The sequence below is a fragment of the Bubalus bubalis genome, chromosome X (genome assembly GCF_019923935.1).
Source record: "Bubalus bubalis isolate 160015118507 breed Murrah chromosome X, NDDB_SH_1, whole genome shotgun sequence".
NCBI lineage: Eukaryota > Metazoa > Chordata > Mammalia > Artiodactyla > Bovidae > Bubalus > Bubalus bubalis.
Genome location: NC_059181.1, coordinates 73,080,372 through 73,152,460, shown reverse-complemented (window position 1 = coordinate 73,152,460; position 72,089 = coordinate 73,080,372).

The following is a 72,089-nucleotide window of genomic DNA, read 5'->3' as shown; positions in this document are numbered from 1 at the left end:
GTTGTAGCATTTAATATTGTCCTGGAGGTCTCCGAGATTGTCCTCATTTTTTTAATTCGTTTTTCTTTTTTCCTCTCTGATTCATTTATTTCTACCACTCTATCTTCTAATTCACTAATCCTATCTTCTGTCTCTGTTATTCTACTATTTGTTGCCTCCAGAGTTTTTTTGATCTCATTTATTGCATTATTCATTATATACTGACTCTTTTTTATTTCTTCTAGGTCCTTGTTAAATCTTTCTTGCATCTTCTCAATCCTTGTCTCCAGGCTATTTATCTGTGATTCCATTTTGATTTCAAGATTTTGGATCAATTTCACTATCATTATTTGGAATTCTTTATCAGGTAGATTCCCTATCTCTTCCTCTTTGGTTTGGTTTGGTGGGCATTTATCCTGTCCCTTTACCTTCTGAGTATTCCTCTGTCTCTTCATCTTGTTTAAATTGCTGAGTTTGGGGTGTCCTTTCTGTATTCTGGCAGTTTGTGAAGTTCTCTTTATTGTGGCGTTTCCTCACTGTGTGTGGGTTTGTACAGGTGGCTTGTCAAGGTTTCTTGGTTAGGGAAGCTTGTGTCTGTGTTCTGGTAGGTGGAGCTGTATTTCTTGTCTGTGGAGTGCAATGAAGTGTCCAGTAATGAGTTATGAGATGTCTATGGTTTTGAGGTGACTTTGGGCAGCCTGTATCTTGGAGCTCAGGGCTGTGTTCCTGTGTTGCTAGAGAATTTGCTTGGTATGTCTTGCCTTGGAACTTGTTGTCCCTTGTGTTGCTTGGCTTCAGTGTAAGTATGGAGGCGTTTGATGAGCTCCTGTCAATTAATGTTCCCTGGAGTCAGGAGTTTCCTGGAGTCAGGGTTTGGACTTACGCCTCCTGCTTCCAGTTATCAGTCTTATTTTTACAGTAGTTTCAAAACTTCTCCTTCTATACAGCACCATTGATAAAACATCTCCTTTTGAAGACTTGGGTTGCTTTTCTGAGTGCCTGATGTCCTTTGGCAGCATTCAGAAGTTGTTTTGTGGAATTTACTCAGCGTTTAAATGTTCTTTTGATGATTTTGTGGGGGAGAAAGTGTTCTCCCTGTCCTACTCCTCCGCCATCTTAGCTCCTTCCCTTAAGGCAGAGTTTTTTGAAAACTTTTTGAGTTATACAACAAAGGTCCATATAGTCAAGGTTATGGTCTTTCCTGTGTTCACATGCAGTTGTGAGAGCTGGACCATTATGAAGGCAGAATGCCAAAGTATTAATGCCTTCCAACTGTGGTGCTGGAGAAGACTGTGGAGAATCCCTTGGACAGCAAGGAGATCAAACCAGTCAATCTCAAAGGAAATCATCCCTGAATACTCACTGAAAGGACTGATCCTGAAGCTCCAGTATTTTGGTCAACTGATGTGAAAAGCTGACTCATTGGAAAAGTCCCTGATCTGGGAAAGATTGAGGGCAGAAGGAGAAGAAGGAATCAGAGGATGAGATGACTGGATGGCATCATTGATGCAATTGACATGAACTTGGGCAAATTCTGGGAGATGGTGATGGACGGAGAGGCCTGGCATGGGGTTCAAAGACACAGACAGTACTGGGCAACTGAACAAACAAACAAACAAAATTTTTGAAAGGAAATCTTACACACACACACACACACACACACATATATATATATATATATATATATATATATATATGTGATTTAATGTGCTTTGCTTGAAGTAAAGACTATGCATGGCAACCCTTAGATGCCTCTGTGGCCAAATCTATTGCTCTGTAAGCGTTCTTTTTCCTTTCAACAATTCCCACACACACACTTTATAAACAAAGTTTTATGGGAGACCAGTGGAGAGAGTGACTAATTCATTCTGGAGAAGTCATTGAACAATTTGTAATGGGAGGTGACACTTTACCTGGACTTTGATTGAAACATAGACATTCATAAGGCATAGAAGAGAGGAGTAAAACTGCAGAAGGAAGAGAGGAAGAAAATGATCGTTATAAAAGAGTGCCTAGCCAGAGAATTATTAGAGCTAATCAATGAATACAGGAAAGTAGCAGGATATAAAATTAACACACAGAAATCCCTTGCATTCCTATACACTAAAAATGAGAAAACAGAAAGAGAAATTAAAGAAACAATTCCATTCACCATTGCAATGAAAAGAATAAAATACTTAGGAATAAATCTACCTAAAGAAACAAAAGACCTATATATAGAAAACTATAAAAGACTGGTGAAAGAAATCAAAGATGACACAAACAGATGGAGAAATATACCAGGCTCATGGATTAGAAGAATCAATATCATGAAAATGAGTACACTACCTAAAGTAATCTATAGATACAATGCAATCCCTATCAAGCTACCCATGGTATTTTTCACAGAACTAAAATAAATGATTTCAGTATTTGTATGGAAACACAGAAAAACCTTGAATAGCCAAAGCAATCTTGAGAAAGAAGAATGCAACTGGAGGAATCAACCTGCCTGATTTCAGGCTCTACTACAAAGCAACAGTCATCAAGACGGTATGGTACTGGCACAAAGACAGAAACAGATCAATGGAGCAAAATAGAAAGCCCAGACATAAATCCACACACCTATGGACACCTTATCTTTGACAAAGGAGGCAAGAATATACAATGGAGTAAAGGCAATCTCTTTAACAAGTGGTGCAGGGAAAGCTGGTCAACCACTTGTAAAAAAATGAAACTAGAACATTTCTAACACCACACACAAAAATAAACTCGAAATGGATTAAAGATCTAAATGTAAGACCAGAAACTATAAAAAAAAAAAAAAAAAACTCCTAGAGGAAAACATAGGCTAAATTCTCTCTGACATGAATCATAGCAGGATTCTCTATGGCCCACTTCCCAGAGTAATGGAAATAAAACCCAAAATATACAAATAGGATCTAATTAAACTTAAAAGGTTTTGCACAACTAAGGAAACTATAGGCAAGGTGAAAAGACAGTCTTCTGAATGGGAGAAAATAATAGCAGATAAAGCAACTGACAAAGAATTAACCTCAAAAATATACAAGCAACTCCTGCAGCTCAATTCCAGAAAAATAAATGACCCAATCAAAAAATGGGCCAAAGAACTAAACAGATATTTCTCCAAAGAAGACATACAAATGGCTAACAAACACATGAGTAGATGCTCAACACCACTCATTATCAGAGAAATGCAAATCAAAACCACACTGAGGTACCATCTCATGCCAGTCAGAATGTCTGCCATCCAAAAGTCTATAAACAATAAATGCTGGAGAGGGTGCAGAGAAAAAGGAACCCTCTTACACTGTTGATGAGAATGCAAATTAGTCCAGGTACTATGGAGACCAGTGTGGAGATTCCTTAAAAAAACTGGGAATAGAACTGCCATATGACCCAGCAATCCGACTGCTGGGCATACCCACGGAGCAAACCAGAATTGAAAGAGATGCGTGTACCCCAATGTTCATTGAAGCACTATTTACAATAGCCAGGACATGGAAGCAACCTAGATGTCCATCGGCAGACAAGTGGATAAGAAAGCTGTGGCACATATACACAATGGAATATTACTCAGCTATTAAAAATAATGCATTTGAATCAGTTCTTATGAGGTGAATAAAACTGGAGGCTATTATACACAGCGAAGTAAGTCAGAAAGAAAAACACCAATACAGTATATTAATGCATATATGGAATTTAGAAAGATGGTAATGACGACCCTATATGTGAGACAACAAAAGAGACACATATGTAAAGAATAGACTGTTTGACTCTGTGGGAGAAGGTGAGGGTGGGGTGATTTGAGAGAATAGCATTGAAACATGTATATTATCACATGTGAAATAGATCCCCAGTCCAGGTTCGATGCATGAGACAAGGTGCTCAGGTCTGGTGCGCTGGGATGACCCTGAGGGATGGGATGGGGAGGGAGGTGGGAGGGAGGGTCAGGATGGGGAACACACGTACACCCATGGCTGATTCATGTGAATGTATGGCAAAAACCACCACAATATTGTAAAGTAATTAGCCTCCAATTAATTTTTTTTAATTTAAATAAATATATAAATAATAAAATAAAAAATAAAAGAGGGTTTTAGCTTACTCATAGCTAATAAACTTGGACATTAACCTGTGAGTAAAGTGAATCATTGATAGATTTTCAGTAGCAGAGTGTGATAAGAAAATTGGCATTTTAGAAAGATGATTCTGAAATCAGGATGTAAAATGGAATGGAGCATCATGAAGGCCAGAGAAAATTAAGTCATTTAGGAGGTTTTTGTCCCGTCAAGAAATGAGGTTGGTCTGAACTTAAATCCTTGGTGCAAAGTTGCTCCATACTATGGATTGAGGGAGGATGAAGGAAATGTTTCATTATTATTTGATTATTCAGTATTTAGGTATGGATACCCTAATTGTCAGCAAGATAGATTATCTTTGGGGATTTTTCATAGGCAAAATTAAACTTGTTTTGATGTTTTGATAATTTGGCAGACTGTTCCTGGTTGCCTTTACAAGTACTATTCATAAGCTTTAAATGACTCCCAATTTCTCTATGATCTTTTCCTTTGCTTTGCAATGGTTTTTTTAGAAACAATAATTCAGCAAAATCATACTGGTGTTCTAAGACACAAACCTTCTTAGAAGTGTTCCACAGCATGACTAGAAAAAACATGCATAGCTTCCTGTGTTCTAAAGCACTCTTTAGGTTTATTTTTCTCATAAAGTAAGTGTTATATGTGAAGGATGGTGAGAAAACCCATTTGAATACATGATTTAATTTATATTTTCCATAAATTAAAAACATGATTTATATATTATGTGTCATGTATTTTACATATTATTTTCATTGAAATCCATTTTAGCTACTACTATTTTAGGCTATCTTATATTGTCAGAAACCTACACTTGACTATATATGCTCATAATTATTTTTTAGAGTCTTTAGGTTTCATTTATGTCAAAGGCTTGATGCAGAAAGAAGACAAGTGTGAAGATTTCCTTGATTTGCTGATGAATGTGGTTTAAAAAATATTTGGCCACAGAGAAATTTGTACCAGACACAAAGCCACAGGTTTTCTTGTTTTCCAAATGGAGTTGTAAACAAAACAGACGTAATTTAAATATTTGCCAATAGGGTTGATTTGGTGAGAATCTTTGCATTCATTAAGTTCATCTGTTCAAGTTAGTCTTATGTGACTGAAACATATGGCAGTGTTGCATGTGAAAACAGAAGGAATTTCTAGCTAAGAGCCCTTAATAATTTAAAATTTTGTTCTTTATATTCTGTGGTGCAAGATTTGACTTCTCTAAGGCTTTTGGAGTAGTTTCCCTGGAGGCTCAGACAGTAAAGAATCTGCTTCCAATGTGGGAGATCCGGGTTTGATCCCTGGGTCAGGAAGATCCCCTGGAGAAGGGAACGCAAACCCACTCCAGTATTCTTGTCTGGAGAATTCCATGGACGGAGGTGCCTAGTGGGCTACAGTCCATGGGATCACAAAGAGTTGGACACAACTGAGTTACTAACACACACACACACACACGGCATTTGGCCTCAAGATAATTATGTTATTTCTTCCTTCTCCACCTCCTTTCACCTCATTACTGTATACTAGGGGGTTTGTACCAACAGTATTTAGTCAACATCTCTTTATTTCTTGCATTTTCCCCTTTAACACAACACACCCTGATTTTGGAGGCCATTTCTTTTGGGGAAATAGGTTTTTGCATGCTTCATTTATGTAGGCATAAATACTCATGCTATCAGCTAATTGTGTTGCCTTTATGATTGTGATGGGATAGAAAGCTTGGAATGTAGGTCTTCCATCTTTACCAACTTTTACTTTTTTCCCCTCTTCATCTATGGTCTTTTCTTTATCTCCATTTACCCTTCTTCAATACCTCTGTTCACTGTAGTTCAAAGAAGCAGGAAGTTGCTCAGGATATGAGAGTCGTATAGAAAGCACATGCAGTTATTTTCTTTACTGTAAGTCTTTTTTTTTTCCATTCTATTTGTTTATTTATTTATTTTTGCTCTTGAACTTCCACTGACTATTTTTATTTATTTTATTTTATTTATTTATTTATTTTTTATTTTATTTTTAAACCTGAAACACTGTATTAGTTTTGCCAAACATCAAAACGAATCTGCCACAGGTATACATATGTTCCCCATCCTGAACCCTCCTCCCTCCTCCCTCCCCACACCATCCCTCTGGGTCGTCCCAGTGCACCAGCCCCAAGCATCCAGTATCGTGCATTGAACCTGGACTGGCAGGTCCAGACTTCACTGTAAGTCTTTATCTGCATGCTATCAACATAAGTGGCCAAGATATGAAAATGCACAATTAAACCCATTTCTGTTAGTTAGTTGTGATATTGGCTCATAAGAGTGAAGTGTTAATTTTTCATAAATTTCATGAGCTAGACATTGTCAATCATTATTAAAATTAAATTATATAATCAAAATTAAGTAAATTATAATAAAAATGTGACAAGTATTTATCATTTCTTTTTTACTATCTTTTACTATTATACATGTTTTTAAGGTTGTTACATCTATTGCACTTGCACAGTGGGGATAGTATATAATGATGTGTCACAGCATTATTTCCCAATTATGCTCTCAATGATACCATGTTCTCACTTGAAACTGGAAACAGTGAGAGTATTTGCACTATGGAAATCAGTGTTTTACAAATAATTACTCAATTTTTTTTTAACTTGAGTCAATAAACTATAGTCCACGGTCCAACTCTAGCCTTCCATCTATTTTGTTAAATAAAGTTTTACTGGAATATAGGCAATTCCAATGCTACAAGAATGGAGTTGACTATATGACTTGCAAAACACAAAGTGTTTACACCATGTCCTCCTATATAAAATATTTGCCAACTTTTGGTCTAAATTTAAGAATATGGTTGAGAAAATGTTCACAAGTCAAGTTAAATTTATAAGTGCAACATGTCTGTAACTGTGATACTCTGAGTACCACAAACATTTTTTTTTCTTCTATTTATTTATTTATGTAACTTTACAATATTGTATTGGTTTTGCCATACATTGACTTGAATCCACCATGGGTGTATATGTGTTCCCCATCCTGAACCCCCTCTTCCACCTCCCTCCCCATCCCATCCCTCTGGGTCATCCTATTATTATCCTATTATATATTATCCTATTATACAGAGTGAAGTAGGCCAGAAAGAAAAACATCAATACAGTATGCTGCTGCTGCTGCTGCGGCCGCTAAGTCGCTTCAGTCATGCCTGACGCTGTCCGACCCCATAGATGGCAGCCCACCTGGCTCCCCCCTCCCTGGGATTCTCCAGGCAAGAACACTGGAGTGGGTTGCCCTTCCTTTTCCAACGCAGGAAAGTGAAAAGTGAAAGTGAAGTCGCTCAGTCGTGTCTGACTCTTGGAGACTAATGCATATATATGGAATTTAGAAAGATGGTAATGATAACCCTGTATGTGAGACAGCAAAAGAGACACAGATGTCTAGAACAATCTTTTGGACTCTGTGGGAGAGGGTGAGGGTGGGATGATATGTGAGAATAGCATTGACACATGTAAATTATCATATGTGAAACAAATCGCAAGTCAAGGTTCTATGCATGATACACGGTGCTCGGGGCTGGTGCACAAACATTTTAAAAACTATTCTTTAAGTATTTGAGAATTAAGACTCTGATGCTGGGAGGGATTGGGGGCAAGAGGAGAAGGGGACGACAGAGGATGAGATGGCTGGATGACATCACTGACTCGATGGACATGAGTCTGAGTGAACTCCGGGAGTTGATGATGGACAGGGAGGCCTGGCGTGCTGCGATTCATGGGGTCGCAAAGAGTCGGACACGACTGAGTGACTGATCTGATCTGATCTGATCCAACTCAATAGAAAAGAGAATCACCAGCAACACAACAAAAGTTTTTATTATCATGATAGTGTATAAAACAGTTACAATTTACTGTTATAATGGAAAAAAAAACAATGTAAATAAAGGTACAGATTTATACTGCTTTTATTTGGACCAATTTTGAACATAGCTGGATTATAAACTCTGAGGGCAAGAAACTTATTTGTTTGGTCATGAATTATCTAACACAATGCTGAACATATGGAAGCTACTCAGCTAATCTCTGTGAATTATAAACTATCATTCTTACCTGAAAGGAAATCTTTAACATATATTCATATAAAATTAATCCCCATATATACATTTTGATATTCTGAACTTTGAAGGACATAGGGTCAAGATTAATTGCTCTGCTTAGCCAATAAGAAAATGTGACCCATAAATGTGACCATAAAAAATATAAATTTTTGAATTATATATGAACTTTTGCTACTTAAAGTCTGGTTCTTTGATGAGCAGCAACATTTCATCATTTTTGATCTTGTTAGAAATGCAACATGCAGTATTTCAGGTGCATTCCAGATTTACTGCTCCAGAAACTGCATGTTAACATTTCCAGCTGATTTCTATGCACATAAAGCTAGGCCAAGAATTTCTAAGAATGTTCTTGAATATTGCCTCCCTAATATGCTATGTATTCATATTCAAAATATGAGAAATTAAGAAAATATTCCAGCTTTTTTTGGATCCAACATATAACAGAAAAAAGTTTTGCTTATTTCAGTGTATTTTTTCCTCCTTTAGTTATATTATCCAATTTTATTCTCAGAAACTTTTCCTCAGGCAGATAAGCTGAGCATTGTTAGGCCTTTATAAATGATGAATTAATAAAACTACACATAACTGATTACTGTTTTAACCAACATTAAATGGTGTGTTTGTGACAGACTGGTCAGGTGAGATTTTATACAAGTTAATTTTCCTATCAAGGTCTATGAAGGCTGAAATGATTACCTGATTAATTCAAACCCCTCATATGCCCTATCTGAGTTTTTCAGGCTCCTGAACACTCCCCAGAGATGTCCTCACCTCCATTCCACCAAATTCATGAAAAAAAAAAAAATTAGGGATTTAAACTTGAAGTGTCTGGGTAATTTTGCATAACCCAGTTTCTATTTAGGCTTTAATCTATAAAAGGGCCATTTAACTCCTAAAATTTCTAATTGCAAACAATGTCTGATTACTTACAATAAACAAAACAATTGCAGATGTTGTCTTGTTTTCAGTTGAAAATTCAATAATCTAAATTAATTTTTTATGGCAAGATAAAAAATTATATATATATAAATATACTATTTTAGTCTACTAAATATATGGGATCAGTAGATAATTGAACAAATGTTTCACGTCCATGTGCAGAGCAGTGTAACTGTGTAGATGAAATTATTGACATATATTTCCTCATACTAATTTACTATACATTATATTTCAGTATTTTATTTTGAATTTTACTACCTAAAATAAAAAATATGTTAACTTTATTATATGGTAAGTTTTTTGGTTCTTAAAAGTACCCATTATTGTTCCTCCATCTCCAGCAAGCTACATAGAAATGCTTGTACTATGTCTCCATTAATCTTGCCTTTGCTAGAGGGTATCTAAGGTGCAATCGGTTTCCACATAGATTAATTTGTCCAAACAGGCCTAAAAATTGGAGTCCAGAAATCACTTGGCAAATTCTCTTTAAACCAACAATAATAAACCGAAAACTGATACTGACAGTTGTAAAAGACCACACAGAGGAAGAACCAAGAATAGAATTGGTGTATGTATATCTGTGAATGCTTCCATTAAACTAGCTTGTAGAAGATTTATGTTTGGTAGGATTTGTACATGTTAATATATGAATGATTCAGCAGAAACTATAAACTTACATTTCACACCAATTATTTTAGAATGAATAATAACTTTATTTAGTTAATGAGTCCATTATGGCTACTGGGTCAGTCAATAATTTATTTTTAACATTTGAACATTTGAGAAAAAAATTTCAGTATTAACTTGTCATTCAAATTTCATAACAATATGTTTATCTTTACTAGAAAATTTTAAGGGAAAATTTGATGTATGCAAGTAACAATTCACAAATAACTTAGTAGTAGTATAGTAGTAGATAATAAAGAAAAATATTTATGTTCATTACATAGTTTTCCATTCAAATTTTGAATTTGATTTAAATAACTCATTTAAACAACATTTTTTTGAATATTTAGTGAAGATAGAAGCAACCTGAGTGGTAGCATTACTGTAGTTTTATTCTTATACTCTTTTTCATATGTGAAACTATTAAATGAGCCCTGTTTCTCCTAGGGTTCACATTGTTTGGACTCTATTTATTCTACAAGTTTTATATGTTGCTTGCACTAATTTTTGTTTCTGTTTTCTAAATGGCTAAACCGCCATGTGAAGGAAAACAACAACAAAAAATACTTAGTAAAATTGATAATGGAAAACATATTTTTTATGTTGGAAATATGTAGTTGCTCCTACATGTATAAAAGCCCCTTTCTTTGTTTATTAGTGACCCCTAAGGTCCCTTTTCAGAGAAGGCAATGGCACCCCACTCCAGTACTCTTGCCTGGAAAATCCCATGGACGGAGGAGCCTGGTAGGCTGCTGTCCATGGGGTCGCGAAGAGTCGGACACGACTGAGCGACTTCACTTTCATGCATTGGAGAAGGAAATGGCAACCCACTCCAGTGCTGTTACCTGGAGAATCCCAGGGACGGGGGAGCCTGGTGGGCTGCCATCTATGGGGTTGCACAGAGACAGACACAACTGAAGCGACTTAGCAGAAGCAAGGTCCCTTTTAATCCCATGATTTTCTATGTGTGATAAAATTTGCCAAGAAATTTATACTTCTTCATCCTGAACATATATCAGTTCAGTTCAGTCACTCAGTTGTGTCCGACTCTTTGTGATCCCCTGGACTGCAGCACACCAGTCTTCCTTGTCCATCACCAACTCCTGGAGTTTGCTCAAACTCATGTCCATTGAACTGGTGATGCCATCCAACCATGTCATCCTCTGTTGTCCCCTTCTCCTTCTGCCTTCAATATTTTCCAGAATCTGGGTGTTTTCCAAAGAGTCATTCTTCCCATGAGGTGGCCAAAATATTGGAGTTTCTGCTTCAGCATCAGTCCTTCTGAAGAACACCCAGAACTTATTTCCTTTATAATTGATTGATTTGATCTTGCAGGCCAAAGGACTCTCTACAGTCTTCTCCAACACCACAGTTCAAAAGCATCAATTCTTTAGCTTTCTTTATAGACCAACTATCACATCCATACATGACTACTGGAAATCAAACAAACAAAAAACAACAACAACAACAACATAGTTTTGATTAGACGGAACTTTGTTGGCAAAGTAATGTCTCTGCTTTTTAGTATGCTATTTAGGTTGGTCATAGCTTTTCTTCCAAGGTACAAGCGTCTTTTAATTTCAAGGCTGCAGTCACCATCTGCAATGATTTTGGAGTCCTAAAAAATGAAGTCTGTCACTGTTTCCATTGTTTCCCCTTATATCTGCCATAAAGTGATGGGACCAGATGCCATGATATTCATTTTTTGAATGTTGAGTTTGAAGCCAACTTTTTCACTCACCTCTTTCACTTTCATCAAGAGTCCTTTAGTTTTTCTTCACTGTCTGCCATAAGGGTGGTGTCATCTGCATATCTGAGGCTTTTGATATTTCTCTGTGCAATCTTGATTCTAGCTTGTGCTTCATCCAGCCCAACATTTTGCATGATGTACTCTGCACATAAGTTAAATAATCAGGATGACAATATACAGCCTTGATGTACTCCTTTCTCAATTTGGAATCAGTCTGTTGTTCCATGTCCAGTTCTAAGTGTTGCTTCTTGACTTACATACAAATTTCTCAGGAGGCAGGTAAGGCGATCTGGTCTTCCCATCTCTATAAATTTTCCACATTTGGTTGTGATAGAGTAAGTAATGAAATTTGATGTTTGAGGATGAAATTATTTAAAACACAAGAAAAATGTTTGAAAGTAACGCATTTTTATTTCAGTGACCAGGGATGTGTTCTGAGTCAAACTGCTTATGCACACAAAAGGATATATGAATGTATTTTTAGAAGCAAAGTAGATTGTTTGGCAAGTGATTGCATGCATCATATATGAATATCTCTACAATCTCAAGTTTTATTTAAATGAATTTTGACTCTGTTCTTTAACACAACCATTGTAAACCTCTCAAAAAATACTTTATCCTTCTTCACACAAACTTTTCAAGGAAAATGTGCATGACTTGTCATAAGCAAAAGTACTTAAATTGTAAAACTCCAGTTCCTAAGGAAAAGAGAGACTAAAATAACCAATCCAAATTTCCAAAGCACACTGACAACTCAGGAGGATGGGTTATGTTATTGGCGTTTTTGTATCACTAAGTAAGGGTGGGTGGCAATTTGCCAGCATCTCCATAGCTAAGGGCTTGAAAAATCTGCCTATAGCATTTGAGAAGCTTAATATATATGTTTATATGGAAATTTATGCCTACATATTTTCAACACAAATATTTCCATATGCTGGAAAATAATGAGATGTCCACTAAATTTGAAATTTCAAACTTAAACCATCTTCTTGGAGAAAAACACTACTGTATATCAATATCTAATCAATGAATTGTGTGGAAAAGTTAATATATTTCAACTTATTTTCCTTTACCAAGCTATTGAAGTAGTACTGTTCATATTCACATTTTTGTGTGTTTGTTGTATAGGGAACAATGAAAACAATTATTTTCTCTGCTTTCCAATTAATTCTTCTATCTTTTTATACTAAGTCTAATTTTATTCCTATTCCTTAACCCTTGTTTCTGTAACGGACCAAATAACATAATATAAATTCTATTATATACAGTCAATTCATGCCTTTCAGCACATGAAGTGCTAAATATTTTCAATTTAGAATAGGAATCAATATTTTTGTTATGCTATTTTTCCAAGACTACTTATTTGTTAAGAATGATTTTCTGTACCTCAACTGATGGTCTTATGAAAAAAAAAAACAACTTTTGAATATGATTTTTTTCATTTTAATAAAAGTCCATATGTGTCTAACTCTGTGTTCTTAAATCTGATTTCCCTGGGGAGTTATCATCATGCAGCTCACATTGTCACTCACCTACACCATTGAACTTGTTATCAAATAATCTGCAAAGCAGTATAAGTTATTTATGTGTCATAGGGCAGATTTGTGATAAACTAAGTTTCAAAGTAATTAATTTTTGACGTTTATCCTGTTTCTAATAACATGAGTCTAATTCCACCAGATTTAATTTTAAATAAGGAAGTTACATTTCCTCTCCTTATATGATATATAAATCCCTCACATATTCCTCAGTTGAATACCATTTATGACACTATGTGTTTTCTTATAGAGAATAAAAATGAGAATATTTTTTCTGTAAGCCACCGAACTAGTTACCAGAAGTCATTATGATCCTCTATTCAGATCAAGCTTTGAAAGCCATTTCAATATGCACAAATTAAAATAACTAACCATCTTCTAACAACTTTCAGAGAAAATAATTCTCTGTAAAAAAAGAGAAATGACTTCATAATGTTAATGATAGTGAAAAGGAAAGTCATGTCCGACTCTTTGTGACCCCATGGACTGCATAGTCCATGAAATTCTCCAGGCCAGAATAGTGGAGTGGATAGCCTTTGCCTTCTTCAGGGGATCTTCCCAACCCCAGGATTTAACCCAGGTCTCCCACATTGCAGGCAGATTCTTTCCCAGCTGAGCCACAAGGGAAGCCCAAGAATACTGGAGTGGGTAGCCTATTCTTCTCCAGCAGATCTTTTCGACCCAGGAATCAAACCAGGGTCTCCTGCATCACAGGTTGATTCTTTACCAACTGAGTTATGAGGGAAGCCCCAATGTTAATGATCCACATTATGAAAATATACTCTACAGTAGTGAAACCCAACAAATTGTGAGCAGACATAGTCAGTTTAAAACCCATTTAGCTGTTGAGCCCCTTCTAGTCTTTAAAAAATTATGGAACATCTATGTATGCATGCTAGTGGGGGGCAAGGGAAGGGCAGAGAGGGAGTGTAGAGGGAATATGGTGACTCATAGGAATAGCTTCTGTAAAACTCTCCTCAGAAGTAGGAGAAGTTAATCTTCCAGACCTCGGCACTGAAACCTTTAGTTCAGTTCAGTTCAGTCACTCAGTCATGTCCGACTCTTTGGAACCCCATGAACTGCAGTATGCCAGGCCTCCCTGTCCATCACCAATTCCTGGAGTTCACTCAGACTCACGTCCATCAAGTCAGTTATGCCATCCCGCAATCTCATCCTCTCTAGTCCCCTTCTATTCCTGCCCCCAATCCCTCCCCACATCAGAGTCTTTTCCAATGAGTCAAATCTTGGCATGAGGTGGCCAAAGTACTGGAGTTTCAGCTTTAGCATCATTCTTTTCAAAGAAATCCCAGGGCTGATCCCCTTCAGAATGGACTGGTTGGATCTCCTTGCAGTCCAAGGGACTTTCAAGAGTCTTCTCCAACACCACGGTTCAAAAGCATGAGTTCTTCTGCGCTCAGCCTTCTTCACAGTCAAACTGTGACATCCATACATGACCACTGGAAAAACCATAGCCTTGACTAGACGGACCTTTGTTTGCAAAGTAATGTCTCTGCTTTTGAATATGCTATCTAGGTTGGTCATAACTTTCCTTCCAAGAAGCAAGAGTCTTTTAATTTCATGGCTGCAGTCACCATCTGCAGTGATTTTGGAGCCCCCCAAAAATAAAATCTGACACGGTTTCCACTCTTTCCCCATCTATTTGCCATGAAGTGATGGGACCAGATTCCATGATCTTCATTTTCTGAATGTTGAGCTTTAAGCCAACTTTTACACTCTCCACTTTCATTTTCATCAAGGGGCTTTTCAGTTGCTCTTCACTTTCTGCCATAAGGGTGGTGTCATCTGCATATCTGAGGTTACTGGTATTTCTCCTGGCAATCTTGATTCCAGCTTGTGCTTCTTCCAGCCCAGCGTTTCTCATGATGTACTCTGCATATAAGTTAAATAAACAGAGTGACAATATACAGCTTTGATGTACTCCTTTTCCTATTTGGAACCAGTTTGTTGTTCCATGTCCAGTTCTACCTGTTGCTTCCTGACCTGCATACAGATTCCTCAAGAGGCAGGTCAAGGTGGTCTGGTATTCCCATCTCTTTCAGAATTTTCCACAGTTTATTGTGATCCACACAGTCAAAGGCTTTGGCATAGTCAATAAATCAGAAATAGATGTTTTTCTGGAACTCTCTTGCTTTTTCCATGATCCAGCGGATGTTGGCAATTTGATTTCTGGTTCCTCTGCCTTTTCTAAAACCAGCTTGTACATCAGGAAGTTCATTGTTCACGGACTGCTGAAGCCTGGCTTGGAGAATTTTGAGCATTACTTTACTAGCCTGTGAGATGAGGGCAATTGTGTGGTAGTTTGAGCATTCTTTGCATTGCCTTTCTTTGGGATTGGAATGAAAACTGACCTTTTCCAGTCATGTGGCCACTGCTGAGTTTTCCAAATTTGCTGGCATATTGAGTGCAGCACTTTCACAGCATCATCTTTCAGGATTTGAAAGAGCTCCACTGGAATTCCATCACCTTCACAAGCTTTGTTCATAGTGATGCTTTCTAAGGCCCACTTGACTTCACATTCCAGGATGTCTGGCTCTAGGTCATCGATTACACCGTCATGATTATCTGGGTCATGAAGATCTTTTTTGTACAGTTCTTCTGTGTATTCTTGCCACCTCTTCTTAATATCTTCTGCTTCTCTTAGGTCCATACCATTTCTGTCCTTTATCAAGCCCATCTTTGCATGAAATGTTCACTTGGTATCTCTAATTTTCTAGAAGAGATCTCTAGTCTTTCCCATTCTGTTGTTTTCCTCTATTTCTTTGCATTGATCGCTTAAGAAGGCTTTCTCATCTCTCCTTGCTATTCTTTGGAACTCTGCATTCAGATGCTTATAGCTTTCCTTTTCTCCTCTGCTTTTCACTTCTCTTCTTTTCACAGCTATTTGTAAGGCCTTCCCAGACAGCCATTTTGGTTTTTTTTGCATTTCTTTTCCATGGGGATGGTCTTGATCCCTGTCTCCCATACAATGTCATGAACCTCATTCCATAGTTCATCAGGCACTCTATCTATCAGATCTAGGCCCTTAAATCTATTTCTCACTTTCACTGTATAATCATAAGGGGTTTGATTTAGGTCATACCTGAATGGTCTAGTGGTTTTCCCTACTTTCTTCAATTTAAGTCTGAATTTGGTAATAAGGGGTTCATGATCTGAGCCACATCAGCTCCTGGTCTTGTTTTTGCTGACTGTATAGAGCTTCTCCATCTTTGGCTGCAAAGAATATAATCAATCTGATTTTGGTGTTGACCATCTGGTGATGTCCATGTGTAGAGTCTTCTTGTGTTGTTGGAAGAGTGTGTTTGCTATGACCAGTGCATTTTCTTGACAAATCTCTATTAGTCTTTGCCCTGCTTCATTCCGTATTCCAAGGCCAAATTTGCCTGTTACTCCAGGTGTTTCTTGACTTCCTACTTTTGCATTCCAGTCCCCTATGATGAAAAGGACATCTTTTTGGTGTTAGTTCTAAAAGGTCTTGTAGGTCTTCATAGAACCGTTCAACTTCAGCTTCTTCAGTGTTACTGGTTGGGGCATAGACTTGGATTACTGTGATATTGAATGGTTTGCCTTGGAAACGAACAGAGATCATTCTGTCGTTTTTGAGATTGCATCCAAGTACTGCATCTCAGACTCTTGTTGACCATGATGGCCACTCCATTTCTTCTGAGGGATTCCTGCCCACAGCCCTTTAAGTGGCAACCAAAATGAAGCTCAGAACCTGAAGCTACAAACAGGGAAGAAAGAGAGGATGCAGGAAGAAAAAAATAAGTTCCTACTATAGTTCAGTGATTCAGCCCTTTGAATGGCACCACTTTGAAGTCACTTAAAATTCAAGAGGACTATAGTGCAGTATGTACTTGAGTATACATTTAAGGAGAGCTTATAATCTCATAATAGAAAAAAAATTAATATTAGATGGGAAAAACCATGGTATTTATAAAAATGTTTATTAATGATTCAATCTTCTTTAATTCACTGATTTAGCTGTTTGCTTTGATATTTTTAATGCTAAAAGTTATACAATTATACTCCTACTTACATTGCTAACTTGACTTTTAGTATGATTATTTTTTAAGCTTTATTTATAAATGATATGCAAAAATTGCACACTTTTACTGTATACATTGATGAGTTAGACATATCCATACAGACATATCACACTATTTAAGGAACTAAAAATTACATCACTATCAATTTTTTTTTTATTTTTTGTGTGGTAAGGATGCAGTATGATTAGGTTTTTGTCATCACTTTTAACAGAACATGGTAATAACAAAATCAGAATATTGGTATAAAGTTTACAAAATGTCCTCATTCATTCATCAAATATTTATACATTGGCTACATAGTGTCATTTGCTGTATTTTTTGTCTGAGATATAGCAGTATACAAGACAATGGGCATTTTTTGCTCTCAAGGAGCTTAGTCTTTAAAGAAATGACAGATTAAAAAAACTAACATAAATTATCAATTTAAATAAAAATTAATACCACAAAAATGAACTGTGAGGTCCTTTGCACAAGACTATAATCTGGGAGCCTTATGTTGCTTGGAGGGTGATCAGGAAGTGCATCCCCTATCTCTTTGAAATCTACAAACTCTACAGGGTAGTAAAACCAGTACTATTATTAACTCTATTTTGAACATATGCTAATTGAGATCCAAGAAAGTGGCAAAATAAAAATTCAAGCCTAGATCTTTAAAATTTGTAGTACGCCATGCTCCTTTCCTGACAGAAATAATTAGGCAATTGAATAATATGATGAATCCCCTCTAAAATTGCTACTCCTGAAAGATTTGTATCATATCAGAAGCTTTTTTTTTTTTTTCCAAATTATGTCTTCAGCTTAATATCTTATACTATAAGTAGGTTATCTTCACTTAGGTTATTCAGTTACTAGAACGAATGAATGTTGGGATCTTTAAATACTCATGTTAGTTTTTATGAAAGCAATAAATCTAGAGTCAGAAAATAATTCTAATGTTTGCAGAAATGAAGTAAAGTCTTTTCTTCCTGTACTTTATCTTTCTTTTACCATGATATATACTCTCCAAACACAGTCTCTTAAAAGTAGAATATACAATAAAAGAGAATAAAAATATATTTTTATCTTATCAAAAAATGAAAGAAAAAGCAAAAGAAGAAAAATATACAGATAAGCAAAACCAAAGAGGTAGGATTTTTTTTTTCCCACAGCACTTAGAATGGTAGACAACAGCAGTTAGGATGAGGGAAAGTGGAAATGTATTTTCCTTTTTGTTATTCACTGCAAAATCTGTTGGAAACTCAAAAGAGAAACCTACTCTATGAAGCAATAGTTCCACCAATACCAAAGTGTTCACAGTGATGAAAAATCAACAGGAGTCCCAGAAGTAAGAAAAAATCAATACTACATTGAATAAAAGTTAAAACTGAAAGTAGAATTATTCTTTTTCAGAGCTAACTTTATAAAGTGGATGAAGATGAGTTATTCAGCATTTGCAAGGAATAAGACCATGGGGATAACTGCTATCATGCCTTAATTATGTTATAACTGTGGCAGAGTCTGTGGATTCAAACAACTGTCCTAGTTGGTAAAGAATTAGTCAGTTAAGCTATTTGACAGACTTGACTATTTTTCTGATTGGATTTACTAGTTAAAGAAACATTTTATTTGGCTGCCTCTTGTAATTAAGACATTGTTTGAATATGAATTTTGTCTTGTTCCATGTGCATCAGATTACACCTTGAGTACTGGTATACCCAGAACTTAGTTCTGGGTCCCAACATTATATGCCTAGTAACATTTCAATTTTAGGAATCAGGTAATTTTGTGTCTTTTAGAAAACAAAATTCATCTCATCTTTGGTTTTGCTTTATTTTTCATTACATGTGTTAGGTGCAGAACAAAGGAACCATAATCTTCTCTATATGTAAGGTCTATAAAGGTTTAATTCAGTTATTATTGCCACACTTGCAAAGTCACTTCACACTTCAATTGATAAATTTAACTCTATCCAAAGGAGTATAAATATTCAGTCAGTCATTATAGAAAAGACTTGAAGTAGTAAAAGGGTGAAGAAGATAATGGAGGTGACACTAGCCCAAATCACATGAGGAACACTTAAAGAAAATATAGAATATTTAGCTTGGGAAAATATTACTTTGTGTAACAAAGGCAAGGACAAAGTGGTGGGGGAAGCAAAATAGAGGTCTCCAAATGTCCAAAGGGCTATTATGTAGAAGGATTAAATTGATCTTTATGACTCCAAGAGGCAGAATTAAATCAATGCTACTGCTGCTAAGTCGCTTCAGTCACACCCGACTCTGCGTGACCCCAGAGAGGGCAGCCCACCAGGCTCCCCCGTCCCTGGGATTCTCCAGGCAAGAACACTGGAGTGGGTTGCCATTGCCTTCTCCAATGCATGAAAGTGAAAAGTGAAAGTGAAGTTGCTTAGTCGTGTCTGACCCTCAGCGACCCCATGGACTTCAGCCTTCCAGGCTCCTCCATCCATGGGATTTTCCAGGCAAGAGTACTGAAGTGGGGTGCCATTGCCTTCTCCAATTAAATCAATAGATGGGAGTAAAAAGGAGACGAACTTTGTATAAATTCAAGCAAGTACTTTCTAATAGTCACAGCTAACCAAAGATGAAATGGAGTGTCTCAAGATATAGCAGATTCTTGATCAAGATATTCTAAGATCTTGAATGATTGCATATAGGGCTTTTAGAGAAAATAATCAAATGTTAGCAAAGCAAGAAAAATAAGTAAAATGCAAAAATATAGTGGATTTTTATCTAGGTAAATTTATCCACTTTTTCAGTTTTTTTTTTTTTAACTTTACATAATTGTATTAGTTTTGCCAAATATCAAAATGAATCCACCACAGGTATACATGTGTTCCCCATCCTGAACCCTCCTCCCTCCTCTCTCCCCATTCCATCCCTCTGGGTCGTCCCAGTGCACCAGCCCCAAGCATCCAGTATCGTGCGTCGAACCTGGACTGGCAACTCGTTTCATACATGATATTTTACATGTTTCAATGCCATTCTCCCAAATCTTCCCACCCTCTCCCTCTCCCACAGAGTCCATTCCTTTTTTGAAATGATGCTGTTAGATAGAAAAAAAAAAAAGTTTAATTTTCTTACTTAATAAATCAAGATGGCAACTCAGTGTTCAGTTCAGTTCATTTCAGTCCCTCAGTGGTGTCCGACTCTTTGCGACCCCATGAATCGCAGTATGCCAGGCCTCCCTGTCCATCACCAACTTCCGGAGTTCACTCAAAATCATGTGCATCAAGTCGGTGATGCCATCCATCCATCTCATCCTCTCTTGTTGCCTTCTCCTCCTGCCCCCAATCCCTCCCAGCATCAGAGTCTTTTCCAATGAGTCAATTCTTTGCATGAGGAGGCCAAAGTATTGGAGTTTCAGCCTCAGCATCAGTCCTTCCAGTGAACACCCAGGACTGGTCTCCTTTAGGATGGACTGGTTGGATCTTCTTGCAGTCCAAGGGACTCTCAAGAGTCTTCTCCAACATCACAGTTCAAAAGCATCAGTTCTTCTGCGCTCAGCTTTCTTCACAGTCCAACTCTCACATCCATACGTGACCACTGGAAAAAAACCATAGCCTTGACTAGACTGATCTTTGTTGGCAAAGTAATGCCTCTGCTTTTCAATATGCTATCTAGGTTGGTCATAACTTTCCTTCCAAGGAGTAGTGTCTTTTAATTTCATGGCTACAGTCACCATCTGCAGTGGTTTTGGAGCCTCAAAAAATAAAGTCTGACACTGTTTCCACTCTTGCCCCATCTATTTCCCATGAAATGATGGGACCAGATGCCATGGTCTTCGTTTTCTGAATGTTGAGCTTTAAGTCAACTTTTTCACTCTCTACTTTCACTTTCATCAAGAGGCTTTTTAGTTGCTCTTCACTTTCTGCCATAAGGGTGGTGTCATCTGCATATCTGAGGTTATTGATATTTCTCCCGGCAATCTTGATTCCAGCTTGTGCTTCTTCCAGCCCAGCATTTCTCATGATGTACTCTGCATATAAGTTAAATAAGCAGGGTGACAATATACAGCCTTGACGTACTCCTTTTCCTATTTGGAACCAGTCTGTTTTTCCATGTCCAGTTCTACCTGTTGCTTCCTGACTTGCATATAGGTTTCTCAAGAGGAAGATCAGGTGGTCTGGTATTCCCATCTCTTTCAGAATTTTCCACAGTTTATTGTGATCCACACAGTCAAAGGCTTTGGCATAGTCCATAAAGCAGAAGTAGATGTTTTTCTGGAACTCTCTTGCTTTTTCCATGATCCAGGGGATGTTGGAAATTTGATCCAACTCAGCGTTAGTCCTGTGATAAATATTTTCAAAATAAAAGAAAATTTATTGGCCTGTGGAACTGAAGCATAGGCCAGATGACACTCAAGATTCTTTCCTATGTTGAGTGTCTATGATTAAAATTTTTGAGAGAGTGCCAGAAAAGAGTGGAAGAGTCTTCATGATCATTAATAACTTTGTATGAATGAACTTAACAGATTGCTTTGTCCTCTTTAGACTATGCTTGATCCATCTGAAGGTTCAAAGCTTCTAGCTAGGAAAAGAGGTATTGCAAAGACAGGCAAAGAAATCAGGAGATATCTTAGTTAAAGACATAATGGTCATTGGTGATTTGGTTACTAAGTCATGTCCAAATCTGCAACCCCATGGACTGCAGTCTGCCAGCCTCCTCTGTTCATCCTAGGAAAAAAAGATATTGCAAAGAGTTGCAAAGAAATCAGGAGATATCTTAGTTAAAGACATAATGGTCATTGGTGATTTGGTTACTAAGTCATGTCCAAATCTGCAACCCCATGGACTGCAGTCTGCCAGCCTCCTCTGTTCATCCTAGGAAAAAAAGATATTGCAAAGAGTTGCAAAGAAAGCAGGATATATGTAAATTTAACATGTACTGTTTCAAAATGTTGTTATTTCTAATTATGTTATTTTCCACTGTCTTGCTACATTTTTTTAACTTCTCTGTGAAGTATTTTTTTGCATTAAAGTTTCTACTATTTAAAATTATTTAATTAGAAGTTGTCATGAGAAAATGGGTCAGTGTTACTAGTGAGTGAATAATTTCATGTATATAATGGAATCATTTGTGAAGTTGTATTTGTGGTTTCAGAGTCTTAAAAATGTTATTTTACTCTGTTTTATTTAAAACCTTGTGTTCTTGGTTGGTAGTTCACTGTGTTGAATGAATTATGCTTATCAGATCCTAACTATTTCCCAGATAAGACCCTATTTTTGATCTATAAGTAAAAATGGTTGAAAATTTCATATCTGGACACAGATACTTCACTTATATTAAAACATTAGTTTTGACATACAGCAACAAGGGGTTTTTAAAAACCTCATAATTTCATGTACTGTTTTTATTTGTCAATTTTATTACAGATATAAAGGTAGAAGTTTTCACTCTTTCTGTTACTTAGGTCTTGAGTTAATGGTACCTTTTAGCAAAACTTTATTTTCTTAATCAAAACAAATACAATTTAGAATCTAAGATTGTATGATATGTTTGTGGTTGTTGGAAAGCTTTAAAAAAAAAAAAAAAGTTCAGTTCCTTTTTCCTCCTTAAAAGATGAGGCAAAATATCTTAAGGTAGAGCCTGTTAAAATATTTTTCTAAAGATAGTTTATCAAGAACAATTATGTAATATATGTTAAATATTTCAAATATTAAAATACTTGTCACAACAAAACTTAGCTTCAAAGCTATCTTTACTCATTAATGTTTTTTTTCCTAAATAGTAGACATTAAATCAACTTAGTTTGATCCAATACATTTTATTTAATTCCTCCATTTGTACAGATAGGAATGTGACAGCATCACTACAAGTCCCATGTGTCAAATTTCCCATAAATAAAAGAGGGGGGACTTGGTAACCAAAGTTGGAAAGTCTAGATGCATAAAAATTCCACAAGTAAATCTACTTCTCTAAGATGGTTTCCAAAAGCTGAACCTCTCCAATATTGAAACTGCCCATTTACCTTTCATTCTTTAAAAAATGCTAATAAAAGTGAAAGTGAAATATTGACATATTATTTCACTTATTAAAAATGTCCCCCAAATCTGATCTATCAAAAGGTGACATATTCAAGTTTTATTTTTTATCAGATGATGAACTACCAACTGGTATCACTACAAAGTAGTGGAAAAGCTGACCAACTGAGAATTAAGAACCAGAATGAAATCTAGTAACACAGTTGCTTTTCTATGCATTTAACTTTTTCTTTTTATGGATACAATTTAAACTTCGTGAGATGTCTCTTCTGTGCCATATCACATGGTTTGTGTGATTTTTAGTCCCCCTGCCATGAATGGAACCCAAACCCCTGGCAGTGAGTGCACAGAGTCCAAACCACTGGAGGACCAGGGAATTCTTAAGATTTCCTACTTGTACAATTATGCTTTCAACTCTTGCCTGAATATTTCACATGCACAAGTAGAAACTGCCTCTATTGGACTGCAGTTAATTCAATATTCTGTCAATCCTTCAATAATGATCAAATATATACTCTGTACTATGCTCTAGGGGCTTCCCGGATGGCTCAGTAGGTAAAGCATCTGCCTGCAGTACAGGAGACACGGAAAACATGGGTTCAGTCCCTGGGTCAGGAAGATACCCTGGAGAAGGAAATGGCAAACCTCTCCAGTATTCTTGCCGGGAAAACCCCATGGACAGAGGAGCCTGGCTACAGTCCAAAGAGTCGCAAAGAGTCAGAGGCGACTAAGCATGTATGCATGGGCTGCGGGCCCTCCTCCTACACCCTCATCCCCCCAATCCCCTTCCCATGCTCTAGGGAAACAAAGATGAATAAGGAGTGGACCTTCCTCTCAGGGTGCTCAAGTTTGATGGTCTGATTAGAGACATACGAATAAGTAAATAGTTACAAAATCTTTAGTCTGAGAATCAACAACACTTCAGAATGTTAACTGAGCAGAATCAACTGTGGGAAGTATAGGTTAATTAGAAGGCAATTTTTCTCTTTTAGACTTCCATAACTTATTGTACTTGGTGCTTCTCAGTAAATGTGATTGTTAAACTTGGGGAAAAAAAGAGCACATTGTTTTGATAGCCCTCTTCTTGCCCCATGACCTGCAAATAGCATATTTTCTAATTTCCTCCCAAATCTAAATGGTTGGTAACTTTGAGCTGCTGAAATGAATTCTCTCCATGCACTCAAGCAAAATTAAAACAAACAAAAGACATGTTTGTTTTCCCTCTAATTATATCAATAGGGGTCAGCACAATGTCTAATTCATTATAAGCACTTACTAAATGGCTATTGAATTAATGAATTGTTGATTAAGATATAATATCTAATATGGTTAGGATTTTTTAAATTATTTTAAAGGAAGGACCTTTAAGATTGTTTATCCAATTAATTTATAGGTGTTTGGAATAAATAGGGAAATTATTTAAATGTAGGTACCTTCCTTAAGTGCTTTGCCTCTACCACTTGTCCCTATGCTTGTGCAATGCATATAAGAAGAACGAGGTCAGAGATTGTTTTGAGATGGTAGAGTAGAAGGATGAGCAATCTCCTTTTGTGAGAGCATCAAAATCACAACTATTAATAGCTGTTGAACAACAATTGACAGGAGGATGCTAGAACCCACCAAAAAAGATACCCCATGTTCAAAAACAAAGGAGAAGCTGTATATTCATGATAAAATCAAATTTCATACCTGGTAGGTGGGTGAACCACAATTTGGAGAACAATAATACCAAAGAAGTTCCCTCACTCTTGTGAAAGTTCTGAGCCTCATGTCAGGCTTTCCAGCCCAGGGATCCAGCAAAGGGACTAGGACTCTCCAGGGAATCTAACTTTCAAGGTCAGTGGGATTCAATTACAGGACTTCCACAGGACAGGGGAAACAAAGGCTCCATTCTTGGAGGGCACAAACGAAAACTTGTGTGCACCAAGACCCAGGGGAAAGTAGCAGTGACTGCACAGAATACTGAACCAGACATATCTGCTAGTGTTGGAGGGTCTCCTGGGGAGGAAGGAGTAAACAGTGGCTCACTACAGAGCTGGGGACACTGGTAGCAGCAGTCCTGATAGGTGTCCCTTGGCGTGAGCCTTCTTGGACATTGCCATTAACTCTACCATACAGACTCCAGGCTTGGGTTGCCTGAGGTTAAGCAGCTAACTAGGAGGGAGTGCAGCCCTACCCATCCACAGACAATCACATTAAAGTTTTACTGAGCATGGCCCTGCCCACCACAGCAAAACCTAGATTTTCCCACCACCAGTCCCTCCCATTAGGGAAGCTAACAGGGGAGACTAAGCAAGCCTCTTGGTCTTATCCTCCAGAAGGCAGACAGAAGAAGCAAGAAAAACTACAATCCTGCAGCCACCAGAACAAAAACCACATCACAGAAAATTAACCAAAATGAAAAGGAAGAGAGTTATGTCCCAGATAAAGGGACAAGATAAAACCCAGAAAAAAATAAATAAACAAAGTAGAGATAGGCAACCTTCCAGAAAAATAATTCAGACTAATGATGGTGAAGATGATCCAGGATCTTAGAAAAAGAATGGAAAAGATGCCAGAAAAGTTTACCAAAGACTTAAAAGAACTAAAGAACAAGGAAACAGAGATGAACAATACACTGGCAGGAATGAATAGTAGAATATCTGAGGCAGAAGAATGGATAAGTGACCTGGAAGACACAATGGTTGAAATCACTTCTGCAAAACAAAATATAGAAAAAAAGAATGAAAAAAGTTAAAGGAAGTTTAAAACCTCTGGGACAACATTAAATACATCAACATTCATGTCTTAGATATCCCAGAAGAAGAGAGAGAGAAAGGACTTGAGAAATTATTAGAAGAGATAATAGCTGAAAACTTCCCTAACATGGGAAAAAAAAAATAGTCAACCAAGTCGCAGAAACTTAGAGAGTCCCAGGCAGGATAATCCCAAGGAGAAACCTACTGAGACACATAGTAATCAAACTGACAAAAATTAAAGACAAAGATAAAATATTAAAAGCAACAAGGGGAAAATGACAACATACAAGGGAACTTTCATAAGGTTAATAGCTGATTTCTCAACAGAAATTCCACAAGCCAGAAGGGAATGGCATGATATATTTAAAGTGATGAAAGGGAGACACCTACAACCAAGAATACTCTACCCTGCAAGACTCATGTTCAGATCTGATGGAGAAATCAAAAGCTTTCTAGACAAGCAAAAATTAAGAGATTTCAGAAGCACCAAACCAGCTTTACAACAAATGCTAAAGGAACTTCTCTAGTATGGAAAAACAGGAGAAGGATAAGACCTACAAAAATAAATGCAAAACAATTAAGAAAATGGTAATACGATCATACATATCAATAATTACTTTAAATGTAAATGGATTAAATGCACTAACCAAAAGGCATAGACTGCTGGGTGGATGAAAACAGGTACATGTATGCACTTCCACTTACCACATCACTCTACTTTACCCCCCAAATTGTATGTAATTATTTTATATTTTTGGTTAATCATGTTTCCAGTATGGCTTGCAATTGTAATTGTCTTTGATTTTTTGCCTGGCTATTGATTTTGAAAACTGATAAACATCTTTTACTGTAGTGATTATGTAGCTATTATTCATTTTAATACCATTGTATCATGATTGATCATGAGAAAATAATATAATTCTATATCACTGTTCTACCATTTAATAGAAAAGCACATAATTGCTTTTTAAAACACAGATGCACATTAAAAGTATCTCATATTTTTTTGAAAATTACAAACTACCATGTATTGTTTTTTTTTCCAAAGCTCCAGATATGATTCTCATGAACAGCTATGTTTAAAGAAAACTGGACTACATTTGTTTCACTTTTTCTATTTCATATTCAGTGCTCCTGTCTCATTTGGTTTATGCTTTCCAATTTCTCCATCCCTTTATTTTTGTTGTTCTTTCTCAAACCTTTATCAAGTGTTGTAGAAAACACTTTTTTGCACATGTATATAAATAGTATGTATAATATAATATATATTTTAGAAAACATGAAATTTTGCTGAGCTAAAATTTTGTGACATTTTTATTTCACTTGTTTAACTAAGTATAAATAAAATGCTAGATTTCTAATTTATAATCACTCAAAATTGTTATATAGTTCCATTTATTCTGGCATCTATTATTAATGCTAAAAGTCTAGAAACTTTATTATCTTAGTGCTTTTAAAAATAATTGGATGAGGCTTGAAAATTCCAATTTAATTCTGAGAATATAAAGAAATATTATGCTGCAAAAAAAAGAAAAAAAAAGTGATATAGGTAACTAAAGTACAGATTTTGTTCAAATTTCACAAAATTTTATGCTAGTGTTCACTATTTGTTTTTGTACTTTATACATGATTTCACATTATATTTAGTTGCATTGAGGTGCTTCAGCTGCATGCAATAAATTCTGGTAAATTTTCTTTTCATCTGTATTCTGTTACTCATATTTTCTAATTTTCTTTATGACTTCTTACATACACCCGTTATTTAGAGGTGGACACTGAATTTCCAAATACATGTGTTTTTTTTTTTTTAATATCCTTGATATTAATTCTCATTTTGATACTAATTTCTCATTTAAATAATTTTTTCTCTGCAATCACTTTCTGTGTTTTTCAGTCTTCTAACATTATTGAGGCTTTCAATGGCTACTTCAAACATGTATCTTGGTAAATATCATATTGCACTTGAAAATATGTGGGATATTTTCAAATATGTTTTGATATTTATTTCTAAACTAATTTCACAGGGGTAAGATAATAGAATTCTCTTTCCTGGCTCAAAATTCTCCAAGTCGGGTTTTTCAGCAATACGTGAACCGTGAATTTCCAGATGTTCAAGCTGGTTTTAGAAAAGGCAGAGTAACCAGAGGTGAAAGTGCCAACATCCGCTGGATCATGGAGACAGCAAGAGAGTTCCAGAAGAACATCTATTTCTGCTTTATTGACTATGCCAAAGCCTTTGACTGTGTGGATCACAATAAACTGTGGAAAATTCTTCAAGAGATGGGAATACCAGAGCACCTGACCTGCCTCTTGAGAAACCTATATGAGGTCAGGAAGCAACACTTAGAATTGGACATGGAACAACAGAGCGGTTCCAAATAGGAAAAAGAGTACGTCAAGGCTGTATATTGTCACCCTGCTTATTTAACTTATATGCAGAGTACATCATGAGAAACGCTGGGCTGGAAGAAGCACAAGTTGAAATCAAGATTACCGGGAGAAATATCAATAACCTCAGATATGCAGATGATACCACCCTTATGGAAGAAAGTGAAGAGCAACTAAAAAGCCTCTTGATGAAAGTGAAAGTGGAGAGTGTAAAAGTTGGCTTAAAGCTCAACATTCAGAAAACTATCATGGCATCTGGTCCCATCATTTCATGGGAAATAGATGGGGAAAGAGTGGAAACAGTGTCAGACTTTATTTTTTGGGGCTCCAAAATCACTGCAGATGGTGACTGCAGCCATGAAATTAAAAGACACTTACTCCTTGGAAGGACAGTTATGACCAATCTAGATAGCATATTGAAAAGCAGAGGCATTACTTTGCCAACAAAGATCAGTCTAGTCAAGGCTATGGTTTTTTTCCAGTGGTCACGTATGGATGTGAGAGTTTGACTGTGAAAAAAGCTGAGTGACGAAGAATTGATGCTTTTGAACTGTGGTGTTGGAGAAGACTCTTGAGAGTCCCTTGGAGTGCAAGGAGATCCAACCAGTCCATTCTGAAGGAGATCAGCCCTGGGATTTCTTTGTAAGGAATGATGTTAAAATTGAAACTCTATTACTTTGGCCACCTCATGCGAAGAGTTGACTCATTAGAAAAGTCTCTGATGCTGGGAGGGATTGGGGGCAGGAGGAGAAGGGGACAACAGAGGATGAGATGGCTGGATGGCATCACTGACTCGATGGACGTGAGTCTGAGTGAACTCCAGGAGTTGGTGATGGACAGGGAGGCCTGGCTTGCTGGGATTCATGGGGTCGCAAAGAGTCGGACACAGCTGAGTGACTGAACTGAACTGAAGAGAACAGAGTCTGTATGATTTCAATACCTTTAAACCATGACAATTTTGTACCTTGTTTTATTTCCCTGGGTATGTGCCAGTGTCCTCTGGTTTATTGTCTATGGGAACCTGAAGAAAATTTGTATCCTGCTGTTGTGTGAAAATTGTATAAATCTTATGCTTTTTGATTCATAGTGCCTTTCAAGTCTACTATATCCTACTACTTTTCTTTCTCTTCATTCTATTAATTTCTGAGAGTTTAATATTGAAACTCCAAGTAAAAATCTTTATTTATGTACTTAAAAATAATTGTAATATATAGTAAAACTATATGTAACTTTGTTCTATATTTTCCAGTGTCCTATAAAAGTGCTACCATGCTTTCATAATTTAAAAAATAAAAATATGAAGAAGAAAAAGAACAATGAGGCTATTAATCTGGCATCTTGTTTCTGAAATATTACTGACTTCTGATTTAAAATATCTAAAATGGCTAGATTACTATTTCAGACATTTAATTTTTTTCATTTCTAGTACACTTTCTTTCCAAATATTTTTATCAACACGAAATCCATCTGAAGAATGAATTGAAAATAGCTACAGAGGGTGAGATCAGAAAAAATTATTATCAACAAATCCGAAAAGAACATTATTTTCTAAGAAAATTGATCAGGTTTTCCCTTACTATTTTGTGTGTGTGTGTGTTTATAGAGACCTGTGATAAAAATGTTCTTTTCATTTCACTGTGCAACTTTAAATTCCAATGATAGGTCATTTATAACTACCCTCCACCTCATTTTCCTCCCTCTTGTCCTCCATCCCTTTCTCTTATTTTCCTCAAAATACACTCCTATGCAATTTGGTTCTCAAATGCTTACTTATCTTATTGCTGACTTTGTCCTTTAATGTTTACAGGACTGGAAACAACTGTATCTTAAAGCAGTTGACTTTCTTCCCTCTAATGAAATTGCCTGGTTAGACCCTCCCATTTGGCTTTCAACATTAAAACACTAAGTTCAGTGTTTTCTTGTGCAGACCTAACTTGCAGCTTCTCTCTGTCAGCCATAAGATATAAAGTTACTGTTGCCTTAATTACTCATATTTCTCCTGCTGCTCATAATTCTACTTGTCCTGCTAAAAGACTTCCATTTTCCAGAGAGTTTCATGCTCTCCCTGTTATTTCTATGTGTTTTTCAAGCTTGTCGGTTGTATAACTTATCTTTGTTACTAAGGCTGACTTATGACTAAGTCTAGGAGGAAGCTAGCTTAGCCAATATTATAAGAACCACATTTGAATGCAAACTGAACATTTATATAAAAAGAGAATATATTTCAAATACAGTATAGATGAATTGCTAATACATATGAAGTGAAGTGAAGTTGCTATAGCCTACCAGGCTTCTCCATCCATGGGATCCTCCAGGCAAGAATACTGGAGTGGGTTGCCATTTTCTTCTCCAGGAGATCTTCCCGACCCAGGGATTTAACCTGGGTCTCCTGCATTGTAGGCAGACGCTTTACCATCTGAGCCACCAGGGAAGTCTAATACATATAGTAAATTCTAATTATTAATGTACTATATTAATACTTTGGCCACCTGATGCAAAAAACTGACTCATTGGAAAAGACCCTGATGCTGGGAAAGATTGAAGGCAGGAGGAGAAGGGGATGACAGAGGATGAGATGGTTGGATGGATTCACTGACTAGATGGACATGAGCTTGAGCAGGCTCTGGGAGTTAGTGTTGGACAGGAAAGCCTGGGATGCTGCAGTCCATGGGGTCCCAAAGAGTTGGACATGACTGAGCGACTCAGCTGAATTGAATCATTTTTTTTTCTATGTAGAAATTCTCTTGTGTTTTACTTGGTTTTAAACTGCTAATGGAAATCATGTAATCTATCTCTATTTTCAACTAGCTAATTAGATCTTGCAAAATTTTTCTCATTCAATTTTTACACTTTAATTTGCTTTAAAATAGACCCTGAAATTTTATTTCACTTTATATAGAGTCTAACGTGGTTCTTCACTAGTCTAGATGTAGTATTTTGGGGATTTAAGCTATTTACTAATATATACTATTATTAATGTTATCTGAATTAACTAAGTAATCCTTTTGCTGATGGCAACTTGAGGACCTTACAGCAAACTGAATGAGTAAAGTCTCAGTTATAAGCATTAGGTTGGAAATGATTTTTTTTTTTTCACAGAAATCTGCTTTGTTCATTTTTAATTAAACTTATTTTATTAACTGATTTATTACATCAGAAAGATAGAATTCAGAGGTGGGAGGGGCATTTTGTTTTTAATTCAGTAATTTTTATTTTAATCATGGCTAGGCTTTTTATTTATTCATTAATATCATTTGTTTCCATAGTTATCATTGTCAAAAAAAAAATAATAATCAGGACTACAGCAGTCCTTTTAATGCAAACAAGAGGCAGAGAACATCAGTTAAGAACAAGGCCTAAGAAAAGTGCATTATTCCCAGAGAGATTTGAGATTTTGTGAGCAGGTAAGGTGTGCATCTCTTTGCCATCATGAATTATTCTATTAAAGTAAAAGTTTTCAATTTTTCAACAATAACAGAAAGTAGCTCTGCCATTTATCATAATCATCAAATCCTTTAGCTCATCCACCATTTTGTTCACAGATCATTTGTACTCTAAGGGAAGATATGCGACTATAAGTGGGATAGTTGAAACTCACCAGTTTATCATTTTGCCAAAGAAGCAAACATATGAAACTGATAGACAGGTATGTAGTGACAAGCAAGTTATGAGTAAATCATCTAGGGTAACCATTTTCTATCCAATATTTTTACAAGTACATTACATATACTGCAACTGTCCCAGGAAAAGCAGGATTAGAGCTACCTGGAGACAGAAGAATGTGAAAACCAAAATAAAAGTTTGAAGCATATCTCCAAAGAGAAGTTTGAATTATAAATAAAATGGAAATTAAGATATCAACCTTGAGAAAAGTTTAAGGTGGATCTGTGATAAAAATATCACAGTTACAATTATGTGATTCAAAACGCATCCTGAATTACTAAATAAACATTTCATGATCTTTGTAAAACAGTAGACAAGGCAAGTGTTAAAATGGCTGCAATAAAGTTATGATATTTACTTATACTTTTTCAAAGTTAAAATCATAAATAATTTTATTTTCCACACAACATGAATAAACGATCAATGATAGTGAAATTATTTATCCATGTCAAGTGTTCCCTCTTGATACACGGTAAACAGTCAGTCCAGCAGAGGGAGCACATGTTACTAAATGATGACACACTAGGTGGACTATACACCTATGAATATACTAAATAATGTGAATATATAAATAATAGAGTTGGTTTGTGATTTAAATGTTGATTTATGTTTCATGAAGAAATTATTATGAAAATCTATTGCTTTTGGAAATAAATTGTTTTTCTGTTTCTTGAAGTAAAATCTTTCCTATCTGTATATATTGTTTTATTGAATCAAGAATTTCTGATTTTTTTAAATTTTATTTTATTTTTAAACTTTACATAATTGTATTAGTTTTGCCAAATATCAAAATGAATCCGCCACAGGTATACATGTGTTCCCCATCCTGAACCCTCCTCCCTCCTCCCTCCCCATTCCATCCCTCTGGGTCGTCCCAGTGCACCAGCCCCAAGCATCCAGTATCGTGCATCGAACCTGGACTGGCAACTCGTTTCATGCATGATATTTTACATGTTTCTCCCATGCCATTCTCCCAAATCTTCCCACCCTCTCCCTCTCCCACAGAGTCCATAAGACTGTTCTATGCATCAGTGTCTCTTTTGCTGTCTCGTACACAGGGTTATTGTTACCATCTTTCTAAATTCCATATATATGCGTTAGTATACTGTATTGGTGTTTTTCTTTCTGGCTTACTTCACTCTGTATAATAGGCTCCAGTTTCATCCACCTCATTAGAACTGATTCAAATGTATTCTTTTTAATGGCTGAGTAATACTCCATTGTGTATATGTACCACAGCTTTCTTATCCATTCATCTGCTGATGGACATCTAGGTTGCTTCCATGTCCTGGCTATTCTAAACAGTGCTGCGATGAACACTGGGGTACACGTGTCTCTTTCCCTTCTGGTTTCCTCAGTGTGTATGCCCAGCAGTGGGATTGCTGGATCATAAGGCAGTTCTATTTCCAGTTTTTTTAAGGAATCTCCACACTGTTCTCCATAGTGGCTGTACTAGTTTGCATTCCCACCAACAGTGTAAGAGGGTTCCCTTTTCTCCATACCCTCTCCAGCATTTATTACTTGTAGACTTTTGGATTGCAACCATTCTGACTGGAGTGAAATGGTACCTCATAGTGGTTTGATTTGCATTTCTCTGATAATGAGTGATGTTGAGCATCTTTTCATGTGTTTGTTAGCCATCTGTATGTCTTCTTTGGAGAAATGTCTATTTAGTTCTTTGGCCCATTTTTTGATTGGGTCATTTATTTTTCTGGAGTTGAGCTGTAGGAGTTGCTTGTATATTCTCAAGATTAGTTGTTTGTCAGTTGCTTCATTTGCTATTATCTTCTCCCATTCTGAAGGCTGTCTTTTCACCTTGCTAATAGTTTCCTTTGATGTGCAGAAGCTTTTAAGGTTAATTAGGTCCCATTTGTTTATTTTTGCTTTTATTTCCAATATTCTGGGAGGTGGGTCATAGAGGATCCTGCTGTGATGTATGTCAGAGAGTGTTTTGCCTATGTTCTCCTCTAGGAGTGTTATAGTTTCTGGTCTTACGTTGAGATCTTTAATCCATTTTGAGTTTATTTTTGTGTATGGTGTTAGAAAGTGTTCTAGTTTCATTCTTTTACAAGTGGTTGACCAGAGTTCCCAGCACCACTTGTTAAAGAGATTGTCTTTAATCCATTGTATATTCTTGCCTCCTTTGTCAAAGATAAGGTGTCCATATGTGCATGGATTTATCTCTGGGCTTTCTATTTTGTTCCATTGATCTATATTTCTGTCTTTGTGCCAGTACCATACTGTCTTGATGACTGTGGCTTTGTAGTAGAGCCTGAAGTCAGGTAGGTTGATTCCTCAAGTTCCATTCTTCTTTCTCAAGATAGCTTTGGCTATTCGAGGTTTTTTGTATTTCCATACAAATTGTGAAATTATTTGTTCTAGCTCTGTGAAGAATACTGTTGGTAGCTTGATAGGGATTGCATTGAGTCTATAGATTGCTTTGGGTAGTATACTCATTTTCACTATATTGATTCTTCCAATCCATGAACATGGTATATTTCTCCATCTGTTAGTGTCCTCTTTGATTTCTTTCACCAGTGTTTTATAGTTTTATATATATAAGTCTGTAGTTTCTTTAGGTAGATATATTCCTAAGTATTTTATTCTTTCCGTTGCAATGGTGAATTGAATTGTTTCCTATATTAGAATTTTCTATGAGAAATCTCAAAGAAGCTCCAGCAAGATGGTAGGCCATGGAGCAGCGACTGCCCAGTACTGGAGTGGTTGTTACACAATGCTGGAGCGACTGTGAGGAGATACCCCATGTCTGAGTTCAGAAATGCTCCAGCAACATGGTAGGAGGGGTGAAATCGCATTTAAAATCAAACCCCATACCTGTCAGAGATTCTCAGAGGGCTTAAATAAACCTTGTGCACACCAGGACCCAGAGACCCCATAGAGACTTAGACATAACTGTGTTTGAGTATCTCCTGTGGAGGTATGGGTCAGCAGTGGACTGCCACAGGGGCAGGGGTTCTGGGTGCACCAGAGTTGGGTATGGCTTAAGCCCTCTTGGAGGAAGTCGCTGTTAACCCCACCATAGAGCTTTCAAAACTTACACAGGACTGGGAAATAGACTCTTGGAGGGCACAAACAGAACCAGGACCCAGGATAAAGGAACAGTGACCCCACAAGAGACTGACCCAGACTTGCCAAAGAGTGTCCAGGAGTGTCTGGTAGAAGCTTGGGTTGGCGGTGGCCTGATGCAGGGTTGGGGGAAATGAGTGTAGCAATGTGTGCATGGGACCTTTTTTAGGAGATCGCCATTATCTTCATTACCTGCACCATAGTTTCAGTTCAGTTCAGTAGCTCAGTCGTGTCCGACTTCTTGTGACCCCATAAATCGCAGCACGTCAGGCCTACCTGTCCATCACCAACCCTGGAGTTCATTCAAACTCACATCCATCGAGTTGGTGATGCCATCCAGCGATCTCATGCTCTGTTCTCCCCCTTCTCCTCCTGCCCCCAATCCCTCCCAGCATCAGAGTCTTTTCCAATGACACAACTCTTCGCATGAGGTGGCCAAAATACTGGAGTTTCAGCTTCAGCATCAGTCCTTCAAAAGAACAGTTAGGACTGATCCCCATTAGGATGGACTGGTTGGATCTCCTTGCAGTCCAAGGGACTCTCAAGAGTCTTCTCCAACACCATAGTTCAAAAGCATAAATTCTTTGGCGCTCAGCTTTCTTCACAGTCCAACTCACATCCATATATGACTACTGGAAAAACTATAGCCTTGACTAGATGGACCTTTGTCAGCAAAGTAATGTCTCTGCTTTTTAATATGATATCTAGGTTGGTCATAACTTTCCTTCCAAGGAGTAAACATCTTTTACTTTCATGGCTGCAATCACCATCTGCAGTGATTTTGGAGCCCAAAAAATGTCTGACACTGTTTCCCCTGTTTCCCCATCTATTTCTCATAAAGTCATGGGACCAGGTTCCATGATCTTAGTTTTCTGAATGTTGAGCTTTAAGCCAAATTTTTCACTCTTCTCTTTCAGAACTTTCATCGAGGATTTTTAGTTCCTCTTCACTTTCTGCCATAAGGGTGGTGCCATCTGCATATCTGAGGATATTGATATTTCTCCCGGCAATCTTGATTCCAGCTTGTGCTTCTTCCAGCCCAGCGTTTCTCATGATGTACTCTGTGTATAAGTTAAATAAGCAGGGAGACAATACACAGCCTTGGCATACTCCTTTTCCTATTTGGAACCAGTCTGTTGTTCCATGTCCAGTTCTAAATGCTGCTTCCTGACCTGCATTCATATTTCTCAAGAGGCAGGCCAGGTGGTCTGATATTCTCATCTCTTTCAGAATTTTCTACAGTTTATTGTGATCCACACAGTCAAAGGCTTTGGCATAGTCAATAAAGCAGAAATAGATGTTTTTCTGGAACTCTCTTCCTTTTCTGATGATCCAGCAGATGTTGGCAATTTGATCTCTGGTTCCTCTGCCTTTTCTAAAACCAGCTTGAACATCACGAAGTTCACGGTTCACATATTTCTGAAGCCTGGCTTGAAAAATTTTGAGCGTTACTTTACTAGTGTGTGAGATGAGTGCAATTGTGTGGTAGTTTGAGCATTCTTTGGCACTACCTTTCTTTGGAATTGGAATGAAAACTAACCTTTTCCAGTCATGTGGCCACTGCTGAGTTTTCCAATTTTGCTGGCATATTGAGTGCAGTGCTTTCACAGCATCATCTTTCAGGATTTGAAATAGCTCAACTGGAATGCCATCACCTCCACTAGCTTTGTTCGTAGTGATGCTTTCTAAGGCCCACTTGACTTCACATTCCAGGATGTCTGGCTCTAGGTCAGTGATCACACCATTGTGATTATCTGGGTCATGAAAATCTTTTTTGTACAGTTCTTCTGTGTATTCTTGCCACTTCTTCTTAATATCTTCTGCTTCTGTTAGGTCCATACATTTTCTGTCCTTTATTAAGCGTATCTTTGCATGAAATGTTCGCTTGGTATCTCTAATTTTATTGAAGAGATCTCTAGTCTTTCCCATTCTATTGTTTTCCTCTATTTCTTTGCATTGATTGCTGAGGAAGGCTTTCTTATCTCTCCTTGCTATTCTTTGGAACTCTGCATTCAGATGCTTATAGCTTTCCTTTTCTTCTTTCATTTTTGCTTCTCTTCTTTTCACAGCTATTTGTAAGGCCTTCCCAGACAGCCATTTTGCTTTTTTGCATTTATTTTCCATGGGAAAGATCTTGATCCCTTTCTCCTCTACAATGTCACGGACCTCCATCCATAGCTCATCAGGAACTCTATCTATCAGATCTAGTCCTTTAAATCTATTTCTCACTTCTACTGTAAAATCATAAAGGATTTGATTTAGGTCATACCTGAATGGTCTAGTGGTTTTCCCTACTTTCTTCAATTTAAGTCTGAATTTGGCAATAAGGAGTTCACGATCTGAGCCACATCAGCTCTTGGTCTTCTTTTTGCTGACTGTATAGATCTTCTCCATCTTTGGCGGTAAGAATATAATCAATCTGATTTTGGTGTTGACCCTCTGATGATGTCCATGTGTAGAGTCTTCTCTTGTGTTGTTGGAAGAGGGTGTTTGCTTTGACCAGTGTGTTCTCTTGGGAAAACTCTGTTAGCCTTTGCCCTGCTTCATTCCTTATTCCAGGGCCAAATTTACCTGTTACTCCAGGTGTTTCTTGACTTCCTACTTTTGCATTCCAGTCCTCTATAATGAAAAGGACATCTTTTTGGGTGTAAGTTCTAAAAGGTCTTGTAGGTCTTCATAGAAGCATTCAACTTCACCTTCTTCAGCGTTACTGGTTGGGGCATAGACTTGGATTACTGTGATATTGAATGGTTTCCCTTGGAAACGAACAGAGATCATTCGGTCGTTATTTAGATTGCATCAAAATACTGCATTTTGGAGTCTTTTGTTGATCATGGTGGATACTCCATTTCTTTTAAGGGGTTCCTGCTTGCAGTAGTAGATATAATGGTCATCTGAGTTAAATTCACTCAATTCCAGTCCATTTTAGTTTGCTGATTCCTAGAATGTCGACGTTCACTTTTTTCATCTCCTGTTTGACCTCTTCAAATTTGCCTTGATTCATGGACCTTACATTCCAGGTTTCTATGCAGTATTGCTCTTTACACCATCGGATCTTGCATCTATCACCAGTCACATCCACAACTGGGTATTGTTTTTGCTTTGGCTCCATCCCTTCACTCTTTCTGAAATTATTTCTCCACTGATCTCCAGTAGCATATTGGGCACCTACCGACCTGGAGAGTTCCTCTTTCAGTATCCTATCATTTTGCCTTTTCATACAGTTCATGGAATTCTCAAAACAAGAATGCTGAAGTGGTTTGACATTCCCTTCTCCACTGGACCACATTCTGTCAGACCTCTCCACCATGACCCACCCATCTTGGGTGGCCCCACATGGCATGGTTTAGTTTCATTGAGTTAGACAAGGCTGTGGTCCTAGTGTGATCAGATTGAATAGTTTTCTATGATTATGGCTTCAGTGTGTCTACCCTCTGATGCCCTCTCGCAACACCTACCATCTTACTTGGGTTTCTCTTCCCCATGTCCAAGGAGAAGTGGCTGTGTGGGCACAGAGGGCCGAGAGGAGCTACTCCACATTCCAGGTCAGGAGGGGCGGTGGTGAGGAGACACCCCTCATCCAAGGTAAGGAACAGAGGCTGTGCTTTGCTGGAGCAGCTGTGAAGAGCTACCCCAAGTCCAAGGTTAGAGAAACCACCATAGTTTGGCTCCAGGTAAATAACAGGGAGGGAGCACAGCTCTACCCATGAATAGAAAATTGGATTAAAGATTTACTGAGTATGGCCCTGCCCATAAGAACAATACCCAGTTCCCCCCTCAGTCAGTCTCTCCCATCAGGAAGCGTCCATAAGCCTCTTATCTTTCTCCATCAGAGGGCAGACAGACTGAAAACCACAATCACAGAAAACTAATCAGTCTGATCACATGGACCACAGCTTTGTCTAACTCAATGAAACTATGAACAATGCTCTGTAGGGCCACCCAAAATGGACAGGTGATGGCAAAGTGTTCTGACAAAACGTGGTCCACTGGAGAACTGAATGGCAAATCACTTCAGTATTCTTGCCTTGAGAACCCCATGAACAGTATGAAAAGGCAAAAAGATAGGACACTGAAAGATGAACTCCCTGGTTGGTTGGTGACCAATGTTCTACTGGAGATCAGAGGAGAAATAACTTCAGAAAGAATGAAGAGATGAAGCCAAAGCAAAAGCAACACCCAGTTGTGGATATGACTGGTGATAGAAGTAAAGTCTGATGCTGTAAAGAGCAATACTGCATAGGAACCTGGAATATGAGATCTATTAATCAAGCCAAATGGAAGTGGTCAAGCAGGAGATGGCAAGAGTGAACATCAACATTTTAGGAGTCAGTGAACTAAAATGGGCTGGAATGGGTGAATTTAACTCAGATGACCATTATATCTACTATTGTGGCCAAGAATCCCTTAGAAGAAATAGAGTAGCCATCACAGTCAACAAAAGAGTCTGAAATGCAGTACCTGGATCCAATTTCAAAAATGAAAGAATGATCTCTATTCATTTCCAAGGCAACCCATTCAATATCACAGTAATCCAAGTCTATGCCCTGACCAGTAATGCTGAAGAAATTTAAGTTGAACGGTTCTATGAAGACCTACAAGACCTTCGAGAACTAACATCCCAAAAAGATGTCCTTTTCATTGTAGAGGACTGGAATGCAAAAGTAGGAAGTCAAGAGATACCTGGAGTAACAGGCAAATTTGTCCTTGGAGTACAGAATGAAGCAGGGCAAAGGCTAATAGAGTTTTGCCAAGAGAATGCACTGGTCATAAGAAAACACCCTCTTCCAACAACACAAGAGAAGACTCTACACATGGACATCACCAGATATTCAATACTGAAATCAGATTGATTATATTATTTGCCAAAGATGGAGCAGATTTCTACAGTCACCAAAAACAAGACCAGGAGGTGATTGTTGCTCAAATCACGAACTCCTTATTGCCAAATTCAGATTTAAATTGAAAAAAGTAGGGAAAACCAATAGACCATTCAGGTATTATCTAAATCAAGTCCCTTATTATTATACTGTAGAAGAGAGAAATAGAGTCATGGGATTAGATCTGATAGACAGACTGCCTGAAGAGCTATGGACTTAGGTTCATGACACTGTACAGGAGACAGGGATCAAGACCATCCCCATGGAAAAGAAATGTGAAAAAGTAATATGGTTGTCTGAGGAGGCCCTACAAATAGCTTTTAAAAGAAGAGAAGCTAAAGGCAAAGGAGAAAAGGAAAGATATATCCATTTGAATGAAGAATTCCAAAGAATAACAAGGAGAGCTAAGAAAGCCTTCCTCAGTGATCAATGCAAAGAAATAGAAGAAAACAATAGATTGGGAAAGACTAGAGATCTCTTCAAGAAAATTAGAGATACCAAGGGAACATTTCATGCAAAGATGGTCACAGTAAAGGACAGAAATGGTGTGGACCTAACAGAAGCAGAAGATGTTAAGAAGACGTGGCAAGAATACACTGAAGAACTATACAAAAAAGATGTTCATTATCCAGATAACCATGATGGTGTGATCACTCACCTACAGCCAGACATCCTGGAATGCATAGTCAAGGGGTGCCTTAGGAAGCATCACTACAAAAAAAGCTAGTGGATGTGATGGAATTCCAATGGAGCTATTTCAAATCCTAAAAGATGATGCTGGGGTTCAATATGCCAGCAAATTTGAAAAATTCAGCAGTGGCCACAGGACTGGAAAAGTTCATTTTTCATTCCAATCCCAAAGAAAGTCAATGCCAAATAATGCCCAAACTATCACACAATTGAATTCATCTCACACACTAGTAAAGTAATGCTCAAAATTTTCCAAGCCAAGCTTCAACATTACGTGAACTGTGAATCCTGATGTTCAAGTTGGATTTATAAAAGGCAGAAGGACGAGAGATCAAATTTCAAAAATCCACTGGATCATCGAAAAAGCAAGAGAGTTCCAGAAAAACATGTACTTCTGCTTTATTGACTACACCAAAGACTTTGACTGTGTAGCTCACCACAGACTGTGGAATATTCTTCAAGAGATGGAATACCAGACCACCTGACCTGCCTCTTGAGAAATCTGTATGCCGGTTGAGAAGCATCAGTTAGAACTGGACATGAAACAACAGACTGGTTGCAAACAGGAGAAGAAGTACTTCAAGATTGTGTATTGTCACCCTGCTAATTTAACTTATATGCAGAGTACATCTTGAGAAACTCTGGGCTGGATGAAGCACAAGCTGGAATCAAGATTGTGGGGAGAAATATCAATAACCGCAGATGTTCAGATGACACCACACTTATGGCAGAAAATGAAGAAGAACTAAAGAGCCTCTTGATGAAAGTGAAAGAGAAGAGTGTAAAAGTTGGCTTAAACCTCAACATTCAGAAAACTAAGGTCATGGCATCTGGTCCCATCACTTCATGGTAAATATATGGGGAAACAATGGAAACAGTGACATATTTTGTTGTTTTGGGGTCCAAAATCACTGCAGATGGTAGCTGTAGCCATGAAATTAAAAGACACGTGCTCCTTGAAAGAAATGTCATGATCAACCTAGACAGCATATTAAGAAGCAGAGACATTACTTTGCCAAGAAAGGTCTGTCTAGTCAAATCTGTTGCTTTTCCAGTAGTCAGGTATAGATGTGAGAGTTGGACTATAAGGAAAGGTGAGTGCTGAAGAATTGATGCTTTTTTTTTTAATTTTATTTTATTTTTAAACTTTACATAATTGCTTTTGAACTGCGGTGTTGGAGAAGACTCTTGAGAGTCCCTTGGACAGCAAGGAGATCCAACTAATCCATCCTAAAGGAAATCAGTCCTGAATATTCATTGGAAGGAATGATGCTGAAGCTGAAACTCCAATACTTTGGCCACCTAATGCGAAGAACTGACTCATTTGAAAAGACCCTGATGCTGGGAAAGATTGAAGGTGGCAGAAGGGGACAACAGAGGATGAGATGGTTGGATGGCATCACCGACTCAATGGGCATGAGTTTGAGTAAACTCTGGAAGTTAGTGATGGACAGGGAGGCCTGGTGTGCTCCAGTCCATGGGATTGCAAAGAGTCAGACACAGCTGACTGACTGAACTGAACTGAACTGATGAGAAATCTCAAGGAGGAAAACATGGATTTTTCTTCTCTTTTCTATAAAAAATGTCAGGAATGTTGGGTAATAGTTTCCATTTACACTTGACGACACATAACACCTTTATGAAATATTTCATCTCATTTTTTTTAATACTAAAAATCAAAGGCTCTACATGTTAATCTTGAAGAAGAGTGGAAAATAACACAAATATCCCTGTTATTTTGAACAGATCATATTTGGTTCTTTCAATTGATATGTATTTTATGCTATAGAAAATGGTCTCAAATCATGGCATACATGCATGATCAGTCATTCAGTCGTGTCCAACTCTTTGCAACCCCATGGACTGTAGCCCAGTAGGCTCTCTGTCCATGGAATTTTCCAGTCAAGAATTTTGGAATGGGTTGTTGTTTCCTAATCCTGGGGATCTTCCCGACCCACGAGTTGAACCCACATGCCCTCCATCTCTTGCATTGGTAGGCAGGTTCTTTACCACTAAGGTACCTGGAAAGCCCTCAATTCATGGAGAGTAGGCTAAATCAACAACAATACAGATTGGTATTGATTTTTAGCTTCATAAAACTAAGTAAATACAGTACAAGCCAGTTTTATTTGTAATGTAAAATATCTTTAATCTTTAGATTGTTAATGCACACATATAATGTTTGAAAAAGGAAGTATGTCACCAATATCTGAAAGACTTTTGCTTATTGATTTTTATTTTCCAAGATAGAAATAGCTTTTTTTTGAAATAGCTTTATTTTTAATAATTTTATAAAAGTTACCAATGCATAAAATTATGAAGTAGATAAAATCATACATATTCAATGGTAACTACTACTAGTATTTTGATGTACTGCCTTTTGCATTTGTTCTAGCCATAAATATATATTTATGTATATATCTTTCATAAAAGTTCACACATATTATTTGTAACATTTTTTCATGTTTATTATGTCAATTTAAATAGATTTTATTTTCAGAACAGTGTTAGTTTCACAACAAAATTAAGCATAAATTTCAGAGAATTTCCATATACTTCCTTGCTCACACACATAAATTGCCTTTTTGATTATCCACATCTCCCACTAGAGTGGTATATTTGTTACACTGATGAACTCTCACTGACACATCATTATCATCCATGGACTATAGATTAAATTCTGATTCACTCTTGGTTTTATACATTCTATGGGTTTGGAAAAACATGTAATGACATATAACCACCACTATAGTATCATACAGAATAGTTTCACTGCCCTAAAAATTCCCTGCGCTCTATCTATCTATTCATGATTATCTCCTCCCTCATCCCTAGAAATCACTGATATTTTACCATATCCATATCTTTGCCTTTTCTACAATGCCATATATTTAAAATTATACAATATGTACAATTTTCAGTTTGGATTCCTTCACTCAGTAATATGTATATTTTTCCTTCATGTCTTTTCATTGTGTGATAGCTCATTTCTTTTTAGTGCTGAGTACTATTCCATTGTCTGGATATACCACAGTTTATCCATTGACCTAAACAAAGGCATCTTGGCTTACTTCCAGGTTTTGGCATTTATGAATAAAGGTACTATAAACATCCGTGTGTAGGTCTTGGGAATAGATAGAAGTTTTCAACTCCCTTGAGTAAATGAAAGGAAACACAATTGCAATTATTAGAGCATACAGAAAGAGTGTGGTTAGTTTTATAAAAAAAAAAAATAGCCAAATTGTCTTCCAAATCAGTTGTACTATTTCACATTCCCATCAGCAATGAGCAAGAATTCCTGTTGCTCCATATCCTTACCAGCATCTGGTGTTGAATTTGGCCTTTCTAATATGTGTGCAGGGGTAACATTGTTTTGATTTGCATTTTTCTGATTACATATGATCTGGAACACTTTTTCATACGTTTATTTGGCATTTGTGTAAGATTTTTGGTGAGGTCTTTGGCCCACTTTTCAATCAAGTTTTTTTGTCTCATTGTTGAGTGTTAAGAGTTCTTTGTATATTTTTGATATCATATATATATATATTTTTTTTTCTCCTTGTCTGTGCTTTGTCTTTTCATTTTCTTCACAATGTCTCTCATATCACAAATATTCTTAATTTAAAAAAAAAAAAGTCCAGCTTGTCAATTCTTTCTTTTATGGATCATATCTTTGGTCTTTGTATGTAAAAAGTCATTGCAAATCCAACGTCTTCTAGATTTTTCTTATGTTATCTGCTAGGAGTGTTATTAGTTTTGAGTTTTGCATTTGGATTTATAATCCATTTTAAGTTAATTTTAGTGAAGGTTGTAAATCTGTGCAGAGATAAATTCTTTTTTGCATATGGATGGCCAGTTTTTCTAGTACCATTGATTGAAAAGACTATTTTTATTCCATTTTATTGCTTTTGCCCATTTGTCAAAGATGAGTTGTCTATATCTGTGTGTGCCTATTTGTAGGCTCTGTATTCTGTTCCATCGATCTATTTGTCTATTCTTTCACCAAATATTATTGAATTATAATAAGTGTTTAAGTCAGGAAATATCAGTCTTCCAGATTTGTTGTTTTTCTTCAGCATTATGTTGATTATTCTGGGCCTTTTGTCTCTCCATATACATTTTATAGTAAGTTTGTCAATATTCACAAAATAACTTGCTGGTGCTTTTGATATAGGATTGTATTAATCTATAGATCATATTTTGAAGAACTGATATCTTGACAATATTGAATCTTCCTCATGGCTCATAAACATAACATATCTCTCAATTTATTTAGCTCTTCTTTGATTTTTTAGCTTTCCTTACATAGATATTCTTACATATTTTGTGTGATTTCCAACTAAGTGTTTGATGTGGGGGTTGCTAATGTGTGTGGCATTGTTTTTTTTTTTTTTTGTGGTAAATTTTTATTGATTTATTTTTTATTGAAAGATAATTCTAATTCCTCTTCCATCACTAGTATATAGAAAAGTGGCAGACTTTTGTATATTAACACTGTGTCCTGTAACCTTACTATAAGCACTTATTAGTTCCAGGAATTATTTTGTTTATTCTTTAAGATTTTCTATATAGGTAATTCTGTCATCTGAGAACAAGTACAGTTTTAGTTCTTCCTCCTCAGTCTGTTTATCTTTCTCCCCATCTTATTGCTTTAGCTAGTACTTAGTGTCGGAGAAGGCAATGGCACCTCACTCCAGTACTCTTGCCTGGAAAATCCCATGGATGAAGGAGGCTGGCAGGCTGCAGTCCATGGGGTTGCTGAGAGATGGACTCGACTGAGTGACTTCACTTTCACTTTTCCCTTTCATGCATTGGAGAAGGCAATGGCAACCCACTCCAGTGTTCTTGCCTGAAGAATCCCAGGGACTGGGGAGCCTGGTGGGCTTCCGTCTATGGGGTCGCACAGAGTTGGACATGACTGAAGTGACTTAGCAGCAGTACTTAGTGTATGATGTTGAAAAGTAGTGGTGACATCCTTGCCTTATTCTTGCTTTTAGTGGAAAAACTTAAAGTTGTGCACTATTGAATATGATTATAACTTTAGTTTTACTGAAGCTATTTCTTATAAAGTTAAGGAAGATTCCCTTTTTTCTGGTTAGTGATAGTTTTATCACAGATGATTATTGGATATTGTCAAATGCTTTCTCTGCATCTATTGATACAATCATGTGAGTTATCTTTTTTAGCCCAATAATGTGATGAATTACATTACCTGATTTCAAATTTTTAAATTAGCTTTGAATACCTTGGGTAAATCTCACATGGATTTGGTATATAATTCTTTTTTTTACATTGGTGGATTTTATTTGCTTGTACATTATTGAGGATTTAAAAAATGTATTTATTTTTTAATTAAAGGATAATTTTTTACAGAGTTTTGTTGTTTTCTGTCAAACTTCAACATGAATCAACTATAGGTATACATGTTTCTCCTTCTTGAAACTCCCTGCAATCTCCCTCCCTATCCCAGCCTCCTAGGTTGGTACAGATCCCCTGTTTGAGTTCCCTGAGACATACAGCAAATTCCACTGGCTATCTATTTTAAAGACGGTAATGTAACTTTCCATGTTACTCTCTCCGTTTCTTTCACACCCTCTCCAGCATTTATTGTTTGTAGACTTTTTGATAATGGCCATTCTAACCAGTGTGAGGTGAAATCTCATTGTAGTTTTGAGATCACCCCCTCCTCCTCTCATTGTAGTTTTGAGATCACCCTCTCCTCCCCTATCCCCATGTCCATAAGTATGTTCTCTATGTCTGTTTCACCATTGCTGCCTTAAAAATAAATTCTTTGGTATCATCATTCTAGATTCCATATATATGTGTTCTGTTCAGTTCAGTTCAGTTCAGTCGCTCAGTCGTGTCCGACTCCTTGCGACCCCATGAATCGCAGGACGCCAGGCCTCCCTGTCCATCACCAACTCCTGGAGTTCACTCAGACTCACGTCCATCGAGTCAATGATGCCATCCAGCCATCTCATCCTCTGTCGTCCGCTTCTCCTCCTGCCCCCAATCCCTCCCCGCATCAGAGTCTTTTCCAATGAGTCAACTCTTTGCATGAGGTGGCCAAAGAACTGGAGTTTTAGCTTTAACATCATTCCTTCCAAAAAACACCCAGGGCTGATCTCCTTTAGAATGGACCGGTTGGATCTCCTTGCAGTCCAAGGGACTCTCAAGAGTCTTCTCCAACACTACAGTTCAAAAGCATCAATTCTCAGGCTCTCAGCTTTCTTCACAGTCCAACTCTCACATCCATACATGACCACAGGAAAAACCATAGCCTTGACTAGACAGACCTTTGTTGCCAAAGTAATGTCTCTGCTGTTCAATATGCTATCTAGGTTGGTCATAACTTTCCTTCCAAGGAAGAAGCGTCTTTTAATTTAATGGCTTCAGTCACCATCTGCAGTGATTTTGGAGCCCAAAAAAATAAAGTCTGCCACTGTTTTCACTGTTTCCCCGTCTATTTCCCTTGAAGTGATGGGACCAGATGCCATGATCTTCATTTTCTGAATGCTGAGCTTTAAGCCAACTTTTTCACTCTTCTCTTTCACTTCCATCAAGAGGCTTTTTAGTTCCTCTTCACTTTCTGCTATAAGGGTGGTATCATCTGCATATCTGAGGCTATTGATATTTCTCCCAGCAATCTTGATTCCAGCTTGTGCTTCTTCCAGCCCAGTGTTTCTCATGATGTACTCTGCATATAAGTTAAATAAGCAGGGTGACAATATACAGCCTTGACATACTCCTTTTCCTATTTGGAACATGATATTTATCTTTCTGTTTATGACTTACTTCACTTACTTCATTGTGAGGTGAAATCTCATTTGACTTGCATTTCTGTAATAATGAACCATGTTGAGCATCTTTTCATGTGTTTGTTAGGCATCTGTATATCTTCTTTGGAGAAATGTCTGTTTAGGTATTTGTCCTCTCCCCCTCCTTTTTTTATTTAATTACTTTAATTTGAGGCTAATTATTTTACAATATTGTAGTGGGTTTTGCCATACATGGACATGAATCAGCCACAGGTATACATGTGGTCCCCATCCTGAATTCCCTCCCACCTCCCTCCCACCTCCCTCCCCATCGCATCCTGCAGCGTCATCCCAGTGCACCAGCCCAGAGCACCCTGTCTCGTGCATCAAACCTGGACTGGCTATCTATTTCACATATGGCAATATACATGTTTCAATGCTATTCTCTCAAATCATCCCATCCTCGCTTTCTCCCACAGAGTCCAAAACTCTGTTCTTTACATCTGTGTCTGTTTTGCTGTCTCCCATATAGGGTCATCATTACAATCTTTCTAAATTCCATATATATGCATTAATATACTGTACTGGTGTTTTTCTTTCTGACTGACTTCACTCTGTATGATAGGCTCGGGTTTCATCAACCTAATTAGAACTGATTCAAATGCATTCTTTTTAATAACTGACTAATACTCCATTGTGTATATGTACCACAGCTTTCTTATCCATTCATCTGCTGATGGACATCTAGGTGGCTTCCATGTCTTGGCTATTGTAAACAGTGCTGTGATGAACATGGGGATATACATGTCTCTTTCAATTCTGATTTCCTCGGTGTGTATGCCCAGTAGTGGGACTGCTGAATTGTATGGCAGTTCTATTTCCAGTTTTTTAAGGAATCTCCACACTGTTCTCCATAGTGACTGTACTAGTTTGCATTCCCACCAACAGAGTAAGAGGGTTCCCTTTTATCTGTACCTTTCCAGCATTTATTGTTTGTTGAGTTTTTGATAGCAAAAAGTTTTCTGACCAGCATGAGATGGTACCTCATTGTGGTTTTGATTTGCATTTCTCTGATAATGAGTGATGTTGACCATTTTTCATGTGTTTGTTAGCCACCTGTATGTCTTCTTTGGAGAAAAGTCTGTTTAGTTTTTGGCCCATTTTTGGATTGGGTTATTTATTTTTCTGGAATTGAGCTGCAGGAGCTGCTTGTATATTTTTGAGATTAATTCTTTGTCAGTTGCTTCGTTTGCTATTATTTTCTCCCATTCCAAAAGCTGTTTTTTTTTTTCACTTTGCTTATAGTTTCCTTTGTTGTGCAAGAAATTTTAAGTTTCATTAGGTGCCCACGTGTTTATTATTGCTTTTATATCCATTACTCTGGGAGGTGTGTCATAGAGGATCCTGCTGTGATTTATGTCAGAGAATGTTTTGCCTATGTTTTCCTGTAGGAGTTTTATAGTTTCTGGTCTTACATTTAGATCTTTAATCAATTGTGAGTTTATTTTTGTGTATGGTGTTAGAACGTGTTCTAGTTTCATTCTTTTACAAGTGGTTGACCCATTTTCCCAGCACCACTTGTTGAAGAGATTGTCTTTTCTCCATTGTATATTCTTGCCTCCTTTTGCAAAGTTAAGGTGTCCATAGGTGTATGAATTTATCTCTGGGCTTTCTATTTTGTTCCATTGATCTATATTTCTGTCTTTGTGCCAATACCATACTGTCTTGATGATGGTAGCTTTGCAGTATATTCTGAAGTCAGGCAGGTTGATTCCTCCAGTTCCATTTTTCTTTCTCAAGATTGCTTTGGCTATTCGAGATTTTTTGTGTTTCCATACAAATTGAGAAATTATTTACTCTAGTTCTCTGAAAAATACCATTGGTAGGTTGATAGGAATTGCATTGAATCCATAGATTTCTATGGTTAGTAAACACATTTTCACGATATTGATTCTTCTGATGCATGAACATGGTATATTTCTCCATCTATTTTTGTCATCTTTGATTTCTCTCATCAGTGTTTTACAGTTTTCTATATAGAGGTCTTTTGTTTCTTTTTTTTTTTTTTTCTTTTTTTTTTTAATTTTATTTTATTTTTAAACTTTACATAACTGTATTAGATTTGCCAAATATCAAAATGAATCTGCCACAGGTATACATGTGTTCCCCATCCTGAACCCTCCTCCCTCCTCCCTCCCCATTCCATCCCTCTGGGTCGTCCCAGTGCACCAGCCCCAAGCATCCGGTATCGTGCATCGAACCTGGACTGGCAACTCATTTCTTACATGATATTTTACATGTTTCAATGCCATTCTCCCAAATCTTCCCACCCTCTCCCTCTCCCACAGAGTCCATAAAACTGTTCTATACATCAGTGTCTCTTTTGCTGTCTCGTACACAGGGTTATTGTTACCATCTTTCTAAATTCCATATATATGCGTTAGTATACTGTATTGGTGTTTTTCTTTCTGGCTTTTTTTGTTTCTTTAGGAAGATTTATTCCTAATTATTTTATTGTTTTCATTGCAATGGTGAATGGAATTGTTTCTTTAATTTCTCTTTCTATTCTCTCATTGTTAGTGTATAAGAATGCAAGTGATTTCTGTGTTAGTTTTATATCCTGCAAATTTACTATATTCACTGATTAGCTCCAGAAATTTTCTGGTGGAGTCTTTACGGTTTTCTATATAGGGGATCATGTTATTTGCAAAGAGTGAGAGTTTTACTTCTTCTTTTCCAATGTGGATTCCTTTTATTTCTTTTTCTTCTCTGATTGTTGTGGCTAAAACTTCCAAAACTATGTTGAATAGTAGTGGTGACAGTGGGCACCTTTGTCTTATTCCTGGCTTTAGGGGAATCACTTTCAATATATCACCAGTGAGGATAATGTTTGCTGTGATATGATAAGGTTTATCATATATGGCTTTTATTATGTTGAGATATCTTCCTTCTATGCCTGATTTCTGGAGGGTTTTTTATCATAAATGTATGTGGAATTTTGTCAAAAGCTTTCTCTGCATTTATTGAAATAATCATATGGTTTTTATCTTTCAATTAGTTAATGTGGTGTATCACATTGATTGATTTGCAAAAGTTTTAGAATCCTTGCATGCCTGGGATAAAGACCACTTGTTCATGATGTATATTTTTGATGTTGTTGAATTCAGTTTGCTAGAATTTTGTTGAGGATTTTTGCATCTGTGTTCATCAGTGATATTGGCCTGTAGTGTTTTTTTTTTTTTTTTTTTTGGTGGCATCTTTGTCTGGTTTGGTATTAAGGTGATGGTGGCCTCATGGAATGAGTTTGGAAGTTGACCTTACTCTGCAAATTTCTGGAAGAGTTTGAGTAGGATAGGTGTTAGCTGTTCTCTAAATTTTTGGTAGAATTCAGCTGTGAAGCCGTCTGGTCCTGGGCTTTTATCTGTTGGAAGATTTCTGATTACAGTTTCGATTTCCGTTCTTGTGATCAGTCCACTAAGATTTTCTATTTCTTCCTGGTTCAGTTTGAAAAGTTATACTTTTCTAAGAATTTGTTCATTTCCTCCAAGTTTTGCATTTTATTGGCATATAGTTGCTGAGAGTAGTCTCTTATGATCATTTGTATTTCTGTGTTGTCTGTTTTGATTTCTCCATTTTCATTTCTAATTTTGTTGATTTGATTTTTTTCCCTTTTTTACTTGATGTATCTGGCTAACGGTTTGTCTATTCTATTTAACTTCCCAAAGAACCACCTTTTACTTTTGTTGATTTCTGCTTGGTCTCCTTCGTTTCTTTTCAGTTATTTCTGCCCTAATTTTTAAGATTTCTTTCTTTCTACTAAACTTGGGGTTCTTCATTTCGTCCTTTTCTAGTTGCTTTCGGTGTAGTTCAGTTCAGTTCAGTCACTCAGTCGTGTCCGACTCTTTGTGACCCCATGAATCGCAGCACGCCAGGCCTGCCTGTCCATCACCAACTCCCGGAGTTCACTCAGACTCACATCCATCGAGTTAGTGATGCCATCCAGCCATCTCATCCTCTGTCGTCCCCTTCTCCTCCTGCCCCCAATCCCTCCCAGCATCAGAGTCTTTTCCAATGAGTCAACTCTTCGCATGAGAGTTAGGTTATTTATTTCACTTTTCTCTTGTTTCTTGAGGTAAGCTTGTATTGCTATCAGCCTTCCCCTTAGCAGTGTTTTTACTGAATCCCATAGGTTCTGGGTTGTTGTGTTTTCATTTACGTTCGTTTCTATGCATATTTTGATTTTGTTTTTTATTTCTTCTGTGATTTGTTGGTTATTCAGCAGCCTGCTGTTCAGCCTGTATATGTTTGTGTTTTGAAAGCTTTTTTCCCTGTAGTTGACGTATACTCTTACCATATTCTGATCAGAAAAGATGCTTGGAATGATTTCAATTTTTTGAATTTACCAAGGCTAGATTTATGACCCAGGAAGTGATCTATCTTGGAGAAGATTCCGTGTGCACTCGAGTAAAAGGTGAAATTCATTGTTTTGGGGTGAAATGTCCTATAGATATCCATTAGGTCTAACTGGCCCACTGTATCATTTCAAGTTTGTGTTTCCTTGCTAATTATTTGTTTAGTTCATCTATCCATAGGTGTGAGTGGGATATTAAAGCCTCCACTATTATTGTGTTATTGTTAATTTCCCCTTTCACACTTGTTAGCATTTGCCTTACATATCGCAGTGATCCTATGTTGGGTGCATATGTATTTATAATTGTTATATATTCTTCTTGGATTTATCCTTTGATCATTATGTAGTGTCCTTCTTTGTCTCTTTTCATGGCCTTTATTTCAAAGTATATTTTATCTGATGTAAGTGTTGCTACTCCTGCTTTGTTTTGTTCTCCATTTGGGTGAAATAACTTTTTCTAGACCTTCACTTTCAGTCTGTACGTGTCCCCTGTTTTGAGGTCGGTCTCTTGTAGACAGCATATATAAGGGTCTTGTTTCTGTATCCATTCAGCCAGTCTTTGTGTTTTGGTTGGGACATTCAATCCATCTGCATTTAAGGTGATTATTGAGAAGTATGGTCCCATTGCCATTTACTTTGTTGTTTTGGGTTCGAGTTTATAAACATTTTCTGTGTTTCCTATCTGGAGAAGATCCTTCAGCACTTGTTGAAGATCTGTTTTAGTGGTGCTGAATTCTTTTAGCTTTTGCTTGTCTATAAAGTTTTTGATTTCTCCTTCATATTTGAATGAGATCCTTGCTGGGTAGAGTAATCTGGGTTGTAGGTTTTTCTCTTTCATCACTTTAAGTATGTCTTGTCATTCCTTTCTGGCCCGAAGAGTTTCTATTGACAGATCAGCTGTTATCCTTATGGGGATCCCATTGGGTTTTATTCTTTGTTTTTCCCTTGCTGCTTTTAATATTTGTTCTTTGTGTTTTATTTTCTTAGTTTTGTTAATATGTGCTTTGTGGTGTTTCACCTTGGGTTTATCCTGTTTGGACTCTCTGGGTTTCTTGGACTTGGGTTGCTATTTCTTTCCTCATTTTAGAGAAGTTTTCAACAATTATCTCCTCAAGTATCTTTTCATGGCCTTTCTTTTTGTCTTCTTCTTGTGGAACTGCTATGACTTGAATGTTGGGTTCATTTGACATTGTCCCAGAGGTCTCTGAGATTGTCTTCATTTCTTTTAATTTTTTTTTTCATTTTTCCTCTCTGCTTCATTTATTTCCAACATCTATCTTCTACATCATTTTCCTATCTTCTGCCTCAGTTCTTCTACCGTTGGTTCCTCCAGAGTGTTTTGATCTCACTTATTGTGTTATTCATTATTGACTGACACTTTTTTATTTCTTCTAGTTCCTTGTTAAACATTTGTTGCATCTTCTCAGTCCTCGACTCCAGACTATTTATCTGTAAGACCAATTTTTTTTCCAAGATTTGTTTTTAAATTTTATTTTATTTTTAAACTTTACATAACTGTATTAGTTTTGCCAAATATAAAAATGAATCCACCACAGGTATACATGTGTTCCCCATCAAAATCCCCAAGATTTTGAATCATTTTTACTATCATTATTCTGCATTCTTTTTCAGGCAGACTCCTATCTCCTCCTGTTTTGTTTGGTTTGGTGGGCATTTATCATGTTCCTTTACCTGCTGAATATTTCTCTGCCTTTTCATCTTGCTTAAATTGCTGCATTTGGGGTGGCCTTTCTGTATGCTGGTAGTTTGTGGTTCCTCTTTATTGCAGATATTCCTCCCTGTGGATGGGGTTGGAGAAGTGGCTTGTCAAGGTTTCCTGGTTAGGGAAGCTTGTGTCGGTGTTCTCGTGGGTGGAGCTGGATCTACTCTCTCTGTATTGCAATGAAGTGTCCAGTAGTGAGTTTTGAGGTGTCTATGGGTTTGGTGTGACTTTTGGCCACATGTGTTTTTGTGCTTAGAGTTATGTTCCTGTGTTGTTGGAAAATTAGCTTGGTATGTCTTGCTCTGAAACTTGTTGGCTCTTGAGTGGAGCTTGGTTTCAGTGTAGGTTTTGAGGCTTTTAGTTGAGCTCGTGTTGATTTATGTTGCCTGGAGTCAGGAGTTCTCTGGAGTTTTCAAGTTTTGTATTTAAGCCTCCTGCCTCTGGCTTTCAGCCTTATTCTTACAGTAGTCTCAAGACTTCTCCATCCATACAGCACCAATGGTACAACATCTAGGTTAATGGTGAAAATATTCTCCCCAGTGGGTGACACCCAGAGAGGTCCACAGAGTTACATGGAGAAGAGAATAGGGAGGAGGGAGATAGAGATGACCAGGGGAAGAAGAGGAGGAATCAAAAGGGGAGAGAGCAATCTAGCCAGTAATCAATTCCCAATGTGCTCTCCACAGCCTGGAACACTCAGAGAGGTTCACAGAGTTACATAGAGAAGAGAATAGAGAGGAAGGAGATAGAGGTGACCAGGAGGAGAATAGGCAGAGTCTAAAGGAGAGAGACAGATCTAGCTAGTAATCAGTTCCATAAGTGTTATCCACAACCCAGAACACGCAAAAAGATTCACAGAGTTGGGTAGAGAAGAGAAAGCAGAGGGAGGAGATAGAGGTGATATGTGGGAGAAAAAGAAGGGTCAAAAAGGGGAGAGAGCAGTCAAACCAGTAATCACACTCCTAAGTAAAAATAGGTACTGAAGATTGGATTCTTTAAGGTACAAAATTGATAACAAAAATCAAAAAAGCAAAGATTAAAAAAGAGCAAAAGAGACACTGATGTGTAGAACAGTCTTTTGTACTCTGTGGGAGAGGGAGATGGTAGGATGATTTGGGAGAATGGCATTGAAACATATATAATATCATATATGAAACGAGTCGCCAGTCCAGGTTCGATGCACGATACTGGATGCTTGGGGCTGGTGCACTGGAACGACCCAGAGGGATGGCATGGGGAGGGAGGAGGGAGGAGGGTTCAGGATGGGGAACACGTGTATACCTCTGGCAGATTCATGATGATATATGGCAAAACCAATACAATATTGTAAAGTTAAAAAAAAAATCCATAGTAGAGGTTAGACTCTCAAAAATAGAATATTAAAAAAAATCACAAAAATTATAAAAAAAACTATATATATGAAATTTGCTTTAAAAATAGGGTCCTTTTTTGCAAGGTAACAGTAGGTTATAAAAATGAAAATTAAAGGAGTAATAAAAAATTAAAAATAAAAAAATACAAATTACAAAATGATAATAGTAAAATATATCTGGGAATTTATCTGGAGCTGCAGATGGCAGTGTGGTGTCAGTTCAGTTTCACATAGTTCCTTGTTCCAGCTTATACTTCTTCTCAAGGTCTATAGGCCCTTTCCAATGTAGTCAGTGCTAACGCAGGGTTTTAATCTGTTGCACCTGTCACTTCCAGAGCAGTTCCCTCTTCTTTATTTTGGCTTCCTCTGTTTGCAAGTCTCTTCAGTGTCTAATTTCTGGCCTGACACAAGGGGGCCAAAGTGGTCACTTATTTAGGCTCACTTGTTCAGTTGTTCTGTGGGGAGGGAGGAACACTGCAAACAAATATCAGTGGTATATGTGGGGAGTGCTTGCAGTGTCTAGGCCACACTAGGTTTGCCCCCACTAACGGTGTGTGTGCTTTCCCAGTCTTACACTGCTCAGGCTCCAGGTTGCTCTGCAGGGGAGCTGTCTAATGCAGGCCCTGGGTTGGATGCACTTCCCAGGTCTAAGCCACCCTTGTTCAGGTTCTTGGGTACTCCACAAAGACACTGACTCCGATGGGCTTACTTTTTTGCCCTTCTGAAGTCCGAGGAGCTCAGGCGACCAGGTGCTTGGTAAGTGCACTCTCCCAGCTGGGCAATTCGTCTTATCACCTCCCTGGTCCAGCCCCTCGGATTCCTGGGTGCACCATGAGAGCGCTGTCTCAGGTGTGCTGTGTGTCTCCTCTGGGGAGCTGATCTCTGACTGAGACCGTCCTGGTGGATGTCATCCACCCAGGATCCTGGGAAATCTTCATTAGTAAATGGGAGGCTGCTCACAATTTGGTGGAGGATGCCATCGCTGGGGCCAAGATTGCCCCTCCCCTGCCTGTCTGCCTCTTCTGGGGGGAAGGGCCGGTCCACAGCCGGCTAGCTCTCCTCTGATATTCACTCAGTGCTTTGTTCTGTGAGCAGACCATGCTGTGCTTCAGAGCTTTTAGCGGGAAAATTATCTCTCTCTCTCTCTCTCTCTCTTTTTTTTTTTTTTTTTTTCTTCTCTGGCTATTCCCACAGTTTGGGTCGGTATCTCCTGTTAGCTCCCTCAGATTGTCCTCAGGGCATTCAGGCCTGGTCCCCACCCTATGGGTGAAGCCCACGCCTCCCTGTTCAGCCCCTGTTCACTGCTGGCAGACACCAGTGTCCTGTCTACCTCTCCGCTGGGAATTGCGGCTAGCTGCATGATCTGTGGGTTCTTTTTTTTTTTTTTTTTTTTTTTTTTCCTCCCGGTTATGTTGTCCTCTGAGATTCCAAAACTCCCCACAGACCTACCAGTGAGAGGGTTTCCTGGTGTTTGGAAAGTTCTCCTCCTTCATGACTCCCTCCCTGGGATGGATCTCTATCCCTAACTCTTTTGTCTCTGTTTTTATCTTTTATATTTTTCCCTACCTCCTTTTGAAGAGAATGGGCTGCCTTTCTGGATGTCTGGTGTCCTCCACTAGCATTCAGAATTTGTTTTCTGGAAGTTGCTTGGCATTCAAATGATCTTTCAATGAATTTGTGGGGGAGAAAGTGGTCTCTCTGTCCTATTCCTCTGCCATCTTAGGACCACCCCCCTTATCCCACTTTTTGATTGGGTGTTTTGTTTTTCTGGTATTGAACGTATGAACTGCTTGTATATTTTGGAAATTATTCCTTTGTCAGTTTTTTAATTTGCTATTATTTTCATTCTGAGTGTTATATTTTCACCTTGTTTATAGTTTCCTTTTCTGTGCAAAAGCTTTTAAGTTTAATTAGGTCCCAGTTGTTTACTTTTGTTTTTATTTCCATCACTCTAGGAAGTGGGTCATAGAGGATATTGCTTTGATTTATGTCAAAGAGTGTTCTGCCTCTTTTCCTCTAAGTGTTTTATAGTTTCTGGTCTTACATTTAGGTCTTCAATCTATTTTGAGTTTATCTTTGTGTATGGTGTTAGGAAGTGTTCTAATTTCATTCTTTTCACATGCAGCTGTCCAGTTTTCCCAGAACCACTTATCAAAGAGGCTGTCTTTGCTCCATTATATATTCTTGCCTCTTGTGTCAAAAAATAAGGTACCCCTAGGTGCATAGGTTTATTTCTGGGCTTTCTGTCTTGTTCCATTGGTCTATATTTCTGTTTTTGTGCCAGTACCATACTGTGTTGATGGCAGTAGCTTTGTAGTATTATCTGAAGTCAGGAAGATTGATTCCTCCAGCTCCATTCTTCTTTCTCAAAACTCCTTTGGCTCTTTTTCATTTCCATATAAATTTTGAAATGTTTTATTCTAGTTCTGTGGAAAATGCCATTGGTAACTTGATAGGGATTGTATTGAATCTGTAGATTGAATTTGGTAGTATAGTCATTTTGACAATGTTGATCTTCCTACTCAGGGATGTGGAATATCCCTCCATTTGTTTATGTCATCTTTGATTTCTTTCATCAGTGTCTTATAATTTTCTGTATACAGTCCTTTTGTCTCCTTAGGTAGGTTTATTCCTAGATATTTAATTCTTTTTGTTCCAATGGTGAATGGGACTGATTTCTTAATTTCTATTCCTGATTTTTCATTGTTAGTATTTAGGAATGCAAGTGATTTCTATGTATTGATTTTGTACCCTGTGACTTTGTTAAAATCACTGATTAGTTCTGGTAACTTTCTGATAGTACCTTTGTGGTTTTCTATGTATAGTATCATGTCATAAGCAAACAATTAATGCTTTACTTCTTGTTTTCCAATCTGGATTCCTTTTATTTCTTTTTTTTCTCTGAGTGCTGTAGTTAGGGCTTCCAGAACTATGTTGAATAATAGTGGTGAGATTGGAAACCTTGTCTTGTTCCTGATCTCAGGGGGGAATGCTTTTAGTTTTTCACCATTGAGAATAATGTTTGCTGTGGGCTTATCCTGTATACAGCCTTTATTATGTTGAGATGTAGGTTCCTTATATGCCCAGTTTTTGAACAGTTTTAATCATAAATGGGTGCTGAATTTTGTCAAAGGCTTTTTCTGCATCTATTGAGATTATCATATGGCTTTTATCTTTGAATTTTTTAATATGGTGTATCACATTGATTGATTTGCATAAATTGAAGAATCCTTGCATCCCTGGAATAAACCCAACTTAATCATGGTGTGTGAGCTTTTAGATGCATTGTTGAATTCTGTTTGCTAAAATTTTGTGGAGGATTTTGCATCTACTTTCATCGGTGATACATGTCTATAGTTTTCTTTTTGTGTGTTGTCTTTGTTTAGTTTTGGTACCAAGGTGGTGGTGGCCTCGTAGAATGAATTTGTAAGTGTCCCTTCCTCTGCAATCTATGTTCACAGAAATATTGGTCTGTAATTTTTTTCCTTGTAATATCTTTGTCAGATTTTGCTATTAATGTAATTATGGCTTCATAGAATGAGTTAAGAAGTATTATCTCTGCTTCTTAACACATGGTTCAGTGAAAAAATCTCAAGAGAAATTTTAAAATATTTTGAACGAAGTGAAAATGAAGTCACAACCTATCAAAATTATGGAATGCAGTCAAAGCTTAGGGAGTTTTACAGCACTGAATGCATACATTAAAAAAGAAGAAGTATATGAAATCAAATAATCTAAACTTATACCTTAAGAACCTAGCAAAAGAAGAGCAAGTAAATTTCAACACAAGCAGAACAAAATAAATGATAAAATTAGAGCAATATCAATGAAATTAAAAATAGGAAATAAAGAGAGAAAATTAAAAGAAAAGGTCTTTCTTTGAAAAGACCAAATAGTATCAATGCATTTTGAGCCAGGCTATCCAAGAGAAAAAGAGTGAGAAACAAATGACAAATTACTAGTACAAAAAATAGAGGAAGGGACATTATAACATATTCCATGGATATTAAAATAATAATAAAGATATATTATGAACTACTCTATGCCACAAATTTGATACCTTAGATGAATCAATTATCTGAAAGACACAATGTGCCAAAACTGACAAAACAGGAAATATACATTTGGAATAGATCTATATCTATTAAAGAAAATGAGTCAATAATTATGATACTTCCAAAACGTAAAAGTACCAGGCCCAGATGGGTTTGCTGGTGAATTCTACCAGATATTTGATGAATAAATTATACCAATTGCCTATAAACACATCTTAATACACTGGATTTCAGGAATATTTATTGGTTATAACACTAAGTGTTGGCAGCAGAATTAAAAACAGATAAACTGAAATACATCAAAATTAAAAACTCCTGTGTGTCATAGAAAATAATCAATGGAGTGAATAGGTAACTTGTGGAATAGGAAAAAAATTGCAAATCACATAACTAGCATGTAGCTAATATCTAGAATAAAAACACTTCCAACTCAAAAACAAACAAAAAGCAAATAACCCAAAGAAAAAATAAGCAAAAGGCTTGAAGAAATGTTTATCTAGAGCAGATATGGAAATGGCCAGTAAGCACATGATATAATTCTCAACACCACTGGTCATTTTAGAAATGCAAATAAAATCACAATAAGATACCACCATATAGAAGCAGGATCAAGATGGCTGAGTAAGAAGACCCTGAACTTACCTCCCCATTGCTAAACACATCAAAACTAAAATACTATACAAAGCAACTTTCACTGAGAACAATCTGAAGACTAGCAGACTGGCTCTTCTACAATCAAAGCTGTAAAAAAGGAACCACATGGACTTTGCTAGGACGGGAGAGGAAGTGATTTTTTCAGAAACCACATACCTAGTAGTGATTCAGAAAAGGGAGACATTACAGGCAAGCAATATTTGCAAGCAAGCTGCTTGGAAAATATAGTTGCTTTATTGTATTATGATGGTCAGTCAAATAATTTAAACTCATTTAAACTCATTCCTTCCAACCAACAAATGAATTGACATTTTGATTGAACTGAATGAATTGGATAGTTTTGATTCCTTGTTGATTATCCTTAGTCCCCTTCCTTTTCCCTTTCCCAGTCCATAATTAAACATAGCTAAAATTTTTATAGCAGGAAAAAAAATAACCCTCAAGAACTTAAGGTTTTATTTAATATTTTGATTTTTCATTACTAGTTTGTTTTAAATTCCCAGTGGGTTTGAGTGTTTGAAAAAAAATCTATTTTTATTAAAAAGAAGGAGAAAAAAAAGCCTTTTTAAATATCCTTGTAAAATGTGCATGTATGTATGTGTGGTAATAATTTTTGCAAATCTCCAAATTTTTTCAGATATATAATATTTTAATAACACATAATTTGTTATGCATCAGAAACAAATGTAAAAGAGCTTAATTAATAAGTTTTTTTGAACAAGAATAATGTAATTAATTTGTTTTAGGGTTTCAGAAGATCTGGGATCTTTTAACGTTTGATGTAATTCATCACTACAACAATAAATAATGCAATAAAATTTTATCCAGAGGTACTGAGTTAACAAATTTAAGTGAAAATCCGTTTATTTTAAAATAAAGTTTTTTTTTTTTTTTCTTTTTACAAAAGTAGTAATTTTTCACTATAGAAATCTTGGGTCATTTTCACTGAGTATTTTGAAAGTATTTTGGAAAGAAGGCATGCTTTTCTGTAATTTTGTAGATTCAAAAGTGCCTATCCATTGTAATGGAGGCAGCATTTGCATATTCCCATCAATGTTCATTAAAACCTCACTTTACTATCATTCAACTAAATATAATATGTTACTAACCTAAGGTGGCTGGATTTAACAAGTAAAATGCAGGATATTCAGCTAAATTATTTTGTTTTTTGGTATTCTAATGCTTGTGCTCAGTCACTATGTTGTGTCTGATTCTCTGTGACCCATGGACTGTAGACCACCAGGCTCCTTCATCCATGGGATTTTCCAGGCATGTATACTGGTGTGGGTTGCCATTTCATCTTCCAGAGAATATTCCTGAACCAGGCATTGAACCTCGTCTCCTGTATCTTCTGCATTGGCAGATGGATTCTTTACCACTGAGCCACTCAAATATTGTCCTGTATCTTAACTTTCAATTTTATGGTCTGAACTTTAATGTTTTTCTCTGCTTTTCAGATAATTAAAATTTGCTTATTAAGAAATTAACAAAACGTAAAACAAATACAAACAACCGTGTTCTATACCTTGGAACACATTTAGATTACTCTCCCATACTAGTGTGCTGCTGCTGCTGCTAAGTCACTTCAGTCGTGTCTGACTCTGTGCGATACCATAGACGGCAGCCTACCAGGCTCCCTCATCCCTGGAATTCTCCAGACAAGAACACTGGAGTGGGTTTCCATTTCCTTCTCCAATGCATGAAAGTGAAAAGTGAAAGTGAAGTCGCTCAGTCGTGTCCGACTCTTCGTGACCCCATGGTCTGTAGCCTACCAGGCTCCTCCGTGTATGGGATTTTCCAGGCAAGAGTACTGGAGTGGGGTGCCATTGGCTTCTCCAACTTACTAGTGTACCCAGATCCAATAGAGAGGTAGATCCTCTCGCAGTCAGAAACCAGTGGGTTTTGTAGTCAGACAGACCTGTCTGCCACCAATTCTCAACTTTCAATTCTTTGTATGTAACATTGGGTAATATATACATAAAATGATTGTTGTGAAGGTTAAATGAAATAAAATGTGTAGAGTGCCACACATGTATTTATTTGGCTCTTTCTTCAGACAATTAAAATATTTAATTATATTTACCAAACTCTTCTGGGGCAAAATCTTGGAACTAGTACATTTCAACGTTTACTTTTATTATGAAATCATTCAAATATATCCAAAGGTAGACATAATAGTACCAAAATCCCATGTACTTAATACTCAGCTTCAATAATTATGAACAGGTTGCCATTTTCATCATCTCTTATTTTTGTTCCTGGAGACTTCTAAAGTGTATCCCAGACATGATATACTTTTACACACATACTTCAATATATATTAGAAATATATTTTACAATAAAAACCACTCTCTTTTTCAAAAATTAGCTGAAAATTGAAATTACCTCCCCCATTACTTGACCCTACCTGTTAATTGGTGTACCTTGTAAATTAAATGTCAAAAAAAATTGGTATTGAGATACCTAGATTATAGCACTCCAGAATTGACTGCAGATAAGATAAACACAGAGAAAAGTCTTCACCCAAAACAAAAAAAGAGACTTCACTGCTAAACAGTTAAGAGCAGCTTTACATAAACAAACAAACAAAATTAGGAAATGAGAAATTTTATTTGCCATTACAATTTCATTTTTGCACCAATGGAATGAGACTAGGTACTTGAAACTAACTGAAGCCTGCTATTGGATATACTTTATGTTTGAAAGCCTGCAGTTACTAAGGTGACTTGAAATCCAGATACTAATAAATGAACCAAGCTCCACTATAAATAATTATATGGGATTATTCTTCTAACAAATTAATTATTTGAACTTCTGTATCTGTGTAAACATTAAAGTTAAATGCACCATCACTGACACATAATATTTAAAGCAAGCAAAGTAAAAGTGAAAAGTAGAATATGCACACGTATAAGATTTCTATTTCTATGTGCATTGACAACTGGGCAAATTTTAGCCAATATCAACTCCCTGAAAATTTATAAATTCCAGTAGGGATAGAATGGGAAATAGAAGAGATGGAGATTTGAAAGACATGGAGTATATTCTCAAGTTCTACCTCTAACCAGCTAGATGGCATGAATAAGGATGATGTGAGATGAATGCCCTCCATTGTAAAGATGTTGTATAAAACACACTGATTTTTAGTGCTATATACTTTTTTTTTATATGATAAAGAATCTCATGGTTTTAATGAAACAGCAAATCTGCTAGGTGAATTGGAGGTTTATGTGGTAACTGTTTCCCACCTAGCAGTGGAACACGTAGATGGAAATATGCATGCAAGTTGAAGGTATTAATGCCTGAGGGCAGCAGAAAAACCCACTGTCTATTTCAGCATCTATTTTCAGGATTTTTGCAGGTTTACTCAAATGAGTTTGCAGTCAAAAACTTCCCCTTTCCTCCCTTCTTTCATCTAACCCTGTGTGGGTTCCTGCACCCTTCTGACCTCCAGAGGTAAGGTGATAATGGAGAAGGGCAGAGGGAGAAAAGGATTGGTGAATTTTCTGAATTGGCCTAATTGAAAAACAAAGCTAGCTACATTTTATCCTTCCTGGTAAACATTTGTTGAACAGAGTAGAGATAGATATTTCTTTTCCTTTTAAAATCAATGACTGCTTTGTGGTTTAACGAATAATTTATTAGTCTTTGAATTTGATAGGTTTTCATCACTAACATGAGCCAAACCATTCCAGTCTGTTCAAATACTTTTGATTTTTACATCTGAGCAGAACTTTTCTGGGATATATGTTCTGTACATGCAGGTATTATTAAACAGGAAACTGGTCCAAATGACAATGGATGTCTTCTCTACAGCTAGCTTCCAGTTTCAAATTCAATATCTCACTAATTACAATTAGTGTTTTATTTATATTTAAACATGCAAGCTTCTTAAATTTACACTCAATTTTATGAATGGAGCCTTTATTGAACCTTTTTTCTTACTTGCCTCTCCACTCTACTTTAAAATTCTCTTCTGAAGCTTTCTCCCCTTCTCTACCACAGTGCTTGGGCTTTGCAAAGTAATTCATGAGTGCAGTTAAAGAGAAGTCTTTAACAGCTGATCTGCATTTTTTTTTTCAGCACAATATCATCTGACAGTAATAGTTTGAATAAGGTGTACTTTTTGCTGGGTGGAGCAAAGAGTAATAAATTAGTTTTGAACTTTTATGATCTTGTATAACAGTCTACAACAGACCCTTATTCAAATTAATTGTAAAAGTGAAAATGGATTAATAACTGTTGTACTATATAACCTTTTACATAACTATAGCCTGAAGAAGTGCACACTTTAAGAGCTACTACCTTATTTCATTCTTGTAATTCTTAACAGAAGACCCTTTCTATTATAGAAAAAAAAAATACATAAATAAGCAACTGATTGTTTATAGATTTATTTATGGAATTTATTTTAATAAAATATCTCTATTTTTCCCTGACATGATTGGGAGATGCAGTGGAAAGCAGGCTCAAAGAAGAAAACTATCAAAAGTAATTTGACATTAAAGGGCATACTAAGTAGTAGAGATGCTGCGTTTCAGGAGACATCATATTAGATTATATTGTATTTTTGTAGATTTATTATCAATGGCGTGTCATTTGTCTGAAAATTTAAAAAATAGATGTAATAATTTTAATAGGCCACAAGACTGTAAGTAGGTAAGCCCAGAACCAATATAGTTATTTTCCAGAGAAAGAGTGATATTTAGTGACTTCCCCACAATAATTACCCAGCCCTGTTCTATATTTTAGTAGCTGAATGAAAAAGAAAACCCAGATCTTCAGACTCCCGTGTTAAAACTACCTCTCTGTCACTAAGAATGTTTGCACAATAAAGTCAGATACATCTTTTTTAATGCCGGAAACCACTAGATTATGATTCAGTGCAGCAAAAGTAAGGAGGCTCTTCATTTCAAACTGTTCAAAAATTTTGAAGGTGTGAGAATTGGAGAGCCCCCTCAAGGTGCTTAGACCTAAAGTAATTCAGTGACAGTCTAAGATGGACTTCAGAAGCAACATTAGGGTAAGGATAAAGAAATTAGGAAACAAACTCCACACCCTAACCAGCTGTGAGACTAGGCAATTCCCTTCCTTTTTTTGGTTTTAGATTTCTTATCTTTAATAGGGTTAGTTAGACTAGAATTAGTAATTTTTTGTGGAACAGATAGCAGTTTAGTCTCAAAAAAAGTTTTAAACTGTATATAAAACTCAGGACCCCCTCATCAGAAAATGGGAAACAGCCATAGAGCCACCCTCACTCACACCCATATTTATACATCATTTTATCAACAGTTTAAAGAGATTTGTTTACACCTAAAGCTCTTATATAGACTCCAGTTTAAGAATGGTGCTGTGAATATTCGTTCAGTTCTAACAATTTGATTTTATGTTTTTCTAATGCGGTTAAGTACAAGTTATTTATGTACACTGCATACCAGTGAAGATGACTACCCAGTCAAAATATTTAAAACCTAGGGCAGGCAAGGGTTTTTCCCAGGATTATTATCCCTTTTGATGGTCTCATATTCTTATGTCCAGACTAAGAATCCATAATGACAAAACCCTGAAAAGAAACCTATTAGTTTTAGAAAATGGCAATATCAAAGTTGAAACAATTGTTTAAATTTACTCACTCAATTCTTAAATAATTATATATAAATTTAATGAAGCTAAAATCACAAGTATTTTTCTTAATAAAACTCAAAATTATAAAATTAACAAAATTCTTTAGGCTTTCATCAAAATTATATTTAATATAAATTAGGTATATTTTAGTTTTGTTGTTGTTGTTGATATTATCTGGGAGAGGGTTTTCACATCTGAGAGTATTTAAGGCCTAAGAAGGTCTTAAAACTGTTCTTATCTGACTCCTACTCTCCGGTTTTCTGCAAGGAAGTAGTGTTTTGTATCAGGGCCATAAGATTCACATATACTACGACCCTATCTTGAAAACATTTTTTGTTAATAAGAAAGGAGAAAGCAGTTTCAGGCACAAGGAAACAATAAATCTTAGGCTCTTGATCCTGAAATTGTGGGTATGGGAGTGGGTATTGGAATGCCACCTAAAGTGCAAGCAGAGAGGAGAGAAAACAGGAAATTGTACTGTTGTTAGAATTTCAATGTTGGCTCAAGTAGTTTCTGCTTTCTGTAAGGTCTTTGGTGGTATGTAGTTGTTTTGTTTGTTTTAAACTCTTTACTACACAATCATTTCAATATAAAAAGCTGAGAGAATCATATAATGAGCTCCACTTCTAAAATTTATTCGTATTTTGTATATTTGTTTCATCTATTTTTGTGAATTATTTTAATTTTAGACATAATGATGGTTTACCCATAACTTTATCCATATGTATCTCTGAAAAATGAGGGCATTTTTCTAAATCAGCAAACTATCACTATTATACTTATTAATGGAATATATGATATCTATATATAATTTCATTTCTAGGTCATATTTGAAATCTTCTATTGTCCAAAAAATGTCTTTTAAAGCTTACTCAAATCAAAATATAATCAAACATCACACATAATTTTTTCTAATCTAACAGACTCCCATTTTCTTTTCTTTACAAGCTTGAACTGTTAAAAGAGGTAGAGACTTTGATTATACAGAATGTTTGATCTTAATTTAGTTATTTCCTTTCTGGTGGTATTTAATCCATTCCTCATATCCCTGTATTTCCTGTAAACTGAAAGTTAGGCTTAAAGGCTGGGTGAGATTTTTGGCAACTCTGTTGCATAGATGCCTCAGCATATCTCTTATTGCATTTTATCAAAAGGTGTATACTGTCTGATTGATAGGCTATTAGTAATAGTGAATGTTTGTTGGTTAGAGTGATAACAACTTGGTCCCTCCACTGTAAAATTTTATTTTCTCTCTTACGACTAGCAAGTAGAATACTTTTGATTATGCAAGCTTTAAAGGATGAAAGCCAGAGTAAATATAAGTGTAATAGAAGTGCCCCAGAATGTGATTTAAGAATTAACCCTTTTAATTCTTTTCAAATAATCTTTTTCATTTTTGGTGCTTAAGGCTGTCCTTTCTCCTTTCCTATTATCACCAGCTTTCTCTATAAAATATTGGGAAGTTGCTGGTGATATATTATTTTAGAAATGAACTTATGAGAAAATTCAAATATTTGCTCTTAATTACAATAAAAAATGACAGGAAATTACTTTAAAATTCACTTTGTCAGGCAGTTGTTTTAATAGAAACCAGTGTGTTTCATTACCATAATGTAAGACAGGAAAATATTTTAGAAAATTTCTTAAGTTTTTGTTGTTTATCACTTTTCATTTTGCAATATACTGTACTATTAAATCCTATGAATGCTTATACATTTTATCAAGCTCAGTTGTAACAAAGCACTTTTATAACTACAATAATATCCTTCTTCTCATATTTATGCAATGCTTGTGCTGATTTCACTGACCTAGGTATTGCTAATACTGCAGAACTATTAATACGTAGTTTAGGTCTGTTTTCAGTAAATTGAGTTGCCTTACCAATTGATTAATCACAACTGGTTGTTATTTTTAATGGAAAATAATTTAAGTTTTATAACTAACATCTGTGGAAAATCTCAAAAATTGCTTCTGAGGAATTCTTTTTGATGACTAACTTTTTTTTTGGTAAACACACCTGCTTGACTGACAAAAGAATCTGAGATTGCTTTAAGGAGTGAGGTCAAGTGAAGGTTAATCAAAGGAAATGACAGTGAAAATGCATTCATAGCTTTTGGTAAATTTTTAGTCATTACAAACATGTTCAAGTGCATGACTCTGGGCATGCATGCTCACACAAACAGCATTGAAACATACATTCCACAGATACAGTTTTATAAAATTAGATGACTCTTTTATTCTTATGATTTGGCTTTATGCTTATATTTCTGCTTCAAATTAGAATTTTGAAATTTAAAAATTGGATAGACTAAATTAGCTAGAAGGCATAGAAGAATTCAAATTACTCTTTTTTGGCTTGGAATGGCAATGAATTTTGGGAGAACATTGAAACAGAAGACCTTATATATTTAGAATTTATAGAAGATATTAAAGGGAAAATATACAGAACTTTTAAAATAACATAGTTTGATCCAGAAAAAATCTAGGAATAGGTAATGAATGTTTTCTACACACCCTTAGCTGGAAAGTGAATATTTGAGCAATTTTTTTTTTAAATGTTTTAACTTGTTATACATACAAGTGGTTTATTTCCAAAAAAAGAAATTTTTTTTTATTAAGAAATCCAAGTAGATTGTTAGATACATTCCCAAATAATGTTTAGTGATTATGAAAGTCTGATTAAATATTAATTCAATCCCATTTTATTGTTTTTGACTCCACTTTATCTAGACAAAATATAAAGTAAAAATGAAATGTATAAACAAACCAAGAAAAGGGATGTTTTAATATTGAAGATATTATTTCTTTGAAAGACATCTGTTAGCTGCAACAATCACTTGGTACTACTTTGATTTAACAGGATGTATTCAACTTTTAGTAACTATATCACTGCCTGAGACAACTGCCTGAAAGTAAGGAGGTTTCTTCTTTTTTTTTTTTTTTTTTCTTTTCATTTGAACTTATACAATTAATGTTACAAGGCATACCTCAGAGATACTGTGGATGGGTTCCAGACCACCCCAATAGAGGAAATATTGCAATAAAGTGAGTCACACATTATTTTTCCCATGCATATAAAGATTATCTTTGCACTATAGTGTAGTCTAGTAAGTTTGCAATAACTAATAAATGTTCTTTCCTTAATTAAAAAATACTTTACTGCTAAAAGATGTTAATCACCATCTGAGTTTTCAATGAGTCATAGTGTTTGTGCAGATTACCATAGCAAACATAACAGTAATGAAAAAGCTTGAAATATTGTGAGAATTACCAAAATGCGACACAGATGTGAAGTGAGCAAATGTTGTTGGACAAATGCACCAATAGACTTACTTGACACAGGGTTGCCACAAACCCTTAATTTATTTAAAATAAAACATAGTATCTATCAAGTATAATAAAGCAAGGTATAACAAAATAAGTTTTATATGTATTTAAAAATTTTGTGGCTGTGCAACAAAGACTTTTTCTGTTCCAATTTTCCCCAGAAAAGAAAGAAGAGACTAAATTTCCGCTTCAATGATAATTACTGACAGGAAAAAAAACAAAACAAAACAAAAAACACACCTCTTTCCCACTCTCTAAAAGTGTTAGATCACCAACAGTTATTAGATTTATTATAAGATCTTCTGAAGATGTTTTTTCTTGTATTAACATGGATAACTGTAGTGCAATCTATCTGAAGACACATTGGCAGACCTTTGCAAAGTTAACCTGAATGGATTACAAGGAACAGAAAGCCTTTAGTGTGAAACAAAACTGATGAATTTTATATCTTGGTGGACCTGCAAAAGTATGAAAATGAAAAAAAAAAAAGAAAAGGGGTGTTTCTACTATAATCTTGGTGGATCTATTCTTCTGAAAGAGTCTGTTTCTCTCTTCAATTATTCCCCTTGTGGCAGAAAATAAAGCTAGTGAGATGTACAATGTAGTAGTAATTAGTGTACTTTAATATCTATACAATCTGTATTTTCCCCAGGTAAAATCCTTTGGTATGTCACCTGGAGGATGCTACTAAAAGTAGGGTGTTATGAAAAAATGGGGATTTAAAAAAAACAGGACATCAGAAGAATTAAGCATTAATTAACTTAATTAAACTTTTAATTTAGTAATAAAAAATTCAAAAAACCATCCAGGAAAAATGTCCAGCTGTTAGTCCAGCTTCTAACATTGTTCTTTAACTCATTTTTCTTCCATTTTGCAGTGAGAAAATAAATACTCTTTTACACTTAAAGAGAAAAGGCATTATTTACAATATTTAGAACTACAGGCATTACAGAAGAGAAGGTTGATCATAAAAAGAGGTTAAGAAAATAATTTTAGAGTACTTTATGCTTATTTATCATAAGTGCTTATAATTTAGTCTTGTTCAATAAATTATGGATGACTCAAAGTGAAACTAAAAATCAGAGAGTCAGGCCTTATTTGATGGCCAATAATTTAATGTAGAATGAGAAGTGCTTTCATTATTTATGGATCTTTAATTGTCTAACTCCTAAATGCAAATGAGTAGTGTACCTAAAGAAAATGAACATGTCTCATAATCTCTGAGTTTGTTTCTTTATCTAAGAAATAGAGCAAACACTATTTACTTCATAAAGCTATTGTTTTAGAATGGAAAGAAAGAATTTTAAGCCTTATCTGATTGGAAGCCTTTGTACATGTGCACATGAAAGTGATAAGTCAAAGTAATTGTTTAGAGAACCTAGTTAGAAATCTTCTTTCACTTTTAGATAATTTTAAAGGAAGTGCTAGTTGTAACTTGAGCCAGCTTTATCTATATTTCTCTTTTTATGCATTTTCTATCAGAAATACATTTTGATTCCCTTATAAAATCTTTCAAAGCTGAAAATATATTTTATTTAAGTTTTTTTTAATTTTAACTTTTTGAATTATGAAAGTATGATAATATATTTTCAGAAGACTTGGTAAATATGGAACAAGGTTACATATAGTTCTACTATAAATTATGATCTTTTGAGTAGATAAATTAAGATTTTTAATTGGAGAAGTTTCAATATCAACCTCTCAAAAATTAATAGGATGAATATACAGAGAAGTAGAAGGATATAGTAGACCTGAAAGGCACTGTGAACTAATTCAACATAATTAAGATTTGTAGAACTTTCACACAACAACAGGACACAAATTCTATTCAAGTTCCCATAGACTGTAAACTAGGAAACACTGCAACATATCCAGGGACATAAAACAAGGTGTAAAAATTTCATGGTCTAAAGATATTGAAATCATAGTCTGTTCTATTATCACTGTGGAATTATGTTAGAAATAAATATTAAAATATACTTAAAAATAACCCACATATTTTCAAGTGCAGTGTGACATTTACCAAGAGACATTTTCCAACTTAGCCATCGAAAGCCTCAATAAAGTTAGGCTGAAAAAAAAACAAAGAGGGTGACTGCAAAGAAGAAAGAATTTAAATGAAAAATTAGTATCAAAATGAGCAATTAATATTAAAGATATTTTAAACAAAATCCTATGTATTTGGAAACTAAATGTCCACTTTCAAATGATGAGTGTATCTAAGAAGCCATAACAGGAACATTAGAAAATATTTTTAATAGAATAAAAATGAAAAGAGAATTTACCAGAATGTGTTGCATGCAGCTGAAGCTGCTCAATGCAATTAAGTACAATGTGGAGCCTTGAATAAAGTATGAAAAAAAATAATGGATACCAGCATAAAATTTTGTGAACTTTGAACAAAATCTGTTCTTTAGTTAATGATATTTGTGCATACATGCAAGCTAAGTCTCTTGAGTCCTGTTGGACTCTTTGCAACCCTATTGACGTTAGCCAGCCAGCCTTCTCTGTCCATGGGATTCTCCAGGCAATAATACTGAAGTGAGTTGCCATGCCTTCCTCCAGGAGATCTTCCAGACCCAGGGGAACTAACTCGCATCTCCTGCATCTCCTGCACTGGCAGGTGGGTTCTTTACCACCTGCACCACCTGGGAAGTGCAGTAATACTGCATCACTTGTTAATTTCCTGTTTGTTTACTTTTTTAACAACATAGTATTTATTTATATTAGAAGAATTGGATCAGAAGTTTCAAGCCTCATTCAAAAAATTTTTAATCAGTAAGATAATAAATTTTCTAGATTTTAGCAGTAATACTATATGCCAAAATACATGGTATTATATCAAAGTTTTGTGTGAATATAAATTAGAAATCTAGCATTTTGTTCATACTAAGTCAAATAAATGGAATCAAAATGTCATAAACATTTTTAGCTCGGTAAAAGTTCATAACTTTTCCAAAATATATGCATTATATATATAATATTATACACACACACACACACACAACACAAAAGCTTTTCTACTAAGTTTGAGAAAGGCTTGAGAAAAAAGACAACAAAAAAAGAGATGGAGATCATATTCAGTGCTCCTGTTTCATTTAGTTTGTTTTCCAATTAAACTTTTTAATTAAAACTGTGAAATTCCCTCTTTTTTTCTGGTAGGGCTTAATAGAGTTCATCAAAGCCTGAAAAAGATGTATATATATATATATTTTTTTTTTCTTCTCTGTAAAGTGAAAGTAATAACTTCTATCTCATAAAACTGTTGTGAGGATCAAGTACCATAGTATAATGCTTTACAGATGAAATGATGTTATCTTAATGTTCATGGGTTTCACTTCCTATTTATGCTGGCTTTTGTACCCAGGGAGTTTATCAGCAGAGCTTCCTCTTCAAAAGAAGTTTCTTGATCGTGCCTGAGTTTGCACCGAACCAGTCACACTCACTTGATTTTTCTTGTAATAAAATTAGATACTTGCCTTTGGTTCACTAAGATGATAGTTTCAATTCATGTTATTCAAGACAAGTGATGCTAATTGGCCCTTGTGGAAATAAGAGTTGTCTTACTAATAGTCTTACTAATAGTCTTATAGTCCTACTAATGTCATGATTTAGTCAC